Source organism: Oryctolagus cuniculus, chromosome 1, assembly GCF_964237555.1.
Source record: "Oryctolagus cuniculus chromosome 1, mOryCun1.1, whole genome shotgun sequence".
NCBI classification, from domain to species: domain Eukaryota; kingdom Metazoa; phylum Chordata; class Mammalia; order Lagomorpha; family Leporidae; genus Oryctolagus; species Oryctolagus cuniculus.
Window position 1 is genome coordinate 205,245,156 of NC_091432.1, and position 71,549 is coordinate 205,316,704.

The window sequence follows — 71,549 nt, forward strand, 5'->3', positions numbered from 1 at the left end:
AAGAGAAACAGAAGTTTAGAAGTAAAGTGAGAGAAATAGGAATGCTGGAAGATAGAAGTAAAATGGGAGAAATAGGAATGCCCGGAGATAGAGAAATAGAGAAATAGAAAGGCCTCCCTACAACATGGCAATGAGAAAGCTTGGATTCGGTCTGCCTGATTAAGTGAGGCGATGAGCACCTGGGCGGCTAGCAGCTTATGCGCCGCAGGTCACCGAAGACAGGCACGAATTAACATCAGTAAGGCTTCCCCACAATGCAACAATTAGGAGGCTTGGATTCGGTCTGCCTGATTTAAGGCGGTAAGCACCAGCAAGCAGCTCGACCAAAGCATGAGCTGCAGGTCACCGAAGATAGGCACAAACCAACACTAATAAGTCTCCCCCACAATACGGCAATGAGAAGGCTTGGATTCGGTTTGCCTGATAGGTTTTGTAAGCACCTGCAGGCAGTTCTAGCAGAGTAGAGCATGCGCTGCAGGGCACCGAACACAGGCACGTATCAGCGCCTAAAAACCTCCTCACAACATGGCGAAGAGAGGACCCGGATTCGGTTTGCCTGATAGGACTTGTAAGAGCCTGTGGCAACTCTAGCAAGTAGAGCAGAGTGTGTGCTGCGGGACACCGAAGACAGGCGCGTATCAACGCCAAAAATAAAAAGAAAGGGGGATCTGTGGGGAGCAATCCGGACTGGACTAAGTTACTGGAATTAAGACTTATTCTATGCATCTGCTCTCCCACAATATGGCGCTGGGAGAGAAGTAAACAGCTTCCACACAGCTGCCTCCAGTTCAACCAATAAACTGTAGGACTTGCTCCTGATTGGAGAGCAGCGTACTCGGCGTGTGGGCAGCCGAGTTGGGATTGGCAGAGGAGGACTATAAAGGAGGAGAGAGACGGCATTCATCAGGAACATCTATGGGGAACATCTAGCTGAAGGAACACCCGTGCAGCCCCCGAGAAAGCCGGCCAGCGGTGTGCCACTCCCCTGCGGAAGTGGGGAATGTGGCCAGGGGGAACTGCCCTTCCACGGAGGTGGAAGGGATAGTAGCCAACCCGGGAAGAACCAGCAGCAAACCCGGGGAGGGCCGAGCAGACAAAAGAACAGCACAGGGTCCTGTGTCGTTCCTCCACGAAGAGGGGGAGCGACATTATCTGACAAAGTATTAATATCCACAATGTCAGGAACTGAAAACTCAACAACAAAACCACCATTCCAGTCAAGAATGAGGTTAAAAGATCTGAATATAGTTCTCAAAGAAGAAATACAAATGGCTAACAGATATATGAAAAAATGCTCAGTATCACTAGCCATCAGAAACATATACATCAGGCCGGCGCTGCAGCTCACTAGGCTAATCCTCTGCCTTGCGGCACCGGCACACCGGGTTCTAGTCCCGGTCGAGGCGCCGGATTCTGTCCCGGTTGCCCCTCTTCCAGGCCAGCTCTCTGCTGTGGCCCGGGAGTGCAGTGGAGGACGGCCCACATCCTTGGGCCCTGCACCCCATGGGAGACCAGGATAAGTACCTGGCTCCTGCCATCGGATCAGCGTGGTGCACCGGCCGCGGTGGCCATTGGAGGGTGAACCAATGGCAAAGGAAGACCTTTCTCTCTGTCTCTCTCTCTCACTGTCCACTCTGCCTGTCAAAAAAAAAAAAAAATATATATATATATATATACACATCAAAAAGCACTTCGCCTCATCACTCATCCAATGACTATTATCAAAAAGAAAGATACATCCAAAAGACATGAAATTATATCAGAGTTACCTGCTTAAGATATGGGGTCAACCATGGAGTCCATCATCAGACAAATGAATAAGGAAATGTGATATATATATGCAATGAAATACTATTCAGCCACCAAAAATAAAATCCTATTATGTGCAACAAAATGAATGGAACTAGAGGACATCCTGTTAGCAAAGTCAAGTCAGATACACAAAAACAAATATTGCACTCTCAATCATGTTGGAGGTAAAAAAAAAAAAAAAAAGCATGCATATAAACAGAATGTTGAATTCTAGAGGCTGGGAGGGTTGAGATAGTTTGGACTAAAAAAAATAGGGGAAGTTGGGTGTGGTTTATAGATTGTGACAGATATACTAACATAATGTAACTAATATAGGAAGCTGAGTGTCAGGTATGAGAACCCATTGCAAAACTTTACAATTATTGTTTTCTAAGTCTAAAACCATGCTGAAAAAGCAAAAAAAGCAATTTAGAAATGCAACAGAATATTGATTAAAATTACATAACTGATTATGAAATAATATATTAACCAAATTTGTTATTTTTTAAGACTATTTAAAGGTAAGGAGAAATGCTTATAATGTGAAGAAGCAAGCAAATATTATGCCCCAGAAACTGTAAAATATAGAAAATGTCTTTTTTTCATCTGGAAATAAACCAGAATATTCGGTGATTATCTGAGTGTTGGGACAGAGATGATTTTGTGTTTTGTTTTTCTTGTCTCCCAGTTTTCTTATAAATAATTTGTTACTTTATATATAATGAAGACAATATATTAAAAGAACAGAAAAAAAGTTTATGCTGCTTGAAACATGTTTATATAAAATCATTTGACTCTGAATCTCTAGTAATTTTATTATCTTTATGTAAACATACATACTGAACTTTCAGAGCCCAACTAAGAAAAATCAGTTAACTGATTATATAGCAATCATCGCATTCTTAAAAATATAAATTTTACAAAACTGTATACTTGGACACCTCAATACACAAGTTAGCAAACTTGGTTTAATCTTTTCAGGTCATTATTCTGATATATCCTTTGTACTAACCTATTAACCAATGATGCCCTCTAGAGTTACTGATGGATATGCAGTTTATCAGCTCTGTTGGTTAAATTTACCAGGACCGTTTTAGGAAGTGGCACTTGTCTCCAACCTCAATTCTAGAAAAGGAGGGCCATGTTGTTCAAAACAGAATTACCTAACAGCATTTTAGACAGGCAGAGGTTCAGGATCCACACCAGGACTACTGAACCTGGATTGCAATTCAAAAAAATATTCTCAAGTAATTCATATATACATCCAGTTTTGAGAAATATTGCATTGAGCTACAAAGTTCTTCTGCCTTAACAGTAAGATGAAACCCTTTCATTCTCCAGTTGTAACCAAGAGCTTTTTTCACAAATTGATCTCCCCACCCCTGCTTACATCTTGCCCTTTGTCCATTTCTCCTGTCTCCAAAGCAGAAGAAAACACTGTATGAGAAACAGAATAAGCAAATCCTCTATGTAAAATTCAAATACTTCCCAGATTGAACCTCTCTTCACTTAGTAGCAGCAGAGGAATATAATTGTTATCAGCTATGATGTTTTAAGTTCCAGGGCTCCATACATGCTGACACTTCTGAAGTTCTAGATGTCTGCTGACATTTAAAGAGCATGACTGTACTGTTGACTGATTTTTCTAATGAATATTCCAGAATTTATACACCCAACTATTTTTTGCTCTCCTTAAAGGAGTCAGTCAGGGAAAGAGAATAAATCAATTTACTTTATTTAAAACATTTCTAACATTTTTCTTTCAGAATCACTGGTAGTTAAGATAGAACAATATAAGAAACTGCTTCTTTTTGTTTCATCACTCTCTAGTCATACCCAAAGCCCAAACAATTCCTAATTTAATCACCAATTTTGGACAGACCCACCTGATAACATTCTATTTGAGTAATTTCCACAAATCACATCAAACTTGCAAAATGGATACTTGGGGTATTCCAGGCCACATTTTAAAAGTTATAGAAAAAAGGACTAGGGGCCCATGCTGTGGTAAAGCCACTGCCTGTGGTGTCAGCATCCCATATGGGCGCCAGTTCATGTCCCAGCTGCTCCACTTCCAATCCAGCTCTCTGCTATGACCTGGGAAAGCAGTAGAAGATGGTCCAAGTCTTTGGGCCCCTGTCCCAGCGTGGGAAGACCTAGAGGAAGCTCTGGAACCTGATTAGCACAGCTACGGCCATTGTGGTCAACTGGGGAGGGAACCAGTGGATGGAAGCCCCCTCTCTCTGCCTCTCCTTCTCTCTGTTTAACTGAATGAATGAATGAATGAATGAAAGAAAGAAAGAAAGAGGACTGAAGTAAGCGACACCTCCTCTGGAGAGGAGGAATATACATTTTACATAGAATCTGGCATATCTCTTATAAATATAAAACAAAAAAAATCACAGCACTTAATAGATGGCACATATTATAATTTTTTCAGTTATAATACTTAATTTAAGCAAGTGACAAGGCAGAAAATAAAACCAAAATTCAGTTAAAAAAAGTAAAAACACACAACATACTTTAAGAAAATTACTTTAATTTCCAAAACAGATTAATCCAGAAGGCACAATATTATTTTCTGCTATTGCTACTCATGCAGTAAAACAGTGAAATAAAGAATTTTCTATAATATATAACACAGACTTTTCTAACTATCTAATACAAGTTTCCTTATTTGTACCTGTGCAATATGTGATAATTCCATTTCGGACTTAAGAGCCCTAATAGTTTTAAAACATTTTCTTGCAACTACTACTTCATGCCTATGAAGGATAAAGATCAAGTCTGAACTTGTAACAACCTCCTATCTTAAAATGTCCTCTGGTGAAAAAAAATTCCATAAATTATTATTGACCTAATTCTATTTTTTTAATAAATTGGATTCATCAAATGTGAAAAAAGAAATTTCTCTTATTTCTTTGTGGATTCACAACATGAGGGAAAAAAAAGATGATGCAGTCGTCTATAGAACAATGAGGTCTAGAGAATAGTTCTGATGGTAAAGTAGCAAAAGGTCTAATAAGCAGCCCCCTTGCTTGGGGGGGGGGGGCGGAATTTATCAATGTGCTCATCCTCTGCATTACTCAGTAATTCCAAGTGATTTTCAAATTAGGAGGTAGATTACTGGTATTAAATTCATCAAATTTCGATCTATCTTGAACAGGAACATTATAGAACTCTAGAACATCTCTGATTCTGCACATCTGGTGAAGCCTGGAGTTAGGCACTGCATGGCCCAAGTCATCAGCTAAGCGCCCCAAGAGAATGAACTTCAGATGACCATCTTCCAGATGGATGTCCTGCCAATTGCTGGGAAGAGCCGTACCAAAAACTTCTTTAACACGAGATTCCAAAAGACTCTGGAGATTTTCAGGTGGCACGTACGTTCGGCTTCGTATGGGCGGACACACCAAGAGAGGTTCTTTCTTCACCTCTTCTACTGTCTCAGCCTCCACCAGCTCTTCCTCTTTTCTGGGTAGTCCAAAATAAAAATATGTGAATCTTTGGTTCATTGCATTAGTGAAATCAGCAAACACCAGACTGAATCTTGCTCACTAATCAAAATCAACAAATAATTTGCACATTTACTACTCTCTGGGCACTGTGGAGTAGAAAAGAATACAACAGGTCCCTGCCATTGGAATGGGTAAGGGTGAATAAGTAGTTACAGACAGAAAAATACTAAGTACATTGTTTTACATACTGTAAGAATTCCATAGAGTTAGTGATAAAGAAAGATATATCAACTCTGGATTCCTAGTCCTCTAAGACTCAACCATAATTTACATCTCTAATCTCACCTCCCTAGATGAACTCAATAACCTCTTCAAACTAACTCATATTCTGTTTCCCACACTCCCACTTTCATGATACCCTGTGTTATTTCAGGTTATATCCTTTCTGAATACCTGTTTTTCACCTTTACATACAGAAATTTTTCTGACTCTTCAAGTCCTGATACAAAACTGTTCTTTTTCAAGTTTTACCTGATTCCCCTCAATCAAGCACTACTGTAAATTCCTCTCATCTCAGCACTTAGTGCTGCTATCAGAGTATATCACATTCTACCTCAGTTTTAATTTTATTTGCATTCCACTTCTCTTACTAGCCTCAAAACTGAAATATTTTGGACCAGATAATTATTTATTGTGGGAGGCTGTCCTGTTCATTGTAGGATGTTTAGCAGCATCCCTGGTCTCTATCAGATGTCAATAGGACTCATATCCTCCAGTCTTAACAACCAAAAGAAAGAGTGGATAACAGTCTGACTGAGAACCACTGTACCATATTATAAGCTCCTAAACACAGAAATCCATTTTATTGATTTTTGAGGTTCTTTGAAAACATGTTTAGGAGCTGGCGTCACGGCACAGGTTAATCCTTTGTCTGCGGCACCAGCATCCCATGTGGGCACGGGTTCTAGTTCCACTGTTCCTCTTTCAGTCCAGCTCTTTGCTGTGGCCTGGGAAAGCAGTGGAGGATGGCCCAAGTCCTTGGGCCTCTGCACCCACATGGGAGACCCGGAAGAGGCACCTGGCTCCTGGCTTCGGATCGGCATAGGTCCAGCCTTTGTGGCCATTTGGGGAATGAACCAACAGAAGGAAGACTTTTGTCTCTGTCTCTCCCTCTCATTGTCTGTAACTCTACCTCTCAAATAAATAAAAATCTTTTAAAAAGAAAACATATTTAGTATCTGCTTGAGTAACTATTATTCAGTATATGGGCCAAACGGAAGGAATCTGCTGACATAGCATAAAAGTGCATAATAAAAGATTTGTTCATGAACTACCTAGAAATTCGTTTCTCATAGAGTTGGCATCCATGACTAAGACTGACCAACCCTACAAAAACTGGAGCCACCAAGGGCTGGCACTGTGGCGCAACAGGTTAACGCTCTGGCCTGAAGCGCTGACATCCCATATGGGTGCCTGTTTGAGACCCGGCTATTCCACTTCCCACCCAACTCTGCTGTGGCCTGGGAAAGCAGTGGAAGATGGTGGGAGACCCGAAGGAGGCTCCTGGCTCCTGGCTTCAGATTAGCGCAGCTCCAGCCGTTGTGGCCAACTGGGGAGTGAACCAGCAGATGGAAGACCTCTCTGTCTGTCTCTACCTCTCTCTGTAACTCTTTCAAATAAATAAAATAAATGTAAAAAAAAAAAAAAATTGGAGCCACCAGAAAAAAATGGTATCTGCCCCAAAATATGGTTTTTAATATCATTCCTTCTTAACTATTCAGACTTTCTTCTAGTAATTAATCCCTCCTTCTCTAACAATTCTTTATTAGCTTCCCACTATCTCCTTAGTGTTGTCTGAGTGTATCCCTTTAAAGTTTGTATGTTAAACACCAAATCCTCAAATTCAAATGTTAATTGTTTTTGGAGGTGGGGCCTTTAAAAGGTAATTAGATGAGGTCATGAGGGTAAGTCCTTACGGCATCAGTGACTTTATAAGAGGAAGGGCCAGAGCCACAGCTCACTAGGCTAATCCTCTGCCTTGCGGTGCCGGCACACAGGGTTCTAGTCCCGGTCGGGGTGCCGGATTCTGTCCCAGTTGCCCCTCTTCCAGGCCAGCTCTCTGCTGTGGCCCGGGAGTGCAGTGGAGGATGGCCCAAGTGCTTGGGCCCTGCACCCCATGGGAGACCAGGAGAAGCACCTGGCTCCTGCCATCGGATCAGCGTGGTGTGCCGGCCGCGGCGGCCATTGGAGGGTGAACCAATGGCAAAAGAAGACTTTTCTCTCTGTCTCTCTCTCTCACTGTCCACTCTGCCTGTCAAAAAAAAAAAAAAAAAAAAAAAATTAAAAAAAGAGGAAGAACGACTCCAGCTGGCATGCTGCTCTGTCTTGCCATATGATTTCCTCCACCATATTATGACACAGCAAGAAGGCTGCCCAGATGTACAGCAGATGCCAGTTATCATGTTCTTGGTCCTCCTGGGCTCTAGAACCATAAGCCAAATAAACTGCTGTTCTTTTTAATTTACTTATAAATTACTCAGTCTCAGGCAGTTTGTTACAGTACCAGAAAACAAAGATACTATTAAACTATTCACAGGATATACAATATGGTATTATATCTCCCATCTTTTAAAATAAACATTATCCATTTTCATTTTATCTGAAAGAGACACAGAGACAGAGACAGAAAGACAGAGATCTTCCATCTGCTATTTTACCCTCCAAATGCCTATTATTGTTGAGGCTGGTCCAGGCTCAATCCAAAAGTTCCAATGTGGGTGGCAGAGACCCACCTGCTGCCTTCCAGGGTGAGCATTGTCAGTAACTTGGAATTAGATGAAGAGCCAAACGTAGGTACTCTGATATGGGACGGGAGTATCCCAACTGGCGTCTTAACTGCTGCACCAAGCACTTGCTCCAATACCTCTGACTTTTAAAGAAAAAGAAAAAAATTCTCCCTAGACCCCATGTTTCCCTTCAGCTATGTTTCACCTTTTCAACAACAACAAAAAATCTCTAGGAGTTATCTATCCCTCAGTTCTCATATTTTCCTCAAACTATTCCAGTAATATGCCACTGCATGTAAATTCATGTAATTGTATGTAAGTTATGTAAATGGATTAAATATTCCAATTAAAACACAGAGTGGCTGAATGGATCAAAACCCAACTATTTGTTATGTACAAGAAAACTCACTATAGATTTAAAGATACAAACAGTCTGAATATGAAGGGATGGAGAAAGATATTCCATGCAAATTGTAACCAAAAGCAGCAGGAGTGGCTATGCATCATGTGGGACAAAATAAGCATTAAGTCAAAAACCCTTGTCCAGAGACAAAGGTCATAAAGTAATGATAAAAAGGCTAAATCAATAGGAAGACAAATAATTATAAATATACAAGGGTCTTCAAAAAGTTCGTGGAAATCACGTATTATGAAGAAACTATGACTAGATTTCAAAATCTGTACGCACCAAAATAAGGGCATACCAACTTGTTACAACGTGACTTAACTGGATCTATTTAGAGGCATTAAGAAGGATAAGACACTGGTTTGAAAAGAGTTTCATCACAATAACATGAATGCAGCTAACACTGAAGCAAAAAAAAATTCTAATTTTTTCAATTTATGATGACACCTGGATGGAAGAATGATGAAACCATTAATGCTTTATGAAAAGTTTACAGGGATGATATACCTAAAGAAATCCACAGTTTACAAACAGTAACTTGTTTGAAGAAAGGCTGAGACAATGTGGATGAAACCCTCTGCAGCAGCACTATATACACATCAATTTGTGAGGGAACAATTTTGTTTGTGCTCTAAATGAAGATAATTGATAATTAAGAGCAGAAATAATAGCCAATACCATAGATATTAAGTTGGTTCAGCTTACACAATTCTGACTGAAAAACTGCTGCAATCAGATCAACTGCAGACACCAGTATAGCTGCGAATGTTTACACAAGTTGATCAAGATCTGCAGGCACTTCTTTAAGAACTTTAATATATGATTTACCAGTATGAACCTGAAGGCAAAGCACAATCAAAGTAATCGTTACCAAGAGATACCAGCAGTCCAATCAAAGCAAAAGCAGAACAAAGGGCATGACAAGGGTATTCTGGGATGCTCAAAGCATTTTTCTTTTTAGCTTTCTGGAGGCCCAAAGAACAATAACTACTGCACCTTATAAGAGTCTTGGGGAAGTTATCCAAAGCATTAGCAGAAAAACTCCCAGGAAAGCTTCACTAGAGAGCTTCTCTCTTACTAATTCCTCTCACCAAACAAGGGCAATTTTCTAAGATCAGAAACTACTCACCATCCACACTACAGTCATAACTTGACTCCTTCTGACTTTGTTTTGCTTCCTAATCTTAAAACATCTTTAAAGGGCACTCATTTTTCTTCAACTGATAATGTACAAGAGACTGCAGGTGCACGGTTTAATTGCTAGGAACCTCAGTTCTTTAGGGATGGACTAAATGGCTGGTATCATCAATAAGAAAAGTTTACGCTGAAAAATAAAGTTTATATATATGTTTAAAGACTTGTATACATATTTAAAGATTTATTTATTTATTTGAAAGGCAAAGGTACAGAGAGAAAAAGAGAGAGAGAGAGAGGTCTTCTATCCGCTGGTTCACTCCTCAAATGGCTACAACAGCTGGGGCTGGACTGGACCAGGCCAAAGCCAGGAGCCTGAAGCTTCTTCCAGGTCTCTCATGTGAGTGCAGGGACTCAAGCATTTGGGCCATCTTCTGCTGCTTTCCCATTAGCAGGGAGTTGTACTGAAAGTAGAGCAGCCGGGATTGGAACTGGCACCTATATGTGATACCAGTGCTGTAGGCAGCAGCTTTACTTACTATGCCACAATGCCGCCCTCTGCCTTTAAAATTATTTATTAGTTATTTGAAACGCAGAGTTACACAGAGATACAGAGAGAAAAAGTTTATATTTTTATCTTTTAATTCCATTTTCCCACAAATACTTTGAAGTCTCTTCATATCTGAACCCAACATCAGAGTACCAAGATACAGAAAGCAAGTACTGAGAGATCAGAAAAGAGAAATCAACAGAAAATAGTAGGAAAATTCAATGCCTCACTTTCACTAATGAATAGAACATCAAGACACAACAGTAAGAAACAGCGAACCTGAATAACATTACAAATCTAACAGACCTAATAATATACATACATATGCAGAGCTTTCTTTTAAAAAAAAATATTTATTTGAAAAGCAGAGATAGAGCTCTCCCATCCACTGGTTCACTCCCCAAATGGCCAAAATAGCCACTGAAGTCAGGAGCCAGAAGCTCCCACGGGGGAGTCAGGGGCCCAAGTCCTTGGGCCATCTTCTGCTGCTTTCCCAGGCAAATTAGCAGGGAGCTGAATCCAAAGTGGAGCAGCTGGGACTCGAACTGGTGCCCTTATGGGACACAGGAATGCAGGCCTTTGCCCAACCTGCTACACCACAGCGTCAGCTCTTATTTTATTTTTAAAAATTCATTTAATGATTTTGAAAGAGTTGCAGAGAAAGAGGGAGAGGGAGAGGGACAGAGGGAGGGAGGGGGGAGAGAGCATGAGCGAGCAAGAGAGAGAGCGAGCAAGCTGGGAAAGCAGTGAACGGTGGTGAAGTCCTTGGGCCCCTGCACCCAAGTGGGCGATGAGGAAGCAGCTCCTAGCTTCAGCCTGGCCCAACCCTGGTCATTGCAGTCATGTGGAGAGTGAACCAGTAGATGGCAGCTAGTGCTCTCTCTCTGTAACTGCCTTTCAAATAGATGAATAAAACTTTTAAAAAAATAATAATAAAAACTTAGTAACAGCAAGAAAGTGAAAAAAATTCGCAAATACATGTAAAGTAAACAATGCATCCCTGAAGAATACTAAGTCAATAGAAAGTCAAAAGGAATTTTTTAAATATATCAACATAAAAAGAAGACGCAACACACCAAAACTTATGGGATGCAGAAAAAGCAGCACTAAAAGGAAAGTTCATTGCAATAAATACATACATTAAAGAAGAAGAAAGAATTCAAACAACTCAACACTGAACCTGAAGAATCTGTGCCCAAACTTAGCAGAAAGAAGAAAATAAATAAAAATGCAATAAGGAATAAAAAGGCATTACAAACAAAAATATTAAGTCTTTAGCTAGACTATGAAAAAAAGACTCAAATAAATAAAACCAGAAATGAATGAGAAGACATTATAACATAAGCCTCAAAAATAAAAAGAATCATGAGACCATTATAAACACACACACACCAAAAATTAGATAACCCACAGTAATGAATAAATTCCTAGAAACATGCACCCTACAAAGACCAAGATTAAAGAAGGAACAGAAAGCCTAAACAGACTAATAACAAATAAGAACAAGGAAGAAATCAAAAACCTCACAATAAGGAAAAGCCTAGGACCAGATGGCAACATTTAAGTCTACTCTATATTAAAGTTAGAATTAATACTAATCCTTCTTAAACTATACCAAAAAAATAGAAAAGGGAACACTTTTAGACTCATTTAGGAAGCTAGCATCACCTTCATACCAAGGCAGACAAAAACAACACAAGGAAACATTAAGGCAAATATTCCTAAAGAACATAGATACAAAACTGCTCAATAAAAACTAGCAAACCAAATCCCACAGCACCTCAGAAATATTTTACACTATGGTCAAATAGGATTTATCCCTGGAATGCAATGTTGGTTCAACATAGGCAAATCAATAAATGTGATAACACTACATTACCAGAGTGAAGTTAAAACTGCACAATCAATAGATGTCGAATATGAATTTGACAACATTCAACACTCATCCATGATATTAAAAGGATGAGACAAAATAGGCAGAGAAGGAATTTACCTCAAATCAATAAAGATCATTTTTAGAAAAGCTCACAGCTAGCATCATAATCAGCTGGAAACACTTGGTAGAAGGCAAGGATGCTCAGTCTCACATCCATTCAACACAGTACTGGAAGTCCTACCCAGAACTACTTGGGATGAAAAAGAAATAAAGGGCATTCAAGTCAGAAAGGAAAAAGTACAATTCTCTTTTTGCAGATGACACATTCCTACTAGTGACACACTCCAAAGACTCCATAATACAAAACTGTAAGAACAAAATAAATTAAGTAAATAAAAATAAATCACTATTTCTTAATACATGCAAAAAGAAAAAAATGAAAGCCATTAAAACACTGGTTAGACATTTGGTCCTGGCAGTTAAGATGCCCACATCCCATTTGGGAGTACCTGGGTTCAATTCCTTGCTCAACTTCTGATTCTACCTTCATGTTAATGTGCACTGTGGACAGTGACAGGTGATGGCTCAAGTGGTTAGATCCTTGAAATCCACATAGGAGACCTGGATTGAATTCTTTGCTCCTGGCTTCAGCCTGGCCCAGTCATTGTAGGTATTTTTTGAGAGGGAACCAAAGATAGATTCTCTCAAATAAATAAATTTTTTTAAAAAATAGTAAGAAATGTAACCAAGGAAGACACCCTGAAAACGAAAAAAACACTGATGGAAGAAAGAAATTGAAGCACTAAGAAAGATATCCCGCATTCATTAACTGAAAGAATTAACACTGCTAAAAAATTCTCATACTACCTAAAGCAATCTATACATTCAACAAAATGCCTATCAAAATTTCAATGCTATGGGCCAATGCCATGGTGCAGTAGGCTAAACCTCCACCTGCAGTGCCGGCATCCCATATGGGTGCTAGTTCTAATCCCAGCTGCTCCACTTTTGATCCATATTTCTGCTATGGCCTGGGGAAAAAAAAATGGCCCAAGTCCTTGGGCTCCTGCACCCACATGGGTGACCCAGAAGAAGTTACTGGCTTTGCACTGGCCCAGCTCTGAGAGTTGTGGTGGCCATTTGGGGAGTGAACCAGTGGATGAAAGATCTCTCTTTCTCTGCCTCTCTGTAACTCTGCCTTTCAAATATATTAATAAAGCTTAAAAAAAAAAAAGACAATTCACATGAACCACCAAAGCACTCAACTGAACAAGAACAACAAAGTTGGAGGGATCACAGGATCACACTTTTTGATTTAAAATTCTATTACAAAGATACAGTAATCAAAACTGCTAATCCAGCCATTTGGAGTGACCCAATGGATAGAAGATCTCTCCCTCTCTCTACCTTTCAAATAAACAAATATTTAAAAAATAAAATAAATTTTAAACAATTTAAACAATTTAAAACAGTATAACACTGGCATGAAAATACAATAAACCAATGGATCAGAAAAGAGATCCCATAAATACACCCACACACAGGACACCAAGAAGACACAATAGAGAAAAGATCGTTTTATTCAATAAATGATGTTGGGAAAAATAAATAGCTACATGCAGAAAAGAATTTAGACCTTTATCTTATCCCAAATACAAAAATTAACTCAAAATGGACTACCAATTTAAATGTAAGGCCTGAAACCATAAAAATTCCTGTAAGAAAACAGAGTAAAAGTTCTCCGACTTTGGTCTTGGCAGCAATTTTTTTTAAAAAAAATATAATACTAAAAGCACAAGTAACAAAAGCAAACAAATAGGACTACATCAAACTAAAAAGCCTCTGAGCAAAAAAGGAGACAATAAACAAAAACTCAACCCACAGATTATGAAAAACTATTTTCAAACCATACACTTAACAGATCTGTTATGTGATAATATCCAAAACACACAGGGAACTTAAATGAATAGCAAACAACATTAATAACAATTGTATTTAGAAATGGTCAAAGGACTTGAATGGACACTTTTCCAAAGGCATGCAGGTGGCCAAGGAGAGTGCGCTCCACATAACTGATCATCAGGGAAATGTAAATCAAAGCCTCAAGCTATTACTGCCTGGAATCAAGTCCCACCTCTACTTCCAATCCAGCTTCCACCTAATGTACCTGGGAAGCAGAAAATGGCTTAAGTACTTGGGTTCCTGCCACCCACTTTGGAGACCTGGATGAAGTTCCTGGCTCCAGCTATGGTCAGGACTAGCTCCAGTTGTTGCAGGCATTTGAGGAATGAACCAGAAGATGGGAAATTCTGTCTGCCTTTCAAATAAATGTTTTAAAATTGTAAATAGAATCATTAAGATCTAGAGCCGGCGCCGTGGCTCAATAGGCTAATCCTCCACCTTGCGGCGCCGGCACACCGGGTTTTAGTCCCGGTTGGGGCGCCGGATTCTGTCCCAGTTGCCCCTCTTCCAGGCCAGCTCTCTGCTATGGCCAGGGAGTGCAGTGGAGGATGGCCCAGGTGCTTGGGCCCTGCACCCCATGGGAGACCAGGAAAAGCACCTGGCTCCTGGCTCCTGCCAGGATCAGCGCGGTGCGCCGGCTGCAGCGGCGGCCATTGGAGGGTGAACCAGCGGCAAAAGGAAGACCTTTCTCTCTCTGTCTCTCTCTCTCACTGTCCACTCTGCCTGTCAAAAAAAAAAAAAAAAAAAAAAAAAAAAAAAAAAAAAGAATCATTAAGATCTAGCATTATGTATTGAGTACACATCCAACAGAAATAAAATCAGTATTTCAAAGAAATTTCCATCTTTATTACCATGTTTACTGCAGCATTATTCCCAATAGCCAAGACATGGCAGCCATGACAGATGAATGGATAAAAAAAACTGTCATAACATGAAATATTATTCAGCCTTAACAAGAGGGAATCTTGTCATTTTCAACAACACAGGTGAACATGGAGGACATGATGCTGAGATAAGTCAGACACAAAAAGAAAAATTCTGCATGACTGCATTCATGTTTGTTATGGTCTGAATATGATTTTCCCCTGCACTCACTAAGGAGCTTAATTCCCAAAGTCCACTGCTAGGTACTAAGAGGGCAGAAATTTAACCTGATTGTGTTATTTACAGATGAGTCCTTTGAAGAGTGATTAGATATTAGGTCAGTAGGCTGGGGCCCACATGATTTAATTTTGGTGGCTTTATAAGGAGAAAAAAAGAGACCACACATTATAGCCAGACATGCATAGTCTTTTGCCTTGTGATGTCCTGTGCCAACTCCAGATTCTACCAGTAAGAATGCTATCTCCAGAAGCCAACCGATGAGCCCTGACCGATCTTCAACTTGAACCTCCAGAACCATGAGCCAAAAGACACAAACCACACATTTATACAGCTAGGCTGCCTTAGGTCTTTTGTTATAGTGACAAAAAGCCGGCTGACACAATGTTGAGTCTAAAAAAGAAAAATTCATAAAAGCAGAGAGTAAAATGGTGGTGGAGATATTGGTCAGAGGTAAAGTTTCAGTTATGTACGTTCCAGAACTCTACTGTACAGAATAGTGACTGTGGCTAACAGTGCTGTATTATATATGTGAAATTTGCTGAGAGATCTAAGTGTTCTCACTACAAAACAGAGACAGATATCATCAGCCAAATTGTAGCAATCAGTTCACTACATCAAGCATTATATTTTATATCTATACATAAAATAAAATTCCATTTCAGTTATCCTACATGGGTATAGTTTTCTTCATAATTCACTATTTCCTAAAATTATAGTCTACAACTGTCCATTTTTTTCCTCAAGTAGAACACATCCTCTGTGATGAGAAAGCCTTGGTATGTCTTAGCAACCCCTGAAATAAAGTGCGGTATATAGCAGACACTCTAAAAATAGAGTGAATGAATAAAACAAATTGGAAATCTGGGAAGTAACAAATACTAACAAAGGAAGAGAGGAAATTTATAAAGAGCTGATTGATAAAAATCTGGACCATAGAATAATTTTTGTTTGAGCCTTAAGAGGGCACCCATTGTTACCTGAGGTTCCTATCTAAATTCTGATGCTTTCAGCACCAGGACAGATTTACCTTCCACCTGCTCCACACGGTGCAAAAACGGTAGCTAGGTAGTTAAGACACCCGAGTGACAGATTCAGCTCTGCCATTAACTTGCTCCGTGACTGTGAAAAACACTTCCCTTCTGCAGATCCCCGTTTCCTCGATGGTCGGGGCACTTAGGCATTGAGAAGGGATTTCACTGCAGCCACTGTTATGTACCTGCTGACAGAAATGCCAGCCCAGAGAACGCGCTTCCTGACTGCTGAGTGAATCAATCAATCAATCAATCAATCAACAAACGAACTAGAGGAGGCTGCGTCTCACTACTGAATCGTAAGAAACACGGCCTACAAATGAGTTGATCCAGCACTTTCACGTCCGTGTTTCTAAGTCGACTGTTCCACGCAAGTGCTGCTCACACCGCACTCGGTCACTCGCACACGTGGTCCATACTGTTTGCTTAATAAATGAATGAATGAAATGGAAGGAAAAGAAGGTGCTATTCCACCATCACAGGAGGAAAGTGAAACCGAGGCGGGAAGGGCCTGGGCCGCATCAGTAGCAGAGGAGGCGCTGAACTCAGGCCCTTACCCTACCTTGTCGCCCCTGCACTGAGCAGGCTAAGGACCAGGGCTTAGTAACAAGACATTCCTTCCTGAACTCGTCCTTTCACCGCCCTCAGCTTCTCTTATTTTTCTAGAACGTGACCCACAGTCCAATCTTCAGCTTTACCTGGACCGAGACCAAAACTCTCTGCGCGTCACTCTTGCGACCATCCACGCAAAGCCTCTTCTACCAACACCGCACACTGCCAGACCCGCCATCTTCCAGGAGAGCCGCGACACTGAGCTCAAGCCCTCCGCCGTCGGCGGCGCGCCCAGGCCAGCCAATCGGATGTCAGCTTAGTAGCACGGTTTCCCTTTTCCCGGTCGTCTCCCGTGCCCTTTGCACGCCGGGAAATGTAGTCCTGCGGCCACTGCCGGGGGAGGCTGGGCTGCGACGCTCTTGGAGCATGACGGGAGTTGTAGTTTGGGGGCGTCCGGAGAAGGTTCCGGGTGACGCCTTCTGGTCCGGGGGCGGACGGTCATAGAGCTGCTTGGCTGCAAGGAGGAGGAACTGGCATCTGGAAGGAGGCTGTAGAAAGGCCTGAAAGGCTGCACAGCCACGCAAGGGTTGGGGTTCAAGGTTGGGGTGCAGCCAGGGGGTGTGTGTGATATGCTCCGGGGGTCGTGACCGCTCAGGGACCGAGGCAGGACCTGGCTGGACACAACCAGGAAGCCTTGTGTTCATCAGGCCTAATTTATAGCTGCAGGGTAGGCCTTACCAGAGGCTCCTTTCTGTGTCGCCGCCCCGGTTGCTACTTCTATTCTCTGGCCAGGAGATGGCCTCCCCAAGCCCCCCGCCGGAGCCAAAGGTAAGTCCCCCTGGGGATCCCCGTTGTCTCGCCACTCCGCGAGCTAGGCCGCACCACTGTCCCCCACCCCAGCCTCCGGAGCGCCGTTTATAAGGGCCACCGCCGTGCAAGGAACTCCCTCGGAGTTCTCTGGGGGTGCGCTTCGCGAACAAACTGCCCACCGGCTCCTTTTTTCCAAGAGCGGCTTGATAAATGGGCTGGAGAAAATTAGTAATGCTCCAGGCTCTCTCATTTGTGAGTTCCTCCAGGTGAGGCACCATTTTTGACCTTCCCTTGTGTCTTCTGCGCCTGGCACGAAGCCTGGACCCAAGGTAAACGCTTAGAGAAGCTCAAGGAATTGAATTGGATCGCAAGCCAGTGCGAATAGAGAATTGGAGCAGGGCAATGAGGTAAGGGAAGCTTGGAGAGGCTTGGGGCCGTTTACCAACATTAAAATGTTAAGATACAGTTATTCAACCAGAGAAGCCTTATGCTTAGGCTCCTCATGTCAGGACAAGTATACATCCCAGTTTGACCCCCTAGCCTGAGGTGCTTCTCTGTTGCAGTCGGTTCCCAAAATTGGCCATCATTTGGAACTCTCAGTTACCATGTTCCTCATAGAGTGATAAATGATCGCTTCTGCCACTTGTAGTGGTAGAATTGTCCTTGAGACAACAGGAACTGACGACAGAAATCATACTATTTCAGGGGTTGCTGACATTTGAGGATGTGGCTGTGTTTTTTACCCAGGAGGAGTGGGATTATCTGGATCCAGCTCAGAGAAGTCTGTATAAAGATGTCATGATGGAGAATTATGGAAACCTGGTCTCACTGGGTAAGAATCTGCTGTTTCTCTTATTAAAATATCTAAGACTCAGACTTCCTAGACCGGTACCCAGACTGCTTTGTTCCTAAGTTCTGCTGCAAACCTTCCAGCCCTTTATTATTTCCATGACTTTCGTCCCTAGCTTCAAAAATGAGCACAACGCAAGCCTTTCTGTCTTCATAATCGTCTTCCCATATTGCTCTGTACTTTCCCTCCTGGCTTCTCCTCCTACTGCTCTCCTCCCACCCCTTTCACTCTGCCTGCTGGAGCCTCTGTTCCTCTTCACATAATGTTCCTTACCAGTGCTGCCGGCCCTGAAACCTGGCGCTCTGCCAGGGACACCATTTCCTCCGGCAGACCTTGGTGAGGGGGCTGCTCATTCTCCCCCCGCCCCCTTTCCTCATCCCTGTCTTAAGGCTGGAAGGGAGAAGTTACTGTTCTCGCTTTCCAGTGCTGTTTCCTAGGCATTAGCTTTCCACCTTCAAACAGAATCTCTCCTCCTCTGAATCTTCAGCAGCCTTGCTCTACTCACTCCATTCCCTTTCTTGGTCTTCTGTCAACATATTCGTTGGTCCCTCATGCATAATTATCACACTTTTGCTGTCTTCTCTACTTTAACCCATGCCTTTGATAACCCAGTGACCCAGTCAGTACTTGAGCCTCAGTGGAGCTTGACCATAGACGTAGGGCACCATTTTTATTCATCAACTCAAAGCACTGATGACCAACTTTTGAGACAATGGTGTTTATTGACTGTAAGTAGACAAAGGTGACCAAAAAGAGACATTTTCTTTATGCCCTTGTCAAGCAGACTACAACTTACCTATCATTCCTATTCCTTTCCACCTAAACCTATTCGTTCTTAATGAACTTTGTGTCTCTTGGAAGATCGGTTTTTTCACCAATGTGTCAATCCTAAATGTCACCTCCTCATCTTATCATCTTACCACCTTGATATTATTTTCTACCTGTTCTACAAACTTCAAGTCCTGATTTATTATTAAATCTGCCTTTTCTTTTTCCTTACTTGAGTTGCTAAACACAGCAGGAAAAATTTTCTAGCCAAAAGGGTTGATGGCCCTTATGTATGTATGGGTTTTTTCCTTATAGTCTTCATTGGGTTTTTATGTCTCAGTGTTTTTGTTTGTTTGTTCTTTTGTCCTTTTTATGCTCACTCTCCTGTTGCTTTCAGTGACTTTTCCAAAAACTTAAGTAGTTTTTATTGGGCCCATCAGTCAGTAGTGGACCTCACCTTCTGTTTCACAGAGAAAGTAGAAGCCACTAAGCCTAAACTCTCAACTTGTCTGCCCCTCATCTGCACACTTGTTTCTGTCTTCTCACTTCTCCACAATTTATCAGCAGTTGTCTTTTGTTCCCTCTTACAACCTCAGTCTGTATTCTTTCCTTTAGTAACTTTATCCTAATGATAAACATGTTTATGATTCTTCCAGTTGGGCAAAAAGAGAAAAAATAATCCTCCTTTTTGCCAGTCTCCCTCTTATTGCTCTAAATAACTTGGTCTCTTCACAGCCAAGTTTCTGTAAGATAGTTAATGTGTTCTGTTCCTTTCTACCTACCTTTGTCTTTAAGCCCCTTTGGCATCCCTCTAACACTCCCCTTAAATTGTTTAACCATGATACATGTCAAATTCAGTAGATTCTTCTTGGACTTTATTTTATTCCATCTGATTGTAGATAGTTTAAAGCTCTTTATTACTTCCCTCTGTTGCAAGGGTGGGGAACATCCAGCCTGCAGGCTATATAAGGCCTGTGGAAACCATTTGGTCTGGCCCTGCCAAGGCAACTGCTGGCAGGACTCAAAATTCAATAAATGTGTAGCAGGCTAATTTTTTTTTTTTTTTTTTGACAGGCAGAGTGGACAGTGAGAGAGAGAGACAGAGAGAAAGGTCTTCCTTTGCCGTTGGTTCACCCTCCAATGGCCGCCGCGGCCGGCGCGCTGCGGCTGGCGCACCGCGCTGATCCGATGGCAGGAGCCAGGAGCCAGGTGCTTTTCCTGGTCTCCCATGGGGTGCAGGGCCCAAGCACCTGGGCCATCCTCCACTGCACTCCCTGGCCACAGCAGAGGGCTGGCCTGGAAGAGGGGCAACCGGGACAGAATCCGGCGCCCCGACCAGGACTAGAACCCGGTGTGCCGGCGCCGCAAGGCAGAGGATTAGCCTAGTGAGCCGCGGCGCCGGCCTAGCAGGCTAATTTTTAAGTTGATGATGTTGTGTGGTCAGTGAGTGATGTTATAAATATCCAAATGATCCTTGGCAGAAAAAAAGTCCCTCACTCTTGCTCTATTGGCTTGTGTTCTCAGACTTGGGAAACTATGTATCTGCACTTGGATCATCAGCTACCATTATGTGATAAGTCCCAAATCTTTATCTTCATCAAGAAAAGTAACATGGGACCTACCTGTTCCACATTCAAATCCTGGTTCTACCACTTGATAGCTGTGTGGCCATTGGTGGATTACTAATCTCATGTAACTCAGTTTTGTTTTTTATAAAATAGAAATAATAATAGCACCTACCTATTATGGTTATTGTGAGCATTGACTAAGTTAATAAATGTAAAGCACTTAGGATACTGACTAGCATATAGTAAGAGTGATAGAGGTTGATTGCTACCATCATCTTTCCTTTAGAGATCACACAAGTAACTCAGACCTGGCAAATCTCAGAGTAATCCATTAAAATTCCAAGGGCCTTCTCATCTGAATTAAACACTCCTTTCTTTGTACTACTGTGCATATATTTTCATTGTTGAATTTATCATGCTATACTACAGATCTTTATCTGTTGTTTCTCTAATCACAATGATCACCATAAGGATGGTAACCTCATATTTTTACTTGATTTCTTCTAACACTTAGAACAGAGCCAACCTGTTTCTTAAATATTTGTGTGAATGAATCAGTATAGCTTATTTAAGACTTCATATCTCTTTTTTTTTTTTTTTTTTAATTTGACAGGTAGAGTTAGTGAGAGAGAGAGAGACAGAGAGAAAGGTCTTCCTTCCGTTGGTTCACCCCCCCAAATGGCCGCTACGGCCGGCGCTACGCCGATCTGAAGTCAGGAGTCAGGTGCTTCCTCCTGGTTTCCCATGCGGATGCAGGGGCCCAAGCACCTGGGCCATCCTCCACTGCCCTCCCGGGCCACAGCAGAGAGCTGGACTGGAAGACGAGCAACCAGGACTAGAACCCGGTGCCCTTATGGGATGCCAGCACCGCAGGTGGAAGACAAACCAAGTGAGCCACAGCACCGGCCCCGAGACTTCATATCTCTTAACCATGTCCCCTGAGCTAGCCCCTGACCTCCAGTCTCCCTTTCTTGCAATATAGTCTCTTTACTGTTACCAAAGGGATTTTATATTAATTAACTGCTTAAAATTTCTGGATAGTTCATGATAATTTAAAGGATAAAAAAAATCTTAACTTTTTAACCTATTTTACTAGGATCCCACAAATATAGCACCTGCCAGGCCTTCTTACCTTATCTGTTATTTCCAGCACACAACTGTAATATTTTTTAAATGCCATGATGTCTCAGAGTCAATCTGTTCATACGTATGGTATCCTGATTGATACAGCCAGGCAAGTATCCAGCCCTGCCTGCCCCTGGTTCTGCAGCATGTGAATACTGTATGGACAAAGGTGTGACAGTGAACCGTCTGTGATTTTGTACTTTTAGGCTGTATTCTGTGTTTAAATGTAAGTACAGCTTTCCATCATTTTATTATTTCTCCTACCATCTTTTCATCCTCCTCAAAGACTCCACTTCCATCACTTTGATTAGTACTCCTTTGATGAGAAGTCATTCCTTTTTTTTTTTAGATTTTATTTGTTTATTTGAGAGGCAGATTTACAGAGAGGTTTTGCATCTGCTGGTTCACTCCCCAAATGGCCACAACAGCCAGAGCTGCGCTGATCCAAAGCTAGGAGCCAGGTGCTTCCTCCAGGTCCCTCCTCCAGGTCCCTCACACAGGTGCAGGGGCCCAACCAATTGGCCATCTTCCACTGCTTTCCCAGGCCATAGCAGAGAGCTGGATCAGAAGAGGAGCAGCTGGACACGAACTAGTGCCCATATGGGATGCTGGCACTGCAGGCAGAGGCTTAGCTTACTACACCACAGCGGGGCACCTGAAAGGTTATTCTTACTCTCCTGTTCCAATGAAATCTCTCTCATCTTAACACTCTTCCTAACACCACTCTATTCTAGCTTCATAATTTTAGGTTTTCTTTCATAATTTTCCTTTCTGTACTGCTTTTCTTTAAAAACTTTGATAGCTGTATTGGTGATGTAGTCAATTGATAGCTTGATTTTTCAGATCTTTGACATCTTCAATTTTAATGGTACTCTTTAGTTTTTGCATCACATTGGACCTTGACAGAACTGGAAGTTGCTGTACCTACAAGAACTTGAACTCATTATTTTTCTTTGATTATAATCTCTTTTCAGTTATTTGTTCAGTTCATTTATTTGACAGTTAACTAAACATTGTGCTAGGCTTCATAAATTCTGGTTTTCCCATTTTGTTAACTGGGAAAACTTTTTTTGTTAATTTTCATTTTTTTTAAAGATTTATTTATTTATTTGAAAGTCAGAGTTACACAGAGAGAGAAGAGGCAGAGAGAGAGAGAGAGAGGTCTTCCATCCGATGGTTCACTCCCCAGTTGGCCGCAACAGCTGGAGCTGCGGCGATCAGGAGCCAGGAGCTTCTTCCGGGTCTCCCAAGGACTTGGGCCATCTTCCACTGCTTTCCCAGGCCACAGCAGAGAGCTGGATCAGAAGTGGAGCAGCCGGGTCTCAAACCTGCGCCCATATGGGATGCTGGCACTTCAGGCCAGGGTGTTAACTCACTGTACCACAGCACCGGCCCCTGGGAAAATTGTTCATTTTATACCCTGCTGGGTAATGACATTGACAGCTATGACTCACTGCCTGTTTTTGTAAATCAGATTTTATTGAAACATGGATATGCCCATCCCTTTATGTGTCGTCTGTGATTACTTTCATGCTACAGTGACAGAGTCTGTAGTTAGAATAGACGTGATGTGGCTCATAAAACTAAAAATATCTATTGTCTGACCCTTTACAGAGAAATCATACCAACTCCTGTTCTATCCTAAAGTGAATTCATTATTTCCTTGCCTTTTCTCTTTCTCCTCAGTTTCCATATTTCTAAAACTGTTTGGTTAAAAATGATGGAAATCAACTCAAGCTAGCTTAAGCCTAAGCTTTAAGAAAATTATTCTAGAGGCATAAGACTTATGAGCATTACTAAAACTAGACATCAGAAAAGGCCTGAAACCAAAAACTGAATCACTCTTAGGGAGTCAGGAATTACTCTGTTGTAGTCAGCTCAAGCTGGTATGACAATGTACTGTAGCCTGGATGGCTTAAGCAAGTTATTTCTCACAGTTCTGGAAGCTAGAGTGTCTAAATCAAAGTGCTAGCAGATTCTTTTCCTGGTGTGGGCCCTCTTTCTGGCTTATAGATAGCCAGCTTCTCACTGTATCCTCACATGAAGGAGAGAGTATGTGCTCTTGTCTTTGTTCCTGTACTTCAAGGATACTAATCCCATCATGGGGTTCCACCTTCATGATGTCACCTAAACTTACTTATCTATGGAAGACTGTACCATGAGATACCATCACAGTGGAGGTTAGGAACTACAACATATGAAAATGGGAGTCCATAACACTCTTTTGACTCTATTTCTTTCCCCTTGGAAGACAAGTCTTTCCTGCTTATATTCACATGCTTCTAACTCAAGCCTGTGAGTTGGTAAGTTACAGTGTTAGCCACATTCAGATTAATAGCTATTTCAGCTTCACTCTGCATTCCTAGAGAGAGACCTACTTTGAGTCACTTGTCTGCTGTAGATTAGCTATGATCCCAGGATGGGAAAATAATATGTAAAAATGACAGGTAAGTATAATCACCAAAAATGTATTAGGGCAAAAAACTTCAGATCTAATGAACAGCCATTGTAAGGGTGCTTTATGTGGAAGCCTATACTCGTTTTCTTCACCTGCCTGTTCTGTTGACCACTAACTTTTGACTGTGTCAGTTTCATTTGTTTTAGCAATGTATTTTATGTCTGGTAAGATGATTAATTTTTTTTCTTTTTTTTTTTTAGATTTTATTTATTTATTCGAGAGGTAGAGAGAGAGACTGGTTCACTCCCCAAATGGCTGCCGTGGCCAGAGCTGGGCTGATACAAAGCCAGGAGCCAGGAGCTTCTTTTGGGTCTCCCACACAGGTTCAGGGGCCCAAGGACTTGGGCCATCTTCTATGGCCATAGCAGAGAGCTGGATCAGAAGAGGAGGAGCTGGGACGTGAACCAGTGCCCATCTGGGATGCAGTGCCGCAGGTGGAGGCTTAGCCTGCTACACTTAGCTGCTGTAACGCCAGCCCCTGATAATTGATTCTTCAGTATTTTTCAGGCTATACTTAACCAGTTGCATTCTTCCAGTTGAAATTCAGATTCATTAGGGGTTTCTGTATGGTTCATATGATTTCAATTGGAATGCAGTTAGTTGCATCATAAATGAGTTTGGGAAGAGTTAAGATGTTGAGATTCTTTTTTTTTTTTTTTTTTTTTTAGATTTTACTTTATTTCTTTGAAAGTCAGAGTTAGAGAGAGATCTTCCATCCGCTGATTCACTCCCCAGATGTCTTCAATGGCCACTGATTCACTCCCCAAATGTCTTCAACGTCCAGGGCTAGACCAGGTGAAAGCCAGAAGCCAGGAGCTTCTTCTGGGTCTCCCACGTGGATGCAGGAGCCCAAGTACGTGGACCATCCTCCACTGCTTTCCCAGTTGCGTTAGCAGGGAGCTGGATCAGAAGTGAAACAGCCAGGTCTCGAACCAGTACCCATATGGGATACTGGCATTGTAACATCAGCTTAATTTGCTAAGCCACAAAACTGCCCCAAAAGTTGAGATTCTTATAACATGAATTTCTTCAACTATTTGGTTGACTGTTTATCCTTTTGTCTTTGGGAGAAATTTTATTCTTATGTTTATTCCCAGGTTTTAAGTTTGTTATTACTATTGTAAAAAGCATATTCATTTTTATTAATATTTACCAAGAGATTTTCTTGGTAATAAGAACCAGTTTTCTAATCCTAATCATTGCAATTACGTTTTCATTTGAATGTTTTTCATTAATTGTTTCAGGAATTATAATAGACATTCATTTTGTAAGTAAGGATAATTTTGGCTTAATTCCTTTGATTAAAACCCCTGGAACAATACCCATAAACCTTACAAAGAGACTTTCCCTTTTCACAAAGAATTTTTTAAAAGATGTATTTATTGGGGCCAGCATCATGGCATGGTGGGGAAAGCTGCTGCCTGTGATGCCAGCATACCATATGGGTGCCCAGCACCCAGCTCTTCCACTTCTGATCCAACATGCTGCTGATGTGCTTTTGAGAAAGCAGTGGAAGATGGCCCAAGTCCTTGGGCCCCTGAACCCACTTGGAAGACCTGGAAGAAGCTCCTGGCTCCAGGCTTTAGACTGACCCAGCTCCAGCCATTGCGGTCATTTGGGGAGTGAGCCAACAAATGGAAGATCTCTCTCTTTCTCTCTAACTCTATTTTTCAAATAAATACAGCTTAAAAATATGTATTTAATGATTTGAAGGGCAGAGTGACAAAGCAGAGACAAAGAGATCTTCCCATCCAATGATTTACTCCTCAGGTGTCTACAACAGCCAGAGTTAGGTCATACCAGAGCCAGAAACCAACAACTCCATCCAACTTTCTCATGTGGATGGCAGGGACTCAAGAATTTGGGCCATCTTCCTCCCAGGAACATTACTAGGAAGCTGGATCAGAAGCACAGAGTAACTAGGACTGAAATCACTCATTCCAGTATGGGATGCAGGAGTCCCAAGTGGTGGCTTAACCCACTGTGCCACAGTGTCCAAGACAGGAGTTTACAATGCCATGAAAGAGACAAAGATGTAACATGTAGTTTAGAAGTGCGGTATAACTACAATGAAGTTATGACCAACAGGTGGTAGATTAAAAAATAGAATAACTAAATCTGGTGGACTTAGCAAAGGTTTTGTTGAGGAACTACATGCAGCTTTGAACTGAATCTTAAGAGAACCAAGAGATTGTCAGGTAAACTGTTGGGGGACATTTTATTTTTTATTTGACAGGTAGTTATAGACAGTGAGAGAGAGAGACAGAGAGAAAGGTCTTCCTTCCGTTGGTTCACTCCCCAGATGGCCACTATGGCCAGCGCGCCACACCGATCCGAAGCCAGGAGCCAAGTGCTTCTTCCTGGTCTCCGATGGGGGTGCAAGGGCCCAAGCACTTGGGCCATCCTCCACTGCCCTCCCGGGCCACAGCAAAGAGCTGGACTGGAAGAGGAGCAACTGGGACTAGAATCCAGCGCCCATATGGGATGCCAGCGCCGCAGGTGGAGAATTAACCAAGTGAGCCATAGCGCCGACCCTGGGGGACATTTAATAAATGGAATATGCAAAGATGTGACATCAAAGACTATAATATATGTAGCAATTTGCCTACATAAAGTATAATAGAGTAAGTAGGAAGGTGAGTTGAGACTTAGAAACCATGTCATGAAGAATTCTGAGTATTATGATAAGGAACTTCAATATGATCTTAAAGATGATGTAGTGCTGCTGAATGTATAGGAGATAACATGAATAGAGTTCCATTTTATAAACAATATGGTTAGTGAGGCAGATATAATGTGAGGGCAGCCTAAAGACCAAGGTCACCCCAGATTTTTAAATGGCTATGTGATTGTGAGGGTTAAAAGGAGAAAGTAGATGCTAAAAAGGAATCCATGATTTAGATAATTTACAGTAAGAAGTGGTAAAAAAAATCTGGGATTATTTCCTTCTTTAGGTAAATATTTTTAGTCAAGGATGGTGGCACCTCTCAAGAGATGATTTGAAGTGGGGAGTGATATTGCAGCAAATGATGATCATATTAATTGTGAGCCCATTATGTGCTATGTAAATAAGGATATCCAGAGGATGTATATAGAGAGCAAGTAATTATGTCAATGTGGGTAACAGTTACATGACATGGTTGACAAAGCAAGAGAAATAGGGGCTGGTGCTGTGGCATAGTAGACTAAGCCTTCACCTGTGGCACCAGCGTACCATATGGGCACTGTTTGAGACCTGGCTATTCCTCCTCTGATATAGCTCCCTGCCAATGGCCTAGGAAAGCAGTGGAAAATGGCCCATATTCTTAGGTCCCTGTACCCATGTGGGAGACCCAGAAGAAGCTTCTGGCTTCAAATAGGCCCATCTCCAGCCATTGCAGCCATTAGGAGACTGAACCAGCTGATGGAAGACCTCTCTCTTTCTTCCTCTGTCAGTAACTCTACCTCTCAAATAACTAAATAAAATCTTTTTTAATTTTAAAAAAGATTTTATTTAGTTATTTGAGAGGTAGAGTTACAAACAGTGAGAGAGAGAGGTCTTCCTTCCGTTGGTTCACTCCCCAGATGGCTGCAATGGGTGGAGCTGTGCCGATCTGGAACCAGGAGCTTCTTCCTCATCTCCCATGTGGGTGCAGGGGCCCAAGGACTTGGACCGTCTTCCACTGCTTTCCCAGGCCGCAGCAGAAAGCTGGATTGGAAGAGGGCAGCCAGGCCTAGAACCAGCGCCCATATGGAATGCTGGCTCCGCAGGTGGAGGATCAACCTGCACCACAGTGCCAGCCCCAATAAATAAATCTTTTAAAAAAAGAGAGAGAAATAAAAAAAATGTTTATTAGAAATGGCCAAAGAAGTAAAATGTAATAGCATAGAAACCAAAAACGCATAATTTGAAGAAATGTGGATAGTAAAAGTGTCATATGCTTCTGAATAAAATAAGAACTGAAAAATGCCCATTGTGCTGTTTGAAAATCATTCATTTGAAGAAAGATTTCCCTAGATGCTGGAAATGGAAACCAGACTTCATAGTAGCTTGAAGAGATTGAATGGAAAAGGTTATACATAAAAAACTACCTTTGTTTTTGCCAAAAGGAAACCTTATTAAGATTTACAAAGCTTAATTTTCATCAAGAGGAAGATTTCAGGTTCAAGAAAAAGTTGGACATACTTGTACTTCTATGATGATAGATGTCAATGGAGAATGTAGATTAAGAATATGAAAGAATAGTAAGAATTGAACAACTACCCATAGATGAGTAGGATAAAGAAGGAGTAAAAGGATTGGCTTTGGATAGGAATAGGATATGTATTATTGTATATAACTGTTTTAGAAAAAAAAATATTTGAAAGGCAGAGTTAGAAGGACAGAAAGAAAGAGATCTTCCATCTGATCTTTCACTCCCCAAATGCAAATCTGGGCTAGGGCTGGTCCAGGCCAAAGCCAGGAGCCTAGAATTCCTTCTCAATCCCCACCATGGATGGCAGAGGCCCGAGTATTCAGGCCATTTTCACTGCTTTCCCCAGGTATATTAGCAGGAAGCTGGATTGGAATGGAGTGGGCAGAACTTGAACTGGCGCTCATGTGGGATGCCAGCATCACAGGAGGAGGTTTAACACTGTGCCACAACACCAGCTCCTGTTGTGTATAATTTTATAGTTAAAGAGCAGAAAATCAAGAGAGTTCATTTCATCCTTTTTCATTGTGTGAATGAAAACATAATTCATTAAAATGATTTTGAGAGGGGACATTGTAAATAGCCTAAGAAATAAAGGTTCTAATAGTTTCTTAGGGAAATAAGAGAATGTTTTTTTATTCAGTGGTTTTTGGGGGAATAAAATAGCTTAATGACTGGTTCGAAGTAAATAAAAAGAAAATTTGGAGATGACTTCATAATTAGAAAACTAGGAGAAAAGAGGATATATAAAAAAGAAACTTATTTAAGGCCAAATATAAATTTGATAGTGATTAAATTTTAAATGAGATTATCTAATAATCAACAAGAGATAGAAAATCAGGAAAGAAGTCAGAGGCATACTTAGGTTTTATGTATGCCACACTGTTATATTATAGACTATTATATTTTCTCTACAAATGCAACATTGAGGTCTCAGACTTCATTCAGTCAGTTGAAAAAAGATACTGAGCCTTGGGTCTTAGAGGGTTGAGAATCATTTGTTAAGATTTTTTAAGAATGTGGCATCGTTTGCGGTAAGTGAAGTCATAAGCTACCACAGAGTGCTCCATTTTTTATTTCTTCCATTAACTCTGGCCATGTTCCTTTATACTTACTAAATTTTCTCCCAGTATCATAGATTCCATGTGACTTCAGCTTTTTTTTTTTTTTAAGCTAATTCGTGTCCTTATGAGAGAGGTGCTTTTTACTTAACATTTTATCTATCATATTATTTTCTATTCCCATTTTTACTTAATACTCATTCCATATGGTTGGGACTACATGTCTTGTCTCTGAATCCTGACTCATGACATACAGGCTTGGAATGCTTGTGATGGACAGTGAATAAGTTCTTGTTGATGAACTGTTGCTTCCCTGGGGTCTTTCATCCTTTCTGGTATCTTTTGTCAGTTATTTGGTTTGCTCACATTCCAATAATACTTTGTTATTCTAAATTTTATTGAACCTCCTGTTTTCTTTCTATCTTATCCTTTCTTCTTTGATAGATAGTTCCACCATTACTTAACTTGCTTGCCCATCTTACCTTGTATAATTGAGTGTTTTACGAGCCCTACCTCCTAACTCTGCTTAATCCTACTGATTCATTCTTTACCTTGTGGTAACTTTATACCTTGCTCCAAAAAAGCTTTCATTATATCCAATAACTAATACTAAATGTTATTTACATAGTTTGTATTCTTTGCTAAGTACTGTTCTAAATGATTTGTGTATATGAACTATTACAGTTCTCGCAAATAAATTAATTTATCTTGATTACTGATTTTTTTTAATAATTTCTTCTTGCCACCAAAGAGTTTGGCTGATGTTTATAATTTTTACTTATTGTTTCAGATGTTTTGAACAGAGATGATGAGGAGCCAACTGTTAAACAAGAAATTGAAGAAATTGAGGAAGAAGTGGAACCACAAAGTGTAATAGTTACAAGAATCAAAAGTGAAATTGACCAGGACCCCATGGGAAGAGAAACCTTTGAACTTGTTGGTAGGTTAGATAAACAGAGAGGGATCTTCTTATGGGAAATACCAAGGGAATCTTTGACCCAGGAACAGAGAATGTTTAGGGGAAACACTAACATTATCCGTAAGAGACCAAACTCAGAAGAAAAATGCCACAAATGTGAAGAATGTGGAAAGGGTTTTGTCCGCAAGGCCCATTTCATTCAACATCAACGGGTCCATACTGGTGAGAAACCTTTTCAATGCAATGAATGTGGGAAAAGTTTCAGTCGCAGTTCATTTGTTATTGAACATCAGAGAATTCACACTGGGGAAAGGCCCTATGAGTGTAATTACTGTGGAAAAACCTTTAGTGTAAGCTCAACTCTTATTAGACATCAGAGAATCCACACTGGAGAAAGACCCTATCAGTGTAATCAGTGTAAGCAGAGCTTTAGCCAGAGAAGGAGCCTTGTTAAACATCAAAGAATTCACACAGGTGAGAAGCCCCATAAATGCAGTGACTGTGGGAAAGCCTTCAGTTGGAAGTCACACCTTATTGAGCATCAGAGAACTCACACTGGTGAAAAACCCTATCACTGTACCAAATGTAAGAAAAGCTTTAGTAGAAATTCATTGTTTGTTGAGCATCAGAGAATTCACACTGGGGAACGACCTCATAAATGTGGTGAATGTGGGAAAGCCTTTAGACTAAGTACATACCTTATACAGCACCAAAAAATTCACACCGGTGAGAAGCCTTTTCTTTGTATTGAATGTGGAAAAAGCTTCAGTCGGAGCTCATTCCTTATTGAACATCAGAGGATCCATACTGGTGAACGACCTTATCAGTGCAAAGAGTGTGGAAAAAGCTTTAGTCAGCTTTGCAATCTAACTCGTCATCAGAGAATTCACACAGGAGACAAACCTCATAAATGTGAGGAATGTGGAAAAGCCTTTAGTAGAAGCTCAGGTCTTATTCAGCATCAGAGAATCCACACCAGGGAGAAGACTTATCCATACAACGAAACTAAGGACAATTTTGATCCCAACTGCAGTCTTGTTATACAGCAGGAGGTCTGTCCTAAGGAAAAATCTTACAAATGTGATGAATGTGGGAAGACTTTTAGTGTAAGTGCTCATCTTGTGCAACATCAAAGAATCCACACTGGAGAAAAGCCCTACCTATGTACTGTTTGTGGGAAAAGCTTCAGTCGAAGCTCATTTCTTATTGAACATCAGAGAATCCACACTGGTGAGAGACCTTATCTGTGCAGACAGTGTGGCAAAAGCTTCAGTCAGCTTTGTAATCTGATTCGACATCAGGGTGTTCACACAGGAAATAAACCCCATAAATGTGATGAATGCGGGAAGGCCTTTAGCCGGAACTCAGGTCTAATTCAGCATCAGAGAATACACACAGGAGAAAAACCTTATAAATGTGAAAAGTGTGACAAAAGTTTCAGTCAACAGCGCAGCCTTGTCAACCATCAGAAGATCCATGCAGAGGTGAAAACCCAAGAAACTCATGAATGTGATGCTTGTGGTGAGGCCTTCAATTGCCGCATTTCTCTTATTCAGCATCAAAAGTTGCACACTGCATGGATGCAGTAAGTGTAAAAAAAAAGTCAGCTCAGTTTAATGTGAGACTGGCTACCCTAGCTACCCAAGTGCAGTTTTAATATGTATCATTTAATGATGAAGAAGATTCTCCTTGGACTCAGGCAAATGGTTCCTAAAGTTTCTGGGAATGGTGGACAACTGTCCATGTACAGTTGACTTCCATTACTCTTTGTTTTGATGATCATAGAAAAAGACCTGGAAATTTTAGCATCTTTTATTTGTTTTTGTTTTCAGCAGAGAGATTAAACTCAGATTCAGAGCATGGGGGAGTCACTCTGAAGGACAAAATCAAGTTAGTACAAAGGAACTGGGAGCAGCTGATAGTAAAAAACTGAAAATGATTCTGTCTTCTGCCATCTCATGTGGTGGTCCTTTCAGTTATGTGATGCAATGCATTTGGCTCAGCATGCCAAAGTCCAGTCATTACGCATATGTAAATTGTCAAGGAAGCAAAGCCCAGGTGTTTTTTGAAACCAGTATGCAGTTTTTTTCTTTTTTTGAAGAAAGCCAGTTATTTGGCTTGTGAATTCATGAAACATAGTTCCCAGATCTGTGAAATGAGTGCACCTTTAATTTTACCCATAAAGATTATGTGAATAATTAACAAACCTAGCAAAGGTGTTACCAAGGAACCTTTGGGAGTGCCTTTTTCCCTGTAAGATGGGCCCAGAAGGGTGGATGAAGAGACCATGTTTTTGTGCCCTGTCTTCTATGAAAGATAACTTGTAGTCTATAAATAAGCTTATTCCTCTGCAACTAGAAGCATGTGAAAGTGTACATATTTTGATTAACAAGAATTGGAAATAAAAAGCCCTGGAGTCTGCTAGGAAGGTGAAATATTTTGGTATTGCTTTGGTTTTTATGGTAACTAGGTTTTGCATGCAATTTAAAAATCCTTATTTCTGGTTCTAAGGCTTCCCTTAATGGTTATTATAAACCTATTAATCTGTTTTAATCATTAAAATTTGTTTTGTTTTTGCTTTGTGTGAGAGTTCTTTGTTACCTTAATGTAAAATCAACCCTGTCAAATACATTGCTGTGTTTTTAAAGTTAGAATCAAGAATTTGAAGGAATTTAATTTGTTCTGCCTATAATTATTTAAACTTTTTTTGGGTGGTTCAGTTGAGATTTAGTCCAAGTATTTTAGTTTCTGAGTATAGAATTCCAAATAGCCAGAACTTTGTAATTCTAACTTCCTAATAATTTAAGCTAATGACCCCTCCTTTATCTTATATCTCAGCCATTCTAAAAGCCACCTCCCAACTTTTCATTTTCCCATCTGAATATCAGGTGTGTTTGTGTGTATATAGAAATATACTTACCTTTGTGCATTTTCTTATTCACATTAGGTACTCACTTATTATACAGTCAACATTTCAAAATAGTGTAATCCAATGAAAGTGCAAAAAAGACTACACCTGATTCCTGAATAAAATCTTTCCCTGTATCTTTCCAGACTTACTTATGCCAGTAGTTTGCAGGCCATAGTCTCAACTATTGAGGTTCTTAAATATGTTCTCTGTTTTAGGAAACTATGTAAAATGTGTTCTTTTGCTACACACATTAAGACTTTTTTTTTTAACTGTTCACTGGAATTCCATTAGTTTCATGTGTTGTTTTGCTTAACAGAAGTCCTGGTGATTTTTTAAGCTCAATTTGAGGCCATGATCATACAAGATATTCATACTAGAAGTACATTATGTTTAACATCCTTGGATGATAACTTCTGTAGCAGTAGACAATTCTTGTCTCTCTCTCTATATATAGAGAGAGATATGTAAGTGTGTATATATACACATATAATTCATTGCTTATAAAAGAAAAACAGTCCCCCCAAAGTTACCTTTTTAACAGCAAATTGTGTGTTCACTTTCCTTTCTGAAGATGATACAAAAATGCAGAAAGCTTGAGAGAGGAAAAGAAAGAGGGAAAAAACCAGCTCTTTCAAGAGGACATTATTTTAGTTAGGATGAAACTAAAAGCTGAGTATCAGGAAAGACAAAAGTGAAAAGAGTTGTGAGAAAAACTGGAGGCTACAGAGTGAAAATCTGGTTGTTCCATGACTGAGGAAAGAGGAGCAAGGCTGCCCTTAAATAAGAGCAGAACAGAGAGCTGTTGGGAGACTCTTCTTGCCTGGATTTCTGGGCAATATTTTCTTTGCATTCAAAGTATGATGTGTGTTTATAAAAGGACACATTTGAATTGCACAACTATAAATTTTCACAACAAAACGTATGTAACCAGCTCCTTGCTTTAAAAAACACCATCACCATGATGCATCAATATTGTGATCAGATTAAGCCAATGCCTCAGATGCCAACATCCCATATCAGAGAGCTGGTTTGAGTCTCAGTTGCTCTGCTTAAGATCGATCTCCCTGCAAACACACGTGGGAAAGCAGTGGAAGACAGCCCACTTAGTCTCCTGCCACCTCCATGGGAGACCTGAGTGGAATTCAGGTTTTAGCCTGGCCCAACCCTAGTTGTTGTAGCCATCTGGGGAGTGAATCAGCAAATGAAAGATTTCTTTCTCCCTGTCACTCTGCTTTATCAAATCTTTTTAAAAAGTTACTGATTTCCCCCCACCACTGCCCATATTCTCCTTGTATACCTTCCCAATTACTACACATAGCCTGTGGTACCTCCATTTTAACTTGAAATATTGTGGAGATGAAGGGAAAATATTTGAGTATTACCTAGACCTATGGATCTTGTCCTGAGAAAATTGCACATGTATAAATACTGTTTGAAAGGCTTCTCATTTACATGTTAGGAACCTCAAGAGGCTCTTAGAATAGTACAGTTGTGAGATTATGGTGCTTCAACTAACCATGTGGAATTAGAAGAAGATGGATTTGAGAAACAAACTGAGATTTGATTGTTAATTGGATGAGAAGGAAAGAGCCAGAGAGTGAGTGGTCCCTCAATGAGATGGGGAAAAGTATACCTGATAAAGAGTGAGATTACTCAAGCTGTGAATGTGCAATATTTGGAGGGAATTATCTGTTGAATGTCTTAGTTAAATGGCAACCTTTTATTAGCTATTCTGTTCACCCACTTAATTTTACTGGTTTATCAAAGTTAAGAAATGAAAGCAAATTACCTGTCTGCAGATAAAAAAAAAAAAGGGCCATATCACATGATATGGCATGGATATTAAAATTTGTCAGATAAAAATTTGAAAATTTTTAAGAAATTAGAAAGAGGGCTATAGACTAAGATTAAAGAAAAACTTTTTTCCCCCTCTTCTGAAAAGAGTCAGTTAAGCAAAAGTAATAGAGCAGGTGGAGATGATTAAGTTATTGGATGAAGACCTTCTGTTCCTCAAGTTGGGAGTAAAGGGAAGAAATTAATGGTTGGTTAGGGAAAGGGAAAAAAATTGAATTCACTTGAGATAACTTACTATAAAGAATAATCAGTTTCCTGTTTTGAGAGTCAAGGAATGCACAGGGGAAGACACGTTGGGGTAGTGATAGGGCCTTTTCAAAATAAAAGTTGAAGGGGCAACAGGAGAGAAGGAAACAAATTTGAGGTTTTAGGTTCTATTTAGAGCACTGTTTAAAAGACTGAAGTTAATGAAATTAATTAAATTGTTCTGAATTGAACAATTCTGAAAGAAAAAGGTGAAACTTATTACTAGATAAGATTTTTAAGTGAGCAGATAAAAAGAATGATGGCAAAAAGATTGGAATCCTCTATAATGTAATCCTCCATTTCTTTGTAATTTTGATGAGTGACACATTCATCTATCTTCCTAAAAGAGGGTATTATTGGCAAACCTAGAGGCATACACAGCATATCTAGTTGATCACAGTATTTGCTTACTGAATAAATTTCAACTTAAATCTTGTCCATATATTCCAGCCAATTGTTAATAGTATTCCTAATTGATGTTTGGTACCTGCAAGATTCCTTCTCCACTCTCCTTCAAAAGTTTTTGGCCTTGCATAGATGGTGGGTGTGGGTTGATTAATTTCTTTTTATTAAGATCATCTGTATTAAGCCAAGATGCACAAAAGACAGATATATTTTCTTTTCTGAACAAGTACTGCAAGTTCAATTAACTTCCATTAGAAATACCTGCCATGTGCTATGTAAGTGTTAATCCTGTGGAAATTTTCACAATTACATCAAGGAGCCCTTTATCCTCAAGGACAATAGGGGAATAAATAGTAAGCCACGTGTGTTACACAAAGACTAGGGAAAAATCACCTAACTTTCCAAAACACTGAGTTTTAATTAATTATACATTTTACAAAAATAAAACATGGTGTGTGCCTCTGCCTGTGTTGTTTTCTCTCTGGAATTCATGCTCCTTTGAACAGGTTTCTCATGTCAGTCCAGTGGCTAAGGAAAACTTCCACATCACATGACAGTCATTGCATTTCTGGGACCAAGAAATATACTCTGACCAAGATAATACCAGGGCAGGACAAGCTAAAGCTGGAAGTGGCTACAGAAAGATGTTTTGACCTTGAATATCTTTAGAAGGCAGAGTAGAATTCTCTGACACTTGAGACCTCAGGCCCCTACCTGGTGCTGGCTGTCCTGAACTGCCAGAATTATCCTATTTTTAGAAGATGCTCTACTTTGCATGTGTCACTCAAAGGCCTGAGGCATATATGTCTGAATTTCTTTCTGAGAACCCAGATGAAGAAGAATCTGTCTTAAGTGCTAGCCTATCAAGTTGCAGTGAAGAAGAGATTTTTAAGAGTGTTTTCCCCAGCCTAAAGATGCCATGCACACTCACCTGGCCCACCAGCAAAAGGCTAGACCCTAAATTGGATTGCTTATAGAAACGTGCTGGCTCCCAGTTTCTCCTGCTGCTCTACATTCTAAACTAATGTTAAACTATGCTCTTACGTTATTTCTTTCTTTAAAATCATTCTTAATTCCCTATTTCTCATCACTTCAAGGTAAGGCTTTCCAAAATATCCTTGCCCAGCCTCATAATACCCACAGTGCCATCATTGTAGGCTGAGTCCAACAATTAACCCCAGTCTATTTTCTAGTAAGGACATAGATAATCCTTGTTCATTTCCACTCGAGTGTCTTGATCATGCTTCAAGAACCAGCTGACAAAGATATTATTTATTTGTGACACATTATGGGGTACTGTACATAAAATATTGCTAACCCTCACAACGCTCCTGTTTCATGGATGTCAAAACTGAGGCTCAGAGGCTATAGATAATATAACTAGGAAGAAACATATAACAAGATGATTTAACTAGGAATACATTTCAACTCATCCTGCCTCTTTTGTAAAGCTTTGCTTTCTTTCTATTCTCAGCACTTAACCTCTATGCTATGATAATTTAGCACATTATTGTGTATGCTGTGCTTTTTTCCAAACTCTATGCTTGTCATCCTCAGTTCAGTGGTAGGCATACAAGAACAGTGTATGTCATAGCTTTACAGCATTGGTCTTATTTCCTACAGTAGGTACTGGATGAATACTTGTCAACTGGTTTCTGTATATTTCACGTACACTGATGCCCAGGACTGAGTACTTAGGCTTTTTAAGAAGTTAAGGACAGACCGTGTGACACCCAGGAAAACCATGTTCATTTTCACAATGTAAAAAGAGCAGTGTGTTTCTGATTGTGCTGAGCTTTGCACTACATCTGTCTCTGAGGGAACAGGTATGTACCCTCTAGACTATCAAGCACAATTTTTCTCTTACAGTGGAAGATACGTTTCTAAGGACACGTTCAAAATTCTTCATCTGAAAGCTAGGAGATCATGTATGTTTTGAAAATCAGAATTTTTCAGATTTCAGAGAATAAACATAGTGCTTATATTATATACGCATAACTTCTTCTATAGGGTCCATGCAGCACCTACAATCAAACACATTAATATCTCTGTATCCCATCAAGTGGAATGAAGATGATAGACCTGAGTTGGATTTTGCCACCAAATAATTCTCTGCCAACTTGGGAAACATTTGGTTTTCAGAGATTTTGGGATTTCAGAATTGTGGATAAGGGATGGTGAACCTGTACCTGGGATTTATGAGACATTTAGTCTCTCAACAGTATGTGATAATATACTTTATTTTGGAAATAAAGAAACTGAACCACAGAAAGCTTGTGTAATGTTCCTAGGACTACAAGGCTGACAGTGGCAGGGTACTTGAATGCAGGCTGTCTACTTCTAGCACCTGCGCTTTTAACCGGGAGGACTTTGCAGATCACACTGGCGTAAGTCACTGACTGGTTGTCAGACCTTGGAGAATTTCCCAGGCACACTGGACCTCAGTTTCCTCCTCTGTTGCTCTGTGTGACATCCACCTGTTGGGTGGCACCTTTCACCACAGGGGGATTAAATCAGATGGACTGGAGCACCATTCATACTTTGGCTAAAGCTCAATACAAGATTTCTGCATGTTTTTTTTTAAAAGATTTTTATTTATTTATTTGACATAGTTACAGACAGTGAGAGAGACAGAGACAGAGAGAAAGGTCTTCCTTCTGTTGGTTTACTCCCCAAATGGCCGCAATGGCCAGAGCTGCGCTGATCCGAAGCCAGGAGCCAAGTGCCTCTTCCTGGTCTCCCATGCGAGTGCAGGGGCCTAAGCACTTGGGCCATCTTCTACTGCCTTCCCAGGCCACAGAAGAAAGCTGGATTGGAAGAGGAGCAACTAGGACTAGAACCCGGTGCCCATATGGGATGCTGGCGCCGCAGGCAGAGGATTAACCTAGTGCACCTCAGCGCCGGCCCCAGCATGTTTCTTATATTCTCACCAACACCGTTAGCTTCTGCTGAATTAATTCATATCACAAATTGTTTCAAATCCTCTCAGTATCATATTTTTGTAAAGCATGACAGACTCGTATGAAACTCAGCTCTTCCTCACAGGAAGACATACCATTAGATTGCTTAATAGTTCTCCCTTTTCTTAAAAAGTCCTTCAGGGGCCGGCACTGTGGTGTAGCAGGCTAAGCTGCTGCCTGCGACACTGGCATCCCATATGGGTACCAGCTCCAGTCCCAGCTGCCCACTTCTGATCCAGCTCCCTGCTAATGTGCCTGGGAAAGCAGCAGAAGATGGCCCAAGTCCTTGGGCCCCTGCACCCACATGGGAGACCTGGAAGAAGCTCCTGGCTCCTGGCTTTAGCTTGGCTCAGCCTTGCCATTGCAGCCATTCGGGGAGTGAACCAGCCATGGAAGATTGATCTCTCTCTCTCTTTCTCTCTCTCTGTAACTCCGCCTTTCAAATAAATAAAATAAACCTTTTTAAAAGATTTATTTATTTAGGCCATGGCACCGGCCTAAAATAAACGTTTTTAAAAAAGAAAGTCTTTGGCTGCGCCGCGGCTCACTTGGCTAATCCTCCACCTGCGGCACCGGTACCCTAGGTTCTAGTCCCGGTTGGGGCGCTGGTTCTGTCCCTGTTGCTCCTCTTCCAGTCCAGCTCTCTGCTATGGCCCGGGAGGGCAGTGGAGGATGGCCCAAGTGCTTGGGCCCTGCACCTGCATGGGAGACCAGGAGGAAGCACCCAGCTCCTGGCTTTGGATGGACGCAGCGTGCCGGCTGTTGCAGCCATTTGGGGGGTGAACCAACGGAAGGAAGACCTTTCTGTCTCTCTCTCACTGTCTAACTCTGCCTGTCCAAAAAAAAAAAAAAAAAAAAAAAAAAAGTCCTTCGCTCTCCTCCCCCCAGTTACATATTACCCTAGCTTCTCCCTGCCTCCTCTTTGCCCTTTCTCCCTCTCTCTTCTCTCATTTCCCTGCTTTTCATTCCCTTCTCTCCCTCTCCCTCTTCAGAACAGCAACCTTCTTGTGTTTTTTTCCCCCTTTCTAACCTTTAGTCTTTTTTTTGGGGCGGGGGGGGGGGTGGCCTTGGCTCTTGGTACTTATTCTCTCAAAGTATCATCTTTTCCCAGTGGCTGATTGAGGTATTTTCTTGCATCGTCAGTTCCTTTTTTTTTTTTTTTTTTTTAAGATTTATTTATTTGAAAGCAGAGTTACAGAGAGAAGGAGAAACAGGGAGAAAGAGGTCTTCCATCTGCTGGTTCACTTCCCAAATGGCCGCAATGACTAGGGGTGGGCCAAGGCAAAGCCAGGAGCCAGGAGCTTTTTATGGGCCTCCCATATGGGCGCGGGGGCCCAAAAACTTGGGCCATCTTCCTTTGCTTTTCCAGGTGCATTAGCAGGGCGGTGGATTGGAAGTGGAGCAGCTGAGACTTGAATCAGTGCCCATATGGGATGGGGGCACTGTAGGCTATGGCTTAACCCACTGCGCCACAGCACCAGCCCCTGTCAGTTTCTTTTCCAAGAGTTTCCCTTGCTTTTGTTATCCTGTGATGTCTAACCTAAATGTCATCTCCTTTTCTACACTCAGACATCTGATTAGACTCCCTCCTCACTTAGCAACCCTCATTCAATAGTGTGTGTGTTTCCTGCCTAGCTATTTAAACTTAATCACCTGGTATGCAGCTACAATGACTCCCTTAAAGTGGAACCTTCTCTTAAATATGCTATGTGTCTAGTACAAGGTTATACCTTTAGCAGATGTTCAATAACTACAACAATAAGTCTGACAAACTTACCAAAGCTAGAAAGCCATTAATGCACTTGCCCAGTGATCTTTGTCTTTAATAATAACTTACCCAGTGATCACACAGCTAATAGAAATTAAAGTGTGTGCCTCGTGACACTTCATAGTATACTGAGTGGAGGAAAGCACTCGGATTGATATTTCAATGACTTCTGCAGTCATTCAGTAGGAGCAATAAATCAGATGGTGACTAAGGAAAATGCAAATCCTCTTCCCCCCAGTGAAATGTAATTCAGTCCACCAGAAAACATAAATAACTCAATGATGATTTTAAATTCATGCTTACCAATAAATGAGAATCTCAGCGATGTCCTTACAGCATAGTTTCAGTGATACTGAGTAAGCTGTATATAAAGATTTCCTCGCAGAAGATCAGTGTCACATGAGGTGTTGCCTAAGCTTTAGGATGGCTTGGCACATGGTAAGAATTCAAACACCTGCTCACTGACTTGATGAGCATAACAAGGTTAGAAGACCTTCAATGTTGGTGGCAGTTATTGAACACTGTCTAGAACCCTGCCCCTACCTATCTCCCTGGCTATGTGTCCACTGTATGAAAAAGAGACCTGAATTCTAGTCCCTCAGCTCTACCCTAAATGTGTAACCCTTGCCAAGTGATTTAACTGCTCTGGGCTTGGTTTCATCATATGTAAAGTGAAATCCGCTGGTTAAATGAAATGATTCTAAGATAAGTCAGAATTGTGTATATGAATATAGTTACTTTTAGAAAAGTTATTATGGGGCTGGCACTCTGGCATAGTGGGTTAAGCCACTGCCTGCAATGCTGGCATCCCATATAGGTGCCGGGTCAAGTTCCAGCTGCTCACACTTCTGATCCACTCCGTGCTAATGTGCCTGGGAAAGCAGAGGAAGATGGCCTAAGTGCATGGGCCCCTGCATCCTCGTGGGAGACCCGGATGAAGCTCTTGGCTCCTGGTTTCAGTCTGGTTTAGCCTTGGCCACTGCAGCCATTTGGGGAGTGAACCAGAAGATAGAAGACTGCTCTCCTTTGGACCAATTCTGTCTTATTCTCTAGATAACATACTTCTGCTTCTATTTTTTTAATTTAACCATTCTAAGGAATATCATCTGTGTACTATTAAAGACAACGAATTTAGTTTATCTTCCATATTTTAATTATAAATATATTTTAATGATTTACATTCATATATTTTTAAAAAGGTTTATTTTAAATGTAGATTTACAGATAGAAGGAGAGAGATTGCCTATCCATTTATTCACTCCCCAAATGGCATGATGGTCAGGGCTAGGGGAAGGGGTTGGGAGAGGGAGACAGAGAGAAGGAGGAGGAGGAGGAGGAAGACGAGAAAGAAGTGGAAGTAGCTGCGACCCAAACCAGAGCTCTTACAAGGTTGTCAGCATTGTAGGCAGCAGCTTAACCCACTGCACTACAATGCTGGCCCCACACATATTTTTAATGATTTACATCCATTTATCTTATTACTTTAATAAATTTTAAGCACTATATCTTAACCCATCAATTTTAAACAGCATTCCTAACTCCTTTTGCTTTCCTCTACTTCTTCATTCCTTTATTTTTTATATTTCTCAACTTCTGTCAGTTAAATCAGTATGTTGTCCAAAGTTAGGCTCAAATTGTCTTTTGTAAGTATGGTTATCTTAAATGATTCATCTAAAAGTAAATTTAAAAAATTGAAAGCCAATATAGTGTAATTATGTGAACACCAGATAGCGTGCTTAGATGTGTCGAGGAAAACATTGTCTTGTGTCATCAAACCTGGGCATTTGAAGAGAAAGTCTCCAAATACCAAAGTCACATGCATTCTCATTTCACATGTCACAAACTGCTCAAAATCATTCCACATTTTAGCTGGCTTCACATTACCAATGGTATTAATTTTCAAATATTCCACACTTGAAATTTAGATCGGTAGTTCGCAAGCTTAGCTACACATTAGAATCACCAAGGGAGCCGTGAGAAATATGACAGAGGATCTCACATCTAGAGTTTTCTGCTCTAATTGTGCTGGGGTATGTCCTGAGCATCTGGGTGCTTTGAATTTTGCTATTAGATTCTAATGAGTAGCCGAAGCTGAGGATCCTGACAATTACTGCTAGTCGCATCTAGTAGAGTGCTAGATAATGAAATATATTTCAACAGTAAGAGCAGAAAAGTGAAACCCAACACCAGCTGAAGGTTTATAGAACAGTTTATTTCTTTTTCAGTTGCAGCTGTCTCCATCAAAACCTACTCCTGCTAAAATTGTTTCATAAAACTCACTCTCGCCCCGAGCTTTGCAGGGATTTCACTAGGCAGTTGTCATTGTGGTTGGAAAGCTGATTTTGTTTGAAAGCCTATTGTTTTCTTGGCTGGATGCACTGGAGCATGGAGAGCAGGAACTGTTGTAAAAAAACTATTGTGTGAAATTTCATCAGATTCTTAATATTTGTATATATATATGCCAATAACTGATTTACTTTTTCCTCTCATGTTTAAGATTTAAAATGTGTTGTGTTTCCAGAAGTTCCTGCTTGATTTAGTCTAATTCCAGGGCCAAATGAAAGCCCTCTTGCTAAGACACCTAGAAGAGCTGAGGCCAGGCTGGTTGGAGTCAGGTCCTAGTAGGTATAGGAAGCCGTGAAGAGTGACTGGGTTGAAGCAGCCCCAGATGAGCCTGTGTGAACATACTGTCCTTTGGCTGCCTGGCAGTTGACCTAGAAAGACCAAGTGTAAAAGAGGAAACACAGTTAGAGTAAGTACAGTCTATACTTGGCCCTCTCCACCTCTCAAATGAAACCAATACACGTTCATGTATTTAGACTGCTTGTCTCCTCACACAGGTATTGCTGATATTGCTGCTAATACCATCATTTTCCTTTTATAATATGTTATCTTGTTTTACCCTAGTTTTCTGATAATTTCCTTGGCAAGACTGAGATTGTGTCAGTTAATGAGAAGTCTCTTTTTAGTACCAACAATAAAACAGTACTAGAAGTTAAAGTGGAGAAACTGTACACTAAAGCAAAAAAAAAGCATGTTTAATTTTTTTCCATTTTCTATCTATATCTGTCCATAAGAATATGTAATTGTTATGTAGATTTTATGAAAGTATCATTCTTGTTTCCTTCATAAATTTCAATTAAAGGTAAATTCAGGATTATGAATCACAATTATTCATACAATCATGAATCGCCCAATGATGGAGACATGTTCTGAGAACCACATCTTGATCTGACTATATCATCGTGCAAACATAATAGGGAAACTATACAAACTGAGATGGTGACAATGTTACTAGGTGATGTAATCTTACAGGGCCACCATCACACATGCAGTCCACAGCTGACTGAAATGCCATCAGGGTCATGTGGTGCCTGACTGTATTCAAATGCCACTCTGATACCACTTCCTCTTCTACCAGCCACAGCTGCTACTGTCTGTACTCCCCAGGACTTATTTCTACATCTTAGATCAGTGCTTCTCAAAGTGTGTTTCACAGGCCGTCAGCATCACTTAACAAATTGTTAGAAATGAAAATTCTCTGACCTCACCTCAGATGTACTGACTTAGAAACCCAGTGGCTGGGCCCAGCAACCCCCATTTTAACCAGTGCATTAAAATGGACTCACCCAGGTTTGGGAACCACTGTCCTAGACAACAAACTCAGCTTTCCTTCTGCAGAGATGGCCCTTCTGACCCGCACTTCCTAATTCCTCTAGCAGACAGGCTCCATCTCCCAACTCCATCAGCCACACAGCAGTACAGTACAGTACACAAAATAAATGTTTTGTGTGTATTGAGACAGACTTAGAATACTTGGCCTTGTGGAGTGGGAGGGGACGTGCTGGCTGCCTGTGAGATGTAAGCTCTGTTTCTCAGATAGAAGCTGACTCTTGGACAAATGCAACTGCTGTATCATTCTTTCAAAGAAATAGAGCTTTTCATTATCCAGGTAAAGCACCACCTCTAAAATCTCACCCTCTCTAGGGCCCCTGAGAAAGATTTCCCTGAGGCCCTCCTTTCCATTGGAGCCTCATCACCAGACCTCTGATGACACCCAACTCCTGGTCCAGCCTCCTTTATGATCAGGAAGCTATCATGAAAAGTTGGCGCTCGCCTGTCTTATTAATCCACTATTCTTCCACCCTGCTAGTTCCCATTCAGGTTTATCTGACTCTTCCTGTGTGCTTTAGAGAACGGTTAGGAAAATTCAGAAACTCAGCTGGGTGTACTACAAACTCACTCTCACTGCAGTTACACCTTCCTTGACACTCTACTAAAATGTCTCAGCAAAACATATGGTAAGTTTCCTAGTAGATTTCTTCAACAGCTCATCTAACCTTCCCTGCTGTCAGGATTCAGACATGTCTTGATTACCCTAAGCAGATACTGTACAGTATAATCAGTGACCAACTGCTACATGTCTTCACCACTACAGAGCTACCTCCAAACCCATTCTCTTTCTTCTTTTCTCTCTTCCCTCCTTTTGTCTCCTTCAAAGACCAACTATGCCACCCATATTTAATATTTAGTCCCATGCAATCCTGTATATGATAATTCCTCCTCTACATCTTGACTCTCTCCTCTGGATCTTTTGCCTTATTTTGAAACATGACAAGCTCTGTCCTGGTTGGCTAAACTTCACACTCCCTGAAGACACTGGCTCTGATTTGTTCACCTAGCTTTGTAGAGAGTATTAAAAAGCTAATGATTATAACTTGAAAAAACCTCTTCTTGTCTTCATTTCTCCTGGTAATCTTTCTGAATCTTTTCCTAAGAAACTTCTTGAATAGGCACTTTTATTTTCTCTCTATTGAAACCATTCTGATGAGACTCATTCATATACTCCCAAGAGCCAATCCCAGTGTGTCTTCTTGGACTTGGTTTTGAATCTCTCTGTAGTCTGTTATCGCTAGCCCCTGGAAACCTGTTTCTATTTGTTCCCAGAATGCTTGGTTCATACTATTATATAACTGCTGCTCTTCTTGGCGGATTTTCATGATCTCCCCAAAATTAACGATGTCCAAGGCTTATTAGTCCTTGTCCTTCTTCCCTCTGAAGTCTCTGTTGAAATTGTCCTTCCATCTAGTTTCATTGACTATACCACCAGTGTGGATAAATCAAAACTTTCTCTGGCTCCAAGCTTCCTACTGAGCTTTCATGCTACATTTTCAAATACCCATTCAGACCTTAGGGTCCAAAGAAAATGCAAGAAAGCCACGCCCCAAGTATCAACTTGATCAAGAGGATATGCGGTAGTAGGATCTTACCACAGCCCGCTTCATAAAGGCCTCCTGGGTTGCCTTCTTGTTTTCAGCCTTGCCACCCCAGGCAGCAAGTGCACTGGCCTGTAGGGCCCGTCCATAAGAGAAACTGAGTTTCCAGGGCTTTGGAAGAGGACAAAGGTTGATAGCATTGAGATTGAGAGTAGCATCCTCTTCACTCATGCCACCAGACAAAAAGCAGATGCCTGGAAAGAGAAAAGCATTCCACTGTATCAGTTCCAGCTTTCGTCCCCTGCTTGAGAAAGCAAACAATGAGCCTAAAAGAAATGTAACGTCTCAATCTTTTCTTTGCTTGATTTGCAGGGGACTGGAGTGGAGAAATCAGTTTGCTTTGGTGAGGCCAGTTGGGTTAAGGAAAGGAGGACATTAATAAGTAAAGAAGGCTGTGGAGTGTTGACAAAATAAATGTTTTGTGTGCATTGAGACAGACTTAGAATACTTGGCCTTGTGGAGTGGGAGGGGACGTGCTGGCTGCCTGTGAGATGTAAGCTCTGTTTCTTAGATAGAAGCTGACTCTTGGACAAACGCAATTGCTGTATCATTCTTTCAAAGAAATAGAGCTAAGACCTAGAGTTAGAGAAGAAAGAAGGCCCTACCGGGAACAGCTGCAGGGACGGTGCGATGGAGAGCTGTGACAGTGGCCATAGCCACTTGCTCTGGAGTATACTTCTTGGTGCAGGCATGTCCAGCAGTCACCATGTTGGGCTTCAGCAAGGTGCCCTCCAGGTAAACATGATGGTCATTCAGGGCCTTGTAGACAGCAGCCAGAACCTGAAGGACAGGAAGTTCAATCAGGTGAATCTCAGAGTCTTAGAGTCAACTGACCTTGAAAATATTTCTAAACTACAGAAATACAAGAGGAAGGAATTTCCATAAGTGGCTAGGCCAAAGCTCCTGGACCAGCCTCAAGACCTCATAAGGGCAATCAATGTGTTGCAAACCACTGAGCACAACCAAGCTGCCTATCTTTAACACCATTAATCTAGCCACTCTATTGCATGAAGTAGGGACATAGCTCTGCTCTCTATTTCTTCCCATCAAACTCTTGGTCGTAGTCATCTCCTGTTAAGCATGCATGTATTTAGCTAGTTGACGAAACCAAAACTGGCCTCCACCCTCCATCCCCATAGGAACTGTGTGATCATACAAACATACATTTGGGGCCGGTGCCGTGGCGTAGTGGGTAAACCTGCCACCTGCAGTGCTGGCATCCCATATGGGTGCCAGTTCAAGTCCTGGTTGCTCTACTTCCAATCCAGCTCTCTGCTATGGTCTGGGAAAGCAGTAGAAGATGGCCCAAGTCCTTGGGCCCCTGCACCCAAGTGGGAGACCTGGTGGAAGCTCCTGGCTTCAGACTGCACAGCTCCTGCCGTGATGGCCAATTAGGGAGTGAACCAGCAGATGGAAGACCTCTCTCTCTTTCTCTCTCTCTCTTTCTGCCTGTCCTTCTCTCTCTGTGTAACTCTGACTTTCAAATAAAAAAATAAATAAAAATAAAAACATACATTTTAGAGACAGATGTGCTTTCAAATCTCATTTAAGTCCACATAATTTTGCAAGCAGAAAAACTGAGGTCAGGAGACTTATGAATTTCTTGGTTTCTCATATTGTTTGAGGAGAATCACCCTCTTTCAGAAATACTGTGGCTAATTTAAAAAGTCAAATGTGAATAAAGTATTTTCTAATTAAATTTTCTTATGTGTGTGAATAAAGTATTTTCTAATTAAATTTTCTTATGTGAGCCTCATGCACTATTTTAATATTATATATTGTAAACCTAATGGAACTGAGGTCCAAAAGATAACATGACTTGTTCCAGGTATCACAGGTAGAAAAGCAAATTCTCCAAGCCAAGTCTTGGTGCTGAAACTCTCGTGCTTCTTCCATAAGGAGCATACCAGGTGCCAAAATAAGTGAAAGATTTATAAGCACCCTTTGGCTTCTCAGTGCTACCTTATGATTCTAAACTAAAGGCTATTTGAAATATAATAGCTGTTATATGTTAAGTAACAGCTGTTACAACAAAACAAGATTTGTTTTTTTCCAAATAGAATTGGAACTTTTAAATTTAACTTACCTTCTCAGTGACATACTGGCAGTGTTCCAGATCATGGTCTCCATCAGGAATTACCTCCGGTTCAACAATAGGTACCAACCCATTCTAAAGAGAAAAAGGGGGGAGGGAGGAGTAAGAGTGAAGCTGTATCCTTTCCAAAGCGGTAATCCTTTCCGAAGATGAGATTCAACAGTTGTGATTGATATTAAAGTGAAACCCTCATGGAGAAAGAGTATGTAAATGATTTAGAGCTGTTGAAAAGAAATTGATGGCATCTCTAGTGAACGTCTGTGGTTTAGCCAGAAGATAACAGTGTTATTTTTTTTTTAAATGTTTTTATCGGAATGCAGTAAAAGACTAAATAGAAACCCTCTTCTAGAGACAACTGTAGCCACCCCAGAATCTAGCTGCTATCCTTTTAGGGCACTCAAGCTTAAGTCACTAAGAAAGATGCCTGTAGTATAAGTTAATTAAGGAATTCAAGCAGTGTTTATAGTTTTAACTGGGAATTTCCAGATGCCTACAATTTCAGTCACCCCAGCATTGTACCCACCAAAGCAAATCACATTTCAACATTTGCAGATGTGAAACTTTGGCATCAAGTCATCATCTTCCAAGAAAGTATGTGAATTGGGACAAGATCAGAGATATCACCCTCTAGCTAACAGCCTAAGAGGGTCATAGAGGCTATGTAGTATAGACAAGCAAGTGCCTGGCCTCATCAGCCTTGTCGTTTTTAAGACTTGGCTTATAAAGCTTTGTCAGAGGGCAGCAGCTAATTGCAGTGATCTTTGAATTTACTTCTTAATGGGAGATCCCTACTGGCTTTGTGGGACCAAACAAATCTTCCTTACCATACTTGAATACAGCAAAAGTCGTCAAAAATGCCACCAGCATATACTGGTGAGGGGGAGAGGAACACTCATATAAAAATTGGCTTTGAAGAAAAATCTAGTCTACTGGTTTTTAGCCCAAAGGGAAGGCAAAGCACCTGCTGACAGATGCTGGCGTAGCGGGCCAGGGTGTTGGCATTTTCCTGGATAGCAAGACTGGATGGACACTGGTCAGCAATCCTCAGGACAGCACGCCACTTCCCAAAGTCAACACCATCTTTCTTGTACTGAGCACAGCGCTCCGAGAGCCCATCAAGCCCTGCAAATCACAAAAGAGAGAAAGGCTTCTTTGTACCACTGCACCTGACTTTACAATGAGGTCTCTGATAAACTGAAGTTCCACCTTGTCCTAGCTTTCATTGCACAAACCTTGAGAACTGAAAAATGCCCAAGCAAATAAGCACTAATCACAATGCTGGCCAAAAGACCTAGATTTAAAAAACATGGTTTTGATGTACATTGTGAGTACTCCTTAAGTAAAACAGGAGGAGCTGATGGTTAAAATGATACTCATTTTATAGATGTGAAACCTGAGGCTCTGAAGTGTTTATTTGATTTTACCAAATTTGAACAGCTGAAGAGTGACAAAGCTAGATTCAAATTCTGTTTCTAACCCAAAGCTGTGGTCAGTACCTGTCTGCTTAGTCAGTGACATACCTTGCAAAATTGTTTAAGTTGCATATGATGGAACTAGGATTCAAACCAAGGTCTCTGATCCTAAAGTGTAGATCCTTTCCTGTCTACTATAGCTGGGTTTTTCTCTAAAATTGATAGTTTCAGGCACAGAGTATCTTCTCTGTGCAAGGTATTATGGTAAGCACTCTATGTCTAATATGAGGGATCTTCAAAAAGTTCATGGGAAATGTTATTATGAAAAAACTTCATGACTTTCAAACTTTTTTGGGCCAAAATATAAGCAAAATTTTTAACTGTTTTCCCTGAACTTTATAAAGAACTCTCACATCTTTGGCATGATTCATATCAGAGGGAAATATCCTTACCTTGAATGGTGGTTTCTTTGTTTGTTCCTGCAAGAGGAGCACCTCCTTGGTCTAACTGTGGATACAAATAATTAACAAGTAATTAGCAAGTGTCAGATGCCAGTACAACACAAGCAGATTTCCTGATGCTTGCTAAGAATTCTCATCTTTCACAAACCAAGAAGTTGAACTAGAGAGATGTACTAATTGTTGAGAGGTCACAGTTCAGTCCATAGCAGAAAGGAAGTTAGCGGGAAGGAACAGTGTGAGAGAGAGTGTCAATCCTGACATGTACTGGGCTCTTGTACATATCAGCATTGTGTTAGCACAGTTGCGAAGAGAATAAGGATGAAGACTCTACAGCAGAGCAAGGTCATGAGCCCCAGTGATGGACTGCATTCAAATTAGATCTAACTTTGCTCTGATGTGTGGCAAGTTATGCCACTCCCACTAACTACTCCTAGAGATTTTGAGAAGGATATTGATTTTCACTCTTGAGCAGTCTTGGAAGACAACTTAAAAAAGTAAGTGCTTTAATAATAATAGTGACTATTATCAACAATTATTGTATGATAGAAACTTTTAAAAAATTCATTTCATCTTATTTTAAGCAATGAGGAAATTTAAGATGAAGAGAGACGAAGAGCCTTAGGGAAACATTAGTTGAAGTAGAAGTCATTGGAAGAAAAGTCTAGAAGAGGATGTGGTTCTCAGTGGGAAGATGAAGGTGGAAGAGTGAGAAATTAGATGATGAAAATGTCCAGAGTGTTGTCCCTGCCCTAGCCAGTGCACTTGGAGTTGGCCCAAGCCGAGGCACAGGTGAGGTGCTGATGAAGTGTTCACCTTGATTCCCACAACAATGCCCTTTTCCTTGAGGATGTTTCTGAACAGCTTCCCTTGGCTGTCCTTTTGGTAGAGGGTCTCATGGAAAAGGATCACACCCCCAATGCTCTGATTGATGGAATTGTCCACAGTGAAGAGGATTTCTCGGAACTGTCGGCGGTTCTCCTCAGTGTTTTCCACCTTGATCCTCTGCAGGCGGTTTCCCATTGTTCCTAAGGTGGATGGGCCAAAAACAGCATCAGGAGTAAGCCAGGGATTCCCTATCACCCTTCATTACACCATCTCAGCAATCCTCATCAGGATGGAAAACAAAGCTCTTTTTTTTTTTTTTAATTCAAATCTTCCTAATTCCTGCCTCATTTTTTGTCTCTCAGGGAGAAGAAGGAAGGCCTTAGTTGCTGTCAAGGATGCTGATTAGGTGGTATATGGGCTGGGTATGCATTACTCAAGGAAGAAACCACCATGGGGTTCTCTGGCCCTGATCCTCACTTTCACTTATCATACATATAGTAGAAGGAGGAAAAGGGCATGCTTGTGACTTTTCTGGCTTGCGTCATTTTATGAAAGACTGGGGAAGCCTGCCATAGCTCTCCCTGTGCCACCCAGGATTTTCTTAGCCATAAATCCTGCACTATTCTAATTGCAGATATTCCTCACCCTTCCTAATTTGGCTGACTTTACACTGACTTCCTATGAGCAGCAGAGGCATATATGACGTCACCCTGCTCAATGAGTTCCTAGCTTTGCTATAGGTTGCATCCAAAAGACTTCTGGCAAGCAACCTTAAAATGGAAGGTCTCTTCCATTGGTTGGCAGGAATCTGCCCCCTGGAACTACAGGACTGGAAAGGCCTAGGCTTGCTCAGTCTTCTACTCCCATTCAGGGAGGCAGGATAATATAACTGCTTTTGTTAAGTGAAGAAAGAAAGAGTGTGCTATTGTACAATGTGACTATTTTTCACACTCACCTACAGATTCATCTGCAGCCAGGATGCCCTTTCCATTGGCAACAATGCGCTGGGCAATATCCGAGAGCTCCTTCTTCTGTTCTGGGGTGAGGGCTGGAAATCGGTGGGCCATGGTGACAGGTCTGGAAGAGAGCACAGGAGAGTAAGCACAGAACCATAGGTGGTTCAGATAGGTTCATGACCAAGAAAGTTGGGATGGGCAGACATATCAAGCAGGCTCCTTGAATACTTTCAGCTCATTTCACAAATAAATCATTAAGATTTCTTTCTTTTTTCTGCCCTCATTTAAGTAGTTACAATTAGCCAGAATGAGATATCAAATGTTCACGGTAATCCTAAATAGAATCCTTTCCCAGAGAACTTTGGGATAACTGATCCTGAGATGGAACCAATGGATTAGTGACTCATTGAAACCTGACAAATAGAGGGAACTGCAGTAATGCACTATCTCTAGTCTGTCAATTCTGGAGCCATTGGGTGCCCTGGGCAAGATAATGAAACTTGGGACTTTTGCAGTTACTCTCAACATTGATGTTATCCTCTAGTCCCAGAAGATTATTCTTCAGGCAACAAGCTTGAGAGGAGAAATCTATACTTAGCTTGAAATTATCTCCCTTTGACTTCAGGGCATAGAGGGTGGAGTACGGGCCAGTGTTGTGGCTTAGCAGGTAAAGCCACTTCCTTCTATGTGGCATCTCATATGGGTGCTGATTCAAGACCCAACTGCTCCACTTCCAATCCAGCTCCCTGCTAATGTGTTTGGGAAAGCAGTAGAAGATGACCCAGGTGCTTGGGCCTCTGCAATCACATGAGAGACCCTGAAGAAGCTCCTGGCTCCTGGCTTCAGCCTTGCACATCCCCAGCCATTGTGGCCACTTGGGGAGTAAACCAGCGGACGGCAAGATCTCTCTCTCTCTCTCTCTCTCTCTCTCTGCTTCTGCCCCCTCCTCTCTGTAACTCTGCCTTTCAAATAAATAAATCTTTAAAAAAAGATTGAGTGTGAAATTTCATCTCCTTTTTAATATGTAGTCATCTATAAGACCACTCGGAGAAGACCAGGGAGGATTTTTCTTAAGTGCCTCTGGACTGGGGATTCTTGTGATCTCAGAGGATGCTGAAATCATATGACAATCCCAGCTCTAGTACTTCTTAATTTTGATGTTTTAGCAAGGAGAGACTGGCCCCAAGACCTCCACAGCAGTGGTGCTTTGAGGGGATCATTGCTGATAGGCTGCAACTTTGGATAAGTCTTGAAAATGTAGGCTCACAGGGCTCTCACTTTGGTGTTGGAGATGCTTTTATATAGATTGGGCTATCAAAGAAAAAAAGGTAGCATAGATTATCTTAAGCAGCTTCCTATGTAGGCTCCTTTTCCCAACATACTTCACACAGGATGGATGCCTCATGCCTAAGGATGAATTTCTGGAAGCCCAGGGATACCTCAACTCTCATTTGATGCACTCAGCAATGAGGCACACTTGCCAAATATGATCTTCATTAACTAATGAGTCAACCAAGAATTAGAGAAATTAACTGACTTGCCCAAAGTACAATCTGGGTTGAGGCAGAATTCCCCAGTCTATTCTCTCAAGAAAAATTCTTTTTTTTTTTTTTTTTTTTTTTTAGTATTTTATGCATCCCTTCCGGGCAGGACTCAGTCCCCTGTCCCTTAATATAAAGAATGAATGGCTACTGAACTAATTCATGAGAAAGTGTAACTAATGACCTCATTGCCATTCTCCACTTCAACAGAGGTTCTTGTCTTAACTTCAGAAGAATGGAACCCTATTGGGCTACTAGGACAAACTAATGAACGACAATTTCTAGAGAAGATGGTTTTCCAAGGTCCCATCACTTCCCAGCCAGTGGCACATTGTGTGTGCCCTGTTTATATATTAGCCCTTAACAATTGTAGTCAGGGAATTTTAGCTTTGGACCTGGCCTCTAGATCTTCACACTAACAAAAGCTATCTTGGGGGTGGTGACCTTTAGACTAAGATGCAAATTTTCTGCCTCAGATTATACATTTGCATCCAACAGTCGACAATTACTAGAAGATAAACATCTTTCTCTAATGAAACAAATAGAAAAAATAGTCTAATAATAACAACAAACAATCACTTAATGCCAAGCACTCTGCTAATTGCTTTACATGTACCACAACATTTTTTTCCTCCTACAATAATACCAGGAGGCATTTGAGTGCCATTCCCCTCCCATTTAACAGATTAGGAAAGAATACTAGAGAGTTTACATTATTTGCCCAAGGACAATTTGGGCAAAACCCAAAGTTGGGTTAAGGGGTAGTACTCCTCTCCATTCAAAGGGGCAGTAAGCTTGTTGAAGGAAATCACTTTTGGATGATATCTAGTGTCCCTAAAGACACCCCCCAGAGTACTCTGGATTTTGCATCACTGCACTGCTGACATTACCAATTCACAGACACCTGAAATATTAACAAAGATACTTGCTGCCTGTAGATCAGACAGACCTGGGCCCCAGAACCCTGAGCTAGAACCTTGAGCAAGTCTACTAACTTCTTTGAGCCCTAGGCTTACTATTAATTAAATGGTGATAATATGAAGGTATTTTGAAATGTTTCATAGAATACAGAATTAAAAGATGTTTGCTGAAGCAAAAGATTTTGAAATGAATACATAAAAGGAGTTTTCAAAAAGCCAAGGAAAATGAATATCATAAAAAATTATGCAGGATTTCAAATTTTTTGTACCCAAATAAGCTGATCTTTTAATTACACTTTCCCACAAACTTTTTGAAGTTCCTTGCTATCTACTCTGGTTTTCTTGTGGCCAATGTGACTCAAATGCACTCTGTGAGCACTGTGCTCCTTGTAACTACTCAAAATTTATTTGTTGAACAGCATGATAACCATGAAGATACTTTATAAGATATTAAGAAAATGCAAGATATTATTGTTTCTGTCTTTTTTAATTAAATAAAAATAATCACATAAGGGATCTCCATGTTTCTACTCACTACCAAGTTATTTTCTTAAGTCTGGGTGTGCTGACTTAATCAGAATAACAGAAAAGTCAAATCAAACTAATGGTGTTTACAGGAAGTTAAACTTCTACAGAGGGACTAAAGGTCTGTACTACATCAGCACAAATGTTGTCCTTCTGTTAATCATAAAACATGGTCACAGGCCAACGTTCACTGCTGGGATACAAGAGCTTCGAATGGGTAATGATAAAGAATGATTGCTTTGCCCTAACACTCCACTCACTGAAGGCTTGAATCAACTATTTTTTTAAAAGTATGATGGGTAGTTGTTCACATTATATTTTTGAGCGAGAGAAAAAAGAAAATTACAGAGAAATATGCAATATTTAATATCCACTTTTTTAAAATTAAAAAAGTAGTGTACATACGTACTGCTTATGGCTCTCTATAAGCAAAGGGTAGCTGTTCTTGGTTACTTCTGGAGAATGGGATACAGGTGAGAAACTCACATTTCATTTTATACATTATTGTAATGTTTGATTTCTTAATGAATAAACATATGCATGCAAATCTAGAAGTTAACAATAGAAAACAGAGCCACAAGGGGTCCTCAGGTGGATATGTGCCAACTCAACCACTTTAGGGATGAGGAAATTGAGCTTCCAGGAGACTATGTCTTATGTTTCTTCTAAGTTGTTATGTTCTAGGATTGCAAGTCACATCTGACTGATTTAGAATCGTATTTCTACTTCTTCAGCAAAATAACATTTGGAACGCAATATGGTTCTTTCTGCCTTCCTTGAAGAGGCGAAAAAATATCCAGTAATTTATAAAATGTGGATATTTAAGCTCTGGAGAAATAGAAGGCAGCAGTGGGTCCATTTGTTTCGCCATACACAAGGCAGATGGATTTTCAAGAACAGTAGGACAGGGTGTATTCATTGGTAGCCTGTGATTGCCATGCACTTTATGCAGCAATGCACTGCTTCTATGGATGCATGCAACAGTGACAAGTGCATTGAAATGATTTAGGGAAGACACAGGGAAGTCTGACTCCTTGTGCTTTTGAGTACATGTAGAGTACCCCAGAAAGAAACTTGAGTGTTGCTCTTCCCTCTAAACTGGCACCTAAGACAAAGGAACTCGGGTTTCCAGCTACTACATCCCTTTCCCTGCTCTACACCTTGACTCTAACTTGGACCTTGGTGTCTCCCAGATTTGCTTTGGCCAAAGTCAGGAATTCCTTGGCAGCAGAGCCCAAGCCCTTGTTGTATCCAGGGTAGCTTAATGGAGTTCTAGGAAACTATTTAAAGAGAAGTTTATGTTAAAAGAAGACAACATATCTTTACAATATGCCAATTTTCCAGATAGTAAGAAATGTACCACAGTAAATCAACAGCTGTTGATTCCTGATGTCTTAAGCTATCTAGTTTTCCCAGTATCTACTGTAACAAGTGTTACAGAAGGCATGAAACAAGTGGCATGTTTGAAACTCATACTCAAATGGTGACTCCGCTCTGTGAAGCTTCCTATCCTGTTCCTTTTCCTCCTTTGAGCCATGGGTGAAGGCCAGGGGCAAAACACTACAAGGATTCATTTATGTAACAAAGCAACTTCAGTGCTTGTACCAGCAGGTGTGGGACAAGAATGCAGAAAACAGCATGAAGCAAAAGATATGTAAATAAACAATTGAAATTAGTTGTTATGAGAAGAGAAAGCAGGGGTACAGCAGTTAAGATGCCACTTGGCATGCCTCTGCATCCCATTTCTGAATGCCTGGGTTTGAGTGCCAGCTCTACTCTCCTTCCAGCTTCCTGGAAGAAAGCAGGTGATGGCTCAAATACTTGGATTTCTGCCACCCATGCAGGAAATCCTGATTGAGTTCCGGGTTCCTGGCTTTACTGTAGTCCAGCCCTGGCTGATGTTGTGGACATTGGCTGAGTGAACCACTGAACAGATCATCTGTTTCTGTCTCTCTGCCTCTCAAACAAGTAAAAATAAATAACTTTTTTTTTAAAAAAAGAGAAAGTAGAAATTAATAGGGATCTCATTGGATCAGAACCTAACCAAATAGGTATGTTCTGTTGTTTGTCCAGACCAGACACTTAAGTGTACCTCATGCAGTTAACAGAGGTAAGTGGTAATCAATCTCAAGCATTTCGCAACCACTCAAAAAGCCAGGAAAGCAGCAAAGGAGCATTTACACTTAAAAAAAAATCCATTTCAACAGATTCAGCAAGTTTTCGGCCATCGACAATTTTTTTTTCCTGAAAACAAAAGCAAAGAGACCTCTCCCTCTACAGGCTTAGTGCTGTCACTAACCCCTTGTTCACTGGTGCAGTCCAGGTATTCAAAGGAAGTTCTTTACTTACAGTTATGGAGAGGAGAGTCCTCGTAGATATCAGAAACTTGGCGTGAGGCAGCTGCTGCCAAATGCAACAGGTCTTTGGAAACACACAGGTTTTATAGAGATCTCATTTAAGATTTTTTTTTTAAACTTTTGCCCTCCCCTTCCTACCTTGGCCAGATAGGGAGGTGTCTATTTGATACCTCTGATTGGCTCATAAGCAACCAATCCTTACAATCCTTACACACCCTCCTTATGCTCCTACAATGTTAAGCTACAAGGGCTGTCTTTAGACTATGTGGTTCCTAATCCAGACGCTATGTTGTACAGGTAAGGAAACTGAAGCATAGTGGATTAGGAGAATCCCCTAACTCATGCAGCTGGTGAGTAGCTGAGCTCTGCAGTCCATGAAGTGAGACTGGGAAGAATGTTAGCTTAGCTCTGGCATTTACAAAGCATGTGGCTTTGGCCAGCCAAAGGGCTTTTTTTTTTTTTTTTTTTTTTTTTTAGAAAAAAAAATACACTGAGCCTTAATTTTCACATCAGTAAAATGGGATCTCATTTTCACAGGAACATTAAATGAGTTTGTGAAGTGCCTGTATACAATAGGATGAAAGGATGGCTATTTCCAATTTAGGCCAATGGTGCTGTGTCCTCATTATTTTTAATGTTTAGTTAGTAGCTAGTTCCAACTATTTATTGTATCATTTATAGTTAAATTTAAATGATCTTTCTGTGAAACCAATTGATTCTGAATCCTTGAATTTTGTTCATGTGGATTTCACCTGGATGAAAAACAAAATTCAAACATTCTATTTAAAAATCATTCTGGGGGTTGGCGTTGTGGAACAGCAGGTTGGGCCACTGCCTGTGACACCGTTTTCCTTTTTGGGTGCCAGTTAGTCCTGGCTATTCCATTTCTAATCCAGCTCCCTGATAATGTGCCTGGGAAAGCAGCAGAGGATAGCCCAAGTGCTTGGACCCCTGCACCAACGTGGGAGACAGATGGAGTTCTAGGTTCCAGACTTCGGCCCAGACCCAGCTGTTGCGGCTGTTTTGGAAGTGAGTAGCAGATGAAAAATATCTTCCACTCCCCCCCCACTCCCAGCCCTGCCCTTCAAATAAAGAAATAAGTAAGTAAGTAGTAAATAAATAATTTTTTTTAAAAAATGCTTCTCTCCCCCATCCTTCCCAGTCTCCAAAAATTAAAATGAGCTCCTTGATGTATCTAATGCCAGAAACCACTGTCTTTCACATTATTGTCATTCTCTCTCAACCTTTTTAAGTTTGTCTCCAAAGTTGGTAAAAACTGAAATTAAACTCAGAGTAATAGATCTACACCTTTAGCATCCCCAAATACGGCACTGTCTGGGTATAAGTTTATTCTACAGACTTCGTCCTGCGCAATAAATCACAATCTAATTCAAGCGAGGGTAAATAAAAATATTAAATACTTCCTGAGGCAAATAATGAATAACACAAATAAAAGGAGGATATCTGAAAATAAAGGGAAGACCTGATTACAGGGAAGTATAAATTCTCAAGAACGTGTTCTTTTGGAAAACTGATTAAATGGAAAACAAAAGCTCTTGAGGGTACAAGGTGTAACACTGGAATTTATAAGTGAAAAAGTGAAATGTCAATAAAAATCAAAAAGCAAGAAGCTGGAAAGTGGGTTGTCTTAGCAAAGTTTAGGCTTACCATTTCTAAAGCAGGAAACATTAGCCACTGAATGTGACTACTGAAGGAAATTTAAGTGCTTAAAACACAAATTGAGGCTCATTTGGCTCAATCAAGACCTGCCCTAATGACAGCAGAACACTGGACCAGGTAAAGGTCCCATCAGCCCCTTCGAGTCCATCTGCACCTAATGCACACTTTCCAGTTCCCCCATTTCCACTTGGTACTCATAAAGCACCTGGTTCTTGATTCATTGATGTTTGAATATATATGATTTTCTTAAAAGAGAATAGAGAAAGAGAAAATGGAAGGTGAAGAAAGAATATAGCATGGATGTAATGACATTTGCTGGGATCAGGTAGAAGTGGTGGTTGGAACCACGATTAAAACATTCCTACCTACCCTACCTACTGTAATCAATACACAATTCTTCTTAAGTGCGGAAACTTAACTGAAAAGTGATCACTGTTAAATATAAGAGTGGGAATAAGAGAGGGAAGAGATGTGCAATTCGGGACATGCTCAAGCTGACTTACCTCAAACGGTAGAGTTAGAAACATACCAGGGGATTCCAATTCAATCCCATCAAGGTGGCATGTACCAATGCCATCTCACTAGTCCCAGTGAACAATTTCTGTTCACAATTGATCATAATGATAGGACTAAGAACCAAAGGAATCACACAAACAAGACTAGTATCTGCAAACACTAGCTGATAGAATCAAAAAGGGAGAGAATGATCCAACATGGGAAGTGAGATACACAGCAGACCCATAGAATGGCAGATGTCCTAAACAGCACTCTGGCCTCAGAATCAGCCCTTAAGGCATGCGGATCTGGCTGAAAAGCCCATAAGAGTATTTTAGGCATGGAAAGCCAAGACACTCTGGGGGGGAAAAAAAAACCTAAATGAAAGATCTTCTTGAGTGAGATCCCAGTGGCAAGAACAGGTCATCAAAGAAGGAGGTACCTTTCTCTGAAGGGAGGAGAGAACTTCCACTTTGACCATGGCCTTGTCTAAATATGATCAGAGTCAGTGAACTCAGGGGGCTTCCATAGCCTTGGCAGCTCATGACAAGAGCCTAGGGTGATTACTGATGCCATAAACAAGAGTGTCAATTTGTTAAGTCAACAACAGCAGTCACTGTGCACTTACTCCTCATGTAGGATCTTTGTCCTCAGTGTGCTGTACATTGAGATTTCATGCTATAACTAGTACTCAAACAGTATTTTTCACTTTATGTTTCTGTATGGGAGCAAACTGTTGAAATCTTTACTTAAGGTATGCTAAACTGATCTTCTGTATATAAAGAGAAATGAAAATGAATCTTGATGTGAATGGAAGGGGAGAGGGAGTGGGAAAGGGGAGGGTTGCGGGTGGGAGAGACGTTATGGGGGGGGGAAGCTATTGTAATCCATAAGCTGTACTTTGTAAATTTATATTCATTAAATAAAATTTAAAAAAAAAACATTCCACCTAGTGGGAGATGTTACTAGTACATTAAAATAATGATATTCTTATTATGGCAGTAATAGTAACAATCATAATATCTATCTCTTTTTGTGAGGCTCTCTGATGCATTTGGTTCTTTTTACACATGATCTCTAATCTCAGCACTTCTCTGAGGAAAGCTTTATTCCACCTATTTTATACATAAGAAACTGTGGTTCAGAGAGGGAAGCTAATTGTCTAGAATAACAGGACAGAACCATGTGGAGTCCATCTCACTTCCAGTCAGAGGTCAAAAGCAGAGCTGCTTACATTTTGTTGAGCACAGAGTGCTTAGATTAGCTTTTTTCCTATCCAACTCTCAGCAGTTTATAACCTTGGACATTAAACCTGCATTAATCAGGGAGAAATGACTTGCGTCGGCAAACCTAAATATCTCTGGTCTTGCCCAGCATTGTTTCACGTGAACAGCAGCCTGGCCAGGCATGTCAGAGGAGTATGAGTAGACCCACCCAAAGCGGTACTGCCCGCTGCTGCTCCTGTGGCTTCGGCATTTGAACACCGCTGTGACTTGATGTGCGACTCAAAACACAAAGTTCAGGGAAGCAAAGCTAAAAGACTTGCAGGACCTTAGAGAAACAGCAACTTCTGAACAACACAGAGTGCTCACAAGGGTTTTTTGCTGTGTTTGTTTTTTAAGTCTCCTAACTCAATAAATGCTTAAAATTCAGATGTCACAGTATATAGAGAGAGCATGGTACTTGCAGGCTGTCAAACATCGGGAAACGTGCCCCTTTCCCCTGCCCCACTGATCCTTAGTTTCACTGTCTGTAAAATGGGTAGTAATGCCTCCATCAGAAAGTGATTATAAAGAATAAATAAATTAACATAATGAGGGACCAATTTATTATTTAATTAAATTGCTATATCTGAATGCAGAACTCTGATATTAAGGCCTCCAGTCACAGATTCTTTTACTAGGCAGTGTGACAATGTCATTCATGATTGTTACTGTCATTTCCACCAATAATTGCCCCTTTATTTTCTTCTTCCTGTTCAACTCTACTTCTGATTTTTTTTTCAAAAGATTTATTTGTGACAGAAAGAGGGAGAAACAGAGAGAGAGAGAGAGAGAGAGATTTTTTCATTAGCTGGTTCATTCTACAAACACCTACAACAGCCAGAGCTAGGCCAGGCTGAAGCCAGGAGCCAGGAACTCAACCAGAGGGTTCCAGATACCTACATACCTGTCACATCACTTCTGATTTGAATGTGATATCCACATAAATCAATGAACAGGCCTTGAGTTAAATGTATTCATGTACAGCATGAATTGAGACCACAAAGGTACACATGCAAGTAAATCTCATGAATCATATGTTGCACTCACTATAAGATTAGTGATTCTATGGAGAAATAACTCACAAAAAGGGACTGCACCTACGCAATGCACCTAGAAGAATCTTGGCTGGAATTTAATATGTCTTTCCCAACCTGTGATATAGATATTTCCTTATAACATAGCCATCTGCTTTGTGGTTGAGATGGTTTCAATACTCTGAAACATTATTTTGGTCACAGAGATAGAATTGTTATCACAGTTTACAAAATTTGTATTGGGTTTCTATGTGTAAGGCATTTTGTTAGCTACAAAGACTTTGTAGAGGGTACACCCTTGTAGAGAATACAAGATGAATAAAATCAACCTATTCTTTTTAAGATTATTTATTTAAATGTCAGAGTTACAGAGAGAGGGAGGGAGCGGGAGGGAGAGAGAGAGATCTTCCATCTGCGGGTTCACTCTCCAGATGGCCACAACGGCCAGGGCTGGGCCAGGCCAAAACCAGGAGCCAGGAGTGAGTCCCCACTTGGGTGTCAGAAGCCCAAACACCTGGGCTATCTTCTGCCACTTTTCCCAGGTCATTAGCAGGGAGCTGGATCATAAATGGAACAACCAGACACCACCCATTGCACATATGGGATGCCAGCTTTGCAGGCAGTGGCTGCTACACCACAATGCCAGTCCCTGGTCTATTCTCAAGAAACTCACAATCTAAGAGGTGATGAGGAGGGTTGAGGTCAGAAATCAAATCACATTAACCCAAATTAGAGAATGTATATAAATAAAAGTACCAAGACATTTTTTTGTTGGGGTGTTTGTGATGGTTGTTATTTTTGTAGTATTCACAGAAAATTCAATGAAGTAACATGGAAGCAAAGACCTAAAAAGTCCAAATATTGTAGGCTTTCATATGGCCCAGTCATACTTCACAGGCATCCAATCAATTTTTGTTGAATAAATGAACCAATAATTATATGAATGCAGTAGCATCAATCTAAGAAAAGTTTGGGGTAATTGGGCTTGTATTTCTAATCTCTGAGAACTTTGAAATAATTGATAGTTACAACCATGCTTTCTCCTAAAACTACTGGGTTCCGAAAGCTCTTCTACCATTGTTACTTTGGAGTTTCACAGGAATCTAAACTATAGCTCCCATCAAATGCTGTACAAGAACCATAGCACAATCACTTTTTGAAAAATGTTGGTAAAATACACATAAAATCTACCACCTTAATCATTTTAGGCATTCGGTTCGGTAGCAATTCAGTTCATGCCCAAAGTTGTGCAACCACTTTCCAGAACTTGTGTAAAACTGAAACTCTATACCCATTAAACAGTGAGTCTCCATTCCTTTCCTCCCCCTTGCTCTTGGCCACCTCTATTCTACTTTCTGTCTATGAATTTGGCTACCTTGTTACTTCCTATAAGTGGAATGTATTTGTGAGTGGCTTATTTCACTCAGAATTAAGATCTGAAGATTCATGCATGCTGTGGCATGTGTCAGAAGTTCTTTCCTTTTAAAGGCCAAATAATTCATTTCATGGAAAAATGGAATTGAAAGACAATGAACATTTTTCATTAACATTTTGAGGATGCTTGTTTCATCCATTCTTCAGTCAATGGTCAATTGGGGCTCTCATCTTTTGGCTCTTGTGAATAATGGTGCTACTAACAGAGGTATACAAATATTTCTTCACAAGCCTAATTTCAATTATTCATAGCCCTTTTCTTAATGTATCAGATTTATTGAGATAGAATCACACACCATGTAATTCATCTATGTAAAGAACACAACCAGTAGTTTTCAATATATACTCACAGAGGTTTTTTTTTTTTTTTTTTTTTTGACAGGCAGAGTGGACAGTGAGAGAGAGAGACAGAGAGAAAGGTCTTCCTTTGCCGTTGGTTCACCCTCCAATGGCTGCCGCGGCCGGCGCACCGCGCTGATCCAATGGCAGGAGCCAGGAGCCAGGTGCTTTTTCCTGGTCTCCCATGGGGTGCAGGGCCCAAGCACCTGGGCCATCCTCCACTGCACTCCCTGGCCACAGCAGAGAGCTGGCCTGGAAGAGAGGCAACCGGGACAGAATCCGGCGCCCCAACCGGGACTAGAACCCGGTGTGCCGGCGCCGCAAGGCGGAGGATTAGCCTAGTGAGCCACGGCGCCGGCCTCACAGAGGTTTTTAAATACTGGTGCTGGGAGACGCATGGTATGCTTTTTGAAAGCTAAAAATATGAAGGTGTAAATCACTTTTAAAGCACCAGAATAAAGCGCAGGGGTAACATGGGAATTACTCATAATAAAATCTCAGACACTTTGTTGCTAAGAACTCTTAACTCTGTATTCTAGGAAGACCAGAGTACATATGTGTATTCAAGCATTCAGGGTAAGTATATCTAAGAGTCTCCATATTGCAGGGATTAGAAATATTATCTCCCTTGATTCCAGAGAGAAAAACTGAAGCTTGGAATGTGATGAGGAATTTGACATTCTCCTTGGCTGAGAAATACAAATATGCACATGCAGTTAGGATGCTGCAGAGTGAACAGGAGAGGATTTCAGATGAATCAAAGCGCCAGTATTTGTCTGACAGGAAAGAGTTACACTGCGGCCCTTGGTGGCCATCCCTCTTGTTCCCATATTCCCTTTTAGTGGGTTATTTACCACCTTCTCTGTTTTTCTCTTTACCTTTTGCTCAATCATCTCAAAGTCCATTTTTTCTCTCATTATCTAATCAGGTTGTTGCTTACTTATGTCATTTATGACCCCCAACATATTTCTTTTTCTATTCCTTATCTCTTTGGTAAAACTGCTGGCCTTTACATAGAGGGTATTGTGTGCTAATGGAAAAAGCCCTAGACGAGGATGTAATGGATCTGTGTCCAGTGTTGCTCCTGACCAGCCATGAGACTGAAGAAGGTCACCTTCTCTCAGCCTCTCCTCCCTGATGTGTAAAGCGGGCCTAACAGTAGCACTCCTGCCTTACCACATCCTTGCACTGATAGAACAATATTCAATGAGTGTTTGAAAACTATAAAAATCTCTAGATAATTAAGTGACATAAACCATGTTCTTTCACAAAAGCAGACGTTACACCATTCCTGTAAAACACACACACACACACATTTTTGCACATCAGAACACAAGATTCTGGCCCTAGCTCTGCCCCTTAGTAGCTAGATGACATTGGCCACAGAAGGGCATCACAATTTGTTGACTGCTGACTCCTTACAGGAACTTTTCTGGGTACTCCCAATAGAATACATCCATTAATCCTCACTACATCAGCAGTGTAGGCATTGCTTTGGTCAGGAGGGAGATGATCTATTATCTTACCCCAGGTCAGACCACTAGTAAGCAGCTGGGCAGCAGCTGAAACCCAGGTCTGTGGCTCCAAAGCCTTCCTGTGGTCTTGAGTTTCTCATGTGAAGAAGGGTCTCCTCAAGCTGTGATGATCTGTAGTCTTCCCTCAGTCCCCCAATCCCCACACACAATTGCATGGTTTTGACACACATGGTTATCTTAAAATAAAAGAAGTAGATTAAAAGAATAATCTTAGATTGGACCATAAAGTGTTTTGGTTTAGGAAGTATTGTTGGTATGGATTTTTAATAACTCTTCAAAAGACTGGCACAGATGTTTCTTTCTCTTCTACTCATGTTTCTTTCTCGCCTACTCTTGGGTTTGCTTCATTATACTCCTTAGGAATGAAGAACACTGGTCCAATCAGATCCATAGTTACATCTTTGGGGACGACTGGACAAAAGATCCAGATTTGGTGAGGGGCAAGTAGTCAGTAGCTTGAGCAGATGGCAGATCATTGTCCACTCGGTGCCACCATCACCCCACAAAGTAAGAATAATGTCACTCAGCCACCTAGGTAACCAGTTCAATCATCTACAAATCCAACCCTCCGCCCTTCTGAAGTTCTAGCCATAAATCTTATTGGTGAGTAAATATAATTTAATCATTAAAAATGTGGACTTTGCAGTCAGATAGAAACTGTTTCTAATTCCAGCTCAAAGCTTTCTTGTGTTACTTTGGGCAAATTCCCTAAACTCTTTGAGCCTCCATTTCCCCAAAAGTAAAAGGGTAATATAGTAAAACCCTACAACATGTTGGATGATGGGGTTGAATCAAAAGGTTAAGCACAGTGGTTGGCAGAAGGTAAATATTGTATAAATAACAGGTATTGGTATCACTATCATTCCTGTTTCCCCTCAATTCTCCAAAAACCTCTTTCTCTCCCTGTCACCAAAATTTTTACTCCAACAGTAATCAACCTCACTATCTTCTGTATCCTTCATCTGGAATTCTCCTATCTCACTCCTATCCTCAAAAGACTTCTTCATTTTATATGTATAAAAGTTAAGCTGGACAGTGGGACGTCTCAAAAGTTGCATACCCACATTCAAGAAAAAGGACCCTTGCAGAGAGTGGTAGGGAGTGTAAATAAGGAGAGACATTTTCCTCTGTTGTGTGAAACACAACAGAGAGAAAGAAGGAGAGTATACCTTAAACACAGAAGGAGGTGGAGAGAGGTAGAAGTAGGTTGGAGGAAAATAAAGAGCAAATATTGGTGGAAAGTGTAAAGGCGAATTAAAGAAGAGATATTAATAAAGAGATATGACCATGCACCCATGGTTCTGAGTCAGTAGCAGATTGAGTGGCGGGCAGGCAGACAAGCTGACCTTATCACGCCCCTGTGCCATGTTGTTCAAGGTGCATGGCTTGCCTGCCCCAGAGCAGCCTGTCTTCTGTGGTAAAGCTGACTCCTAGGTGTCAGCTGGGGCCCCTGTTGGGCTGCTAGCCTGAGGTGTAAATAAGGGACTAGAACCAGATATCTCTGTGGCAGGGAGCCAGGGCAGGTTTGCTTCCAATCACTAGAACGGCAGCAGGTGGCTGCATGCGTGTTAATTGTGAGCAGGCAGCAGGTGCCCCAGCTCCCCTGCGGCAGGGAGGAAGGGAGGATTCACTTGCTTTCATTCTGCTTCCTGCTCTACTCCCAGGGCAGGCTTGTCCTCTTTTGCTATTCCTCCTTTTGGTGGCTCTTCTCTGGGCCATTTTCCAAGTGAGAACACACTCCCTCTGATCCCAGAAGGAATGTAAAAGTTGCTGCTTATAAAAATGGAAAGAATATAGAAGCAGTCACTTACTAAAAGATGATCATACTCTGGAGAGCCATAGTCAGAGAAAAGAAAGTGGCCTCTTGCTGGAGCCCTTGCTTGCAGTATGTGAAGATAAATCTGCTCTTTCAGTCGTTTCTCCCATGTCCTCTACTTTCCTGGAACTCTCAAAGGCACTGACCCAGAGATCTTTCTCAAGAGACCCTTTCTCCCTCATCCACCCTGGACCACTGAGGGAAGCAGCCTATTTTGGTTCTACCAATGCCAATGTCCCTCTTGACTCAAGTGGAATAGGGAGCAAAAGGCAAGATCACAATAGAAACAACTAACTCATATTTCAGTCAGATAGTATTGGCTCAAACCTCCACTCTAGAAATTCCAGAAAGTCCAAGGCCTTTGCCCAGGTTAGGGGAACTCCCTAAAGGGCTTCTGAAATTAAGATCACTCTGGCTCAGAGCATTTCATCTCACTGAATCAACTCAGGTACATGGCTCATCACTCTGGCGCCAATATCCCAGTCCTGTCTGTATCATGATGGGAAACTTGACTCCTTTATTTCATTTCTACAAAAGTCAAAACCAATCAAACACAAAACAGTTTCATTTGCATGGTTTTTGTGTAGACATAGCTAAAAATTTACAGAGAGGAAGGGGAGTCACATGGTGGCAACAAAAGAATTTAAAATTGAGCATTAGTCAACCCTGTTTCTAAAAGACCTTTGAGTCCCCCATCATCAGGTGTTGTGGCACAGTGACTTAAGCTACTGCCTGGGACACTGTATCTCATATCACAGTGCTTGGGACAGAGGCCTGTCTCTGCTTCCAATCCAGCTTCCTGCTTGAAAGGCAGCAGATGATGGACTTGTGTCTCTGCCACATGCATGCAGACACATACAGGAGACCCAGCCTGAGCTCCTGGATCTTAGTTTCAGCCTGGCCCAACCCCTGTTGTTTGGGCATTTGGGGAGTTAGCCAGCTAAAGATCCCTTCCTCTCTTTTTCTCTCTCCCTCTTTATTATTCTGCCTTTCAAATAAATACATGATGAAAATTTATTTATTTTATTTTATTTATTTGACAGGTAGAGTTATAGACAGTGAGAGAGACAGACAAAGGTCTTCCTTCCATTGGTTCACCTCCCAAATGGCCGCCACGGCCGATGCTGCGCCGATCTGAAGCCAGGAGCCAGGAGCTTCCTCCTAGTCTCCCATGTGGGTGCAGGGGCCCAAGCACTTGGGCCATCCTCCACTGCCCTCCCGGGCCACAGCAGAGAGCTGGACTGGAAGAGGAGCAGCCAGGACTAGAACTCGGCGCCCATATGGGATGCCGGCACCACAGGCAGAGGATTAACCAAGTGAGCCACGGCGCTGGCCACAAATTTTACTTTATTATTTTTATTTATTTTTTTTATTTAGTAAAAATAAATTTTCAAAGTACAGTTAATGAATTACAATGGCTCCCCCCATAATTTCCCTCCCACTCACACCCCTCCCATCTCCCTCTCCCTCTCCCATTCCATTCACATCAAGATTCATTTTCAATTATCTTTATATACAGAAGATCAATTCAGTATATATTAAGTAAAGATTTCATCAGTTTGCACCCACACAGAAACACAAAGTGTAAAATACTATTTCAGTACTAGTCATACCATTAGTTCACATTGGACAACACACTAAGGACAGATCCCACATGAGAAGTAAGTACACAGTGACTCCTGTTGTTGACTTAACAATTTGACATTCTTGTTTATGGCGTCAGTAATCTCCCTAGGCTCTAGTCATGAGTTGCCAAGGCTATGGAAGCCTTTTGAGTTTGCTGACTTCGATCTTATTCCGACAGGGTCATAGTCAAAGTGGAAGTTCTCTCCTCCCTTCAGAGAAAGGTACCTCCTTCTTTGATGGCCCCGTTCTTTCCTCTGGGATCTCATTTGCAGAGATCTTCCATTTAGGTCTTCCTTTTTTTTTTTTTTTTTTTTTCCCCAGGGTGTCTTGGCTTTCCATGCCTAAAATACTCTCATGGGCTCTTCAGCCAGATCTGAATGCCTTAAGGGCTGATTCTGAGGCCAGAGTGCTATTTAGGACATCTGCCATTCTATGAGTCTACTGTGTATCCCGCTTCCCATGATGGAGCGTTCTCTCCCTTTTTTATTCTATCAGCTAGTATTAGCAGACACTATACTTGTTTGTGTGATCCCTTTGACTCTTAGACCTATCATTATGATCAATTGTGAACAGAAATTGATCACTGGGACTAGTGAGATGGCATTGGTACATGCCACCTTGATGGGATTGTATTGGGATACCCTGGCATGATTCTAACTCCACCATTTGGGGAAAGTCCGATTGAGCATGTCCCAAATTGTACATCTCCCCCCTCTCTTATTCCCACTCTTATATTTAACAGGGATCACTTTTCCGTTAAAATTTAAACACCTAAGAATAATTGTGTGTTAATTACAGAGTTCAACCAATAGTACTAGAACAAAACAAAGAGAAAATACTAAAATGGATGAAGTATTACATTGTACATCAATAGTCAGGACAAGAGCTGATCAAGTCACTGTTTCTCATAGTGTCCATTTCACTTCAACAGGTTTCCCCTTTGGTGCTCAATTAGTAGTCGCCGATCAGGGAGAACATATGATATTTGTCCATTTAGGACTGGCTTAATTCACTCAGCATAATGTTTTCCAGATTCCTCCATCTTATTGAAAATGACCGGGTTTCGTTGTTTTTGACTGCTGTCTAGTATTCTATAGAGTACATGTCCCATAATTTCTTTATCCAGTCTACTGTTGATGGGCATCTCGGTTGGTTCCAGGTCTTAGCTATTGTGAATTGAGCTGCAATAAACATTAATGTGCAGACAGCTTGCTTGTTTGCCAATTTCATTTCCTTTGGGTAAATTCCAAGGAGTGGGATGGCTGGGTTGTATGGTAGGGTTATCTTCAGGTTTCTGAGGAATCTCCAGACTGACTTCCATAGTGGCTTCACCAGTTTGCATTCCCACCAACAGTGGGTTAGTGTCCCTTTTTCCCCACATCCTCTCCAGCATCTATTGTTGGTAGATTTCTGAATGTGAGCCATTCTAACCGGGGTGAGGTGAAACCTCATTGTGGTTTTGATTTGCGTTTCCCTGATTGCTAGTGATCTTGAACATTTTTTCATGTGTCTGTTGGCCATTTGGATTTCCTCTTTTGAAAAATGTCTATTGAGGTCCTTGGCCCATCTCTTAAGTGGGTTGTTTGTTTTGATGTTGTGGAGTTTCTTGATTTCTTTGTAGATTCTGGTTATCAACCCTTTATCAGTTGCATAGTTTGCAAATATTTTTTCCCATTCTGTCGGTTGCCTCTTCACTTTCCTGACTGTATCTTTTGAAGTACAGAAACTTCTCAATTTGATGCAATCCCAAATGTTAATTTTGGCTTTGACTGCCTGTGCTTCTGGGGTCTTTTCCAAGAAGTCTTTGCCAGTACCTATATCTTGCAGAGTTTCTCCAATGCTCTCTAATAATTTGATGGTGTCGGGTCATAGATTTAAGTCTTTAATCCATGTTGAGTGAATTTTTGTGTAAGGTGAAAGGTAGGGGTCTTGCTTCATGATTCTGCACGTGGAAATCCAGTTTTCCCAGCACCATTTATTGAATAGGGTGTCTTTACTCCAGGAATTGGTTTTGGATCCTTGATCAAATATGAGTTGGCTGAAGATGTTTGGATTGATTTCTGGTGTTTCTATTCTGTTCCATTGGTCTATCCATCTGTTTCTGTACCAGTACCATGCTGTTTTGATAACAACTGCCCTGTAGTATGTCCTGAAATCTGGTATTGTGATGCCTCCGGCTTTGTTTTTGTTGTACAAGATTGCTTTAGCTATTCGAGGTCTCCTGTGTCTCCATATGAATTTCAGCATTATTTTTTCCAGGTCTGAGAAGAATGTCTTTGGTATCTTGATTGGTATTGCATTCAATGTATAAATTGCTTTTGGGAGAATGGACATTTTGATGATATTGATTCTTCCAATCCAAGAGCATGGAAGATTTTTCCATTTTTTGGTATCCTCTTCTATTTCTTTCTTTAAGGTTTGGTAATTTTCATCATAGAGATCTTTAACGCCCTTGGTGAAGTTTATTCCGAGGTATTTGATTGTTTTTGTAGCTATTGTGAATGGGATTGATCTTAGAAGTTCTTCCTCAGTCATGGCATTGTCTGTGTATACAAAGGCTGTTGATTTTTGTGCATTGAGTTTATATCCTGCTACTTTGCCAAACTCTTCTATGAGTTCCAATAGTCTCTTAGTAGAGTTCTTTGGATCCCCTAAATAAAGAATCATATCATCTGCAAAGAGGGATAGTTTGAGTTCTTCCTTCCCAATTCTTATCCCTTTAATTTCTTTTTCTTGCCTAATAGCTCTGGCTAAAGCTTCCAGAACTATATTGAATAGCAGTGGTGAAAGTGGGCATCCATGTCTGGTACCAGATCTCAGTGGAAAAGCTTCCAACTTTTCCCCATTCAATAGGATGTTGGCTGTGGGTTTTTCATAAATTGCTTTGATTGTATTGAGGAATGTTCCTTCCATACCCAGTTTGCTTGGAGTTTTCATCATGAAAGGGTGTTGTATTTTATCAAATGCTTTCTTGGCATCTATTGAGATAATCATATGGTTTTTCTTCTGCAGTCTGTTATGTGGTGTATCACGTTGATTGTTTTGCACACATTGAACCAATTTTATTTTATTTTTTAAGATTTATTTATTCATTTGAAAGTCAGAGTTACACACAGAGAGAAGAAGAGAGAGGTCTTCCAACCATTGGTTCACTCCCCAAATGGCCGCAACAACCAGAGCTGAACCAATCCAAAGCCAGAAGCCAGGAGCTTATTTTGGGTCTCCCACATGAGTGCAGGGGCCCAAGGACTTGGGTCATCTTCCGCTGCTTTCCCAGGCCGTATCAGAGAGCTGGATTGGAAGTGGAGCAGCCAGGACTCGAATTGGTGCCCATATGGGGTGTGGGCACTGCAGGCAGTGGCTTTATCCAGTACACCACAGCACTGGCCCCAGAAAACTTTAATAAGTAAAAGGAAACCCCCATCATGTGTG

General features: G+C 41.0%; 3 protein-coding genes and 1 pseudogene across 16 annotated transcripts in view; 2 read left to right on the plus strand and 2 right to left on the minus strand.

Moving 5' to 3' along the window:
* Positions 1-4,310: 4,310 nt before the first annotated feature.
* MRPL50 (mitochondrial ribosomal protein L50) lies at positions 4,311-16,954 on the minus strand. The gene is made up of 2 exons (XM_002708144.5): positions 16,797-16,954; positions 4,311-5,265 (listed from the first exon to the last, which is right to left on the minus strand). Exons 1-2 carry the CDS (start codon positions 16,886-16,888, stop codon positions 4,878-4,880), a joined length of 480 nt encoding a protein of 159 aa, XP_002708190.1. The 5' UTR covers positions 16,889-16,954; the 3' UTR covers positions 4,311-4,877.
* Positions 16,955-17,055: 101 nt separating this feature from the next.
* Positions 17,056-32,957, plus strand: ZNF189 (zinc finger protein 189). 12 transcript variants are annotated; one of them, XM_008259685.4, is made up of 4 exons: positions 17,056-17,478; positions 17,727-17,867; positions 18,166-18,292; positions 30,253-32,957. In XM_008259685.4, exons 3-4 carry the CDS (start codon positions 18,259-18,261, stop codon positions 31,968-31,970), a joined length of 1,752 nt encoding a protein of 583 aa, XP_008257907.2. In that variant the 5' UTR covers positions 17,056-17,478; positions 17,727-17,867; positions 18,166-18,258; the 3' UTR covers positions 31,971-32,957. The 12 variants fall into 12 exon arrangements, with proteins under 12 accessions (XP_008257907.2, XP_002708204.2, XP_008257975.2 ...); XM_008259753.4 differs by having other exon boundaries at positions 17,082-17,478; positions 18,208-18,292; XM_008259795.4 differs by having other exon boundaries at positions 17,091-17,478; positions 18,211-18,292.
* Positions 32,958-42,716: 9,759 nt separating this feature from the next.
* ALDOB (aldolase, fructose-bisphosphate B) overlaps positions 42,717-71,549 on the minus strand; it is an 88,048-nt gene continuing 59,215 nt past the window's right edge. For 2 of the 3 annotated variants that reach the window (XM_070077580.1, XM_070077524.1), the window contains 8 exons: positions 51,550-51,671; positions 50,583-50,794; positions 49,761-49,815; positions 48,858-49,018; positions 47,888-47,971; positions 46,407-46,581; positions 45,796-45,995; positions 42,717-43,239 (listed from right to left, as the gene is read on the minus strand). In XM_070077580.1, coding sequence (XP_069933681.1) covers positions 43,144-43,239; positions 45,796-45,995; positions 46,407-46,581; positions 47,888-47,971; positions 48,858-49,018; positions 49,761-49,815; positions 50,583-50,794; positions 51,550-51,661 — 1,095 coding nt within the window. In that variant the 5' untranslated portion in view covers positions 51,662-51,671 and the 3' untranslated portion in view covers positions 42,717-43,143. 3 annotated transcript variants of the gene reach the window in all.
* The window catches only part of LOC100341743 (RNA polymerase II elongation factor ELL2 pseudogene), a 15,739-nt pseudogene continuing 7,141 nt past the window's right edge, over positions 62,952-71,549 (plus strand).

What these genes read in the sequence shown, in the direction of transcription:
- MRPL50 (XM_002708144.5), bottom strand. Translation starts at nt 16,888, where the DNA reads ATGGCGGGTCTGGCAGTGTGCGGTGTTGGTAGAAGAGGCTTTGCGTGG. An exon ending in GAGTTTTGGTCTCGGTCCAG is followed by an intron (nt 5,266 to 16,796) that starts GTAAAGCTGAAG and finishes TGGACTACCCAG; the next exon opens with AAAAGAGGAAGAGCTGGTGG.
- ZNF189 (XM_008259551.4), top strand. Translation starts at nt 17,446, where the DNA reads ATGGCCTCCCCAAGCCCCCCGCCGGAGCCAAAG. An exon ending in GCCCCCCGCCGGAGCCAAAG is followed by an intron (nt 17,479 to 18,165) that starts GTAAGTCCCCCT and finishes ATACTATTTCAG; the next exon opens with GGGTTGCTGACATTTGAGGA. An exon ending in TGGAAACCTGGTCTCACTGG is followed by an intron (nt 18,293 to 30,252) that starts GTAAGAATCTGC and finishes TTATTGTTTCAG; the next exon opens with ATGTTTTGAACAGAGATGAT.